The sequence below is a fragment of the Mustela lutreola genome, chromosome 12 (genome assembly GCF_030435805.1).
Source record: "Mustela lutreola isolate mMusLut2 chromosome 12, mMusLut2.pri, whole genome shotgun sequence".
NCBI lineage: Eukaryota > Metazoa > Chordata > Mammalia > Carnivora > Mustelidae > Mustela > Mustela lutreola.
In genome coordinates this window covers 18,027,912-18,100,000 of record NC_081301.1, presented here as the reverse complement: position 1 = coordinate 18,100,000, position 72,089 = coordinate 18,027,912, and positions in this window count along the sequence as shown.

The following is a 72,089-nucleotide window of genomic DNA, read 5'->3' as shown; positions in this document are numbered from 1 at the left end:
GATTGTTGTATGCCATGGAAATAATTACAGTTCCTTATCAAATGAACTCTCATCAGATCTTTAACCAGGACTATTTTGGGGAAAGTCTTTTTGTCATGTACCAACCCTTGTTATTTTATACTGATGCACTTGCAAGTGCCTCATCTTCAGAGAGTTTCATGGGAAGAACTCTGCTAAGTACTCTAGAGTATAGATTTCTGAAAACTTTCTTAAGATCATAAAACTGAACTGGGTACAAATTTCCAGAACTAATGGAAAACCTGGATTCAAGCAGAATAGGAATTTGAAATATGGAATTGAATGAACTGATAAGGATGATTATAATTTTGTTTTCATTTCTCTTTGAAATCTGGCTGGTTCCTTCGTGCTTCATTTTTCCAGTTTATCTATGACTTATAGTAATTTCATAAAAGATATCTCTGAAAACAGAACTGAAACATTTACTTTTTCTCCCTACCTAATCCCTCTAGAATTCAGACACTTATTGAGTATTCTTATTTTCATGGTAATATAATTATTTGCTTCAGTTTGGTAAGAATCTGTTCCCCCTATAACAGGACACAATTGGAAACATTGGTTGTATGACCAAGACCTTGGCTGGAATGTCGTATTTGAGAATATGCATAAAACAAAATATAAGCAGACAGTCTTAAGGAACTAAGTTTGACTTTATGGATCTGATAAAAACCCCTTGGGAAAACTGGACTGGTATATTGCTTACAAGTTTCCCAGGGACCTTCAGGTGAGTAAGTGAGGTCCCTTCCTGGAAGGCCCAGGAACATCAGACTATCTGGGGACCTCAAGAAGAGAGGAATTCACCCAAACCTATGGGCATTCCATGCAGAGTCTGATGGTGAGTTCTGGCTTCGATTTCTTAGCCTGGAGAGGCTTTTAAAAGTCTAGTCTAGGGGCACCTGGGTGGCTCAGTAGTTAAATGTCTGCCTTTGACTTGGGTCATGATCCCCATGTCCTGGGATTGAGCCCCACATCAGGCTCCTTGCTTGGTGGGAAGCCTGCTTCTCCCTCTCCCACTTCCCCTGCTTGTGTTCTCTCTCTCTCTCTCTCTCTGTGTGTCAATTAAATAAATGAGTAAAATCTTCTAAAATTTAAAAAATAAAAATAAAAAAGAAGTCCAGTCTAAGATTCCTTATGAAAAGTTCCAGCAAAGCAGATTTTAAAAAAGAGGCTGTATGGTCTGTCACTCTTCTAGCTGCACTTATATAAATAATAAAGCCAAGTTTAATAAGACTAGACTTATTTTGCAAACAAAATAATTTTAACTGTGATTATCTTTGATAGAAATAAGGATGATTATTAAGGAAAAAAATTATGTTTTAGTAGAAAATTATAACACAACCTCGTAGATATAAGATTCTAGTCCTATTCATTGTCTTGAGGGTTTTTTTTTATATATCTGTAAACCAAACTAGATCCTGAATTTTTCTAGTCTTCTCAAATATCTCATTACATGTCTCCAGACTGAAGTTTCCAATTTTTCCCCACCCTTCTGATTTGGAATCACTAAGAACAAAGGCTGCCTTTGAACTTCCTTGGAATGGTTTCACAGCCAAACTTCAGGGACTTGAGCCTTGGGTCCACATTCCCCAATTTAAAAGGACTTCTCCAGACTCTTGGAGCTGCACACCAGCTGGAAATCTAAAATTAAACTCGACTAGGGCGGTTCCTACCCAGAAGCAGAAAGGGTCTTGTAGTAGACAGCTCTCTTAGGATCATGGATCAAGATCTCATCTCTCATAGGAAGACTTTATTCCTTTTGCCATTTTGCTACTTCCTTTTCTCTGTTAATTCACAGACAATGCTCCTTAACTCTGACAACTATTTCTGTATCTGCTGCTAAGGCCATTGCTGCACAACAGAAGTCCCTAGATTTTCTTGCTAAGCTTGTTTTACATAATAGAATGGCTGTATATTCCTTACTGCCTGAACAAGGATGAATCTGGGCTGAAGCAGATACCTCCTGCTGTACCTGGATCCACATGTCTGGTACTGTAGCCAAGATAGGAAATGACGAAGCTCCTTGGCTGAAACAGGTTGATGCCCTTTCAGGTACCTTCTTTGATTGATTTGATACCAACTGGTTTGGTCAATGGTGGCCCTGGCTACCCCAGGGGTACCTCAGTATTTTGGTTTTATCCCACTAATAGTTATTATAAGAGTATCCTTTATGTGCAGTGTTCTCTCCCAGGTCCTAAATTCATGATCACAGCCATTAGATGGTCTCACTGCCCTTGGAGGAACAGAATCAACAATGAACAATGTTGTGCACAACAAAGATAGCTCTTCCGGGGATCTGACATCATAACCTGTGAGTATCACAGTGAGTGAGACAAGAGCAACTTAGCTTTGATGGTAACTGAGTGCTGCCCATAGGACATTTTCGTCAATCCCTCACACAGGAGAGGATGACTAAAAGGAGGGAATTGTTACATTAATTAAATAAGGAGGCCATTAGACTGATGTGACTCTAAAGATATGGTGACCAAGTAAGCAAACCAAAATCTAAGCCTGCAATTGCCTCAAGGGTAAAAAATCAAAATGTTAAAGACCTGTCACAGTCAACCATGCTCTATGCTAGAGCCAATCCTAATTGCCTGACTTTGCTTCCATCTTTTCTTTATAAAAATTTCTCCTTAGTGCTCCCAATAACTTCCAGTTCAGCACTGTCTCCTTTGAATTTATTTTTGCTCACCCTTAAAATTTGTGCTATGCCTCAGTTTATCTTTTAACAACACACACCACAGAAGATTAATTTTTTTTTAAAGATTTTATTTATTTATTTGACAGAGAGAGATCACAAGTAGGCAGAGAGGCAGGCAGAGAGAGAGAGAGGAGGAAGCAGGCTCTCCGCCGAGCAGAGAGCCCGATGCGGGACTTGATCCCAGGACCCTGAGATCATGACCCGAGCCGAAGGCAGCGGCCCAACCCACTGAGCCACCCAGGCGCCCAGAAGATTAATTTTTCCAGCTACTTTAAGTTCCTGTCTTTAGTCACCTTTTCCACACCCAGTTCATTCTGTAGAAGTCCACATCTGTGGTCTAGCAGAAAGGTAAATCCTGGGAGCTGACATATCAGGCACTGGTGGGTCAGACCTTAGTAACAGGTTTTCCCTATGGTTGGAAACGTCATCATAGGGTCATTAAGAAATATGTGAAATTGGCACTCTTTTATTATTGCAGGTCTTATAAGATAGATTTCTTTCTGGAGCTCATTCTAGTGCTTCATAGATCATTGCCTTCCTCATACTTTTTGGAAAAACCTCCATTGTACTAAACCAACCTCCAAAACGTCCATCCTTCTCCATGAAAACACACACTTTTGAGCACCTACGTGTGTTTTCCAGACAACCTAAGTTCTTTGGATGCATTCTCTTTGACCAACTTGGAGTTCTGGTCTTGTATGAAAACATTCCCCTCTTTCATGTTTTCCAGACAGTGTCTAATTGGAATGGAAACTAGCAGAGAACTGGGTGTTTGGTGAAGGAAATGACATGTGGCCCCCTTAAATCTAAGAGGTGATGTCACTCACTAAGGTGAAGATTCTGTTGCCTGATGCCTTTATGACTAGGGATTAGTGAGGTGTGGTGGAGAGAGCACTGGACTGGGAGTCAGGAGGCCCAGATTCCAGTCCTGATGTAGTTGCTACCTCTGTTTGACCCTGAGTATATCACTGGCCCCCAACTTTGTTGGGTGCCTCATCCACACGATAAATCCTTCCCATCTGAGTTTGTTTTCTCTGTGCTAGAACTATCAACTTAGAATGTCTTCATGTAGATGTTAAAGGATATACAACTAGAATGGAAATTGTAAGAATTGCAGAGTCGGCTTTCTACACAAATACTAGATGATCTGTAAAAGGAAAGTTCTGTGCGAGAAACAAAGAAACAAACAAAAAAAGAAACAGAATCACTTAATTTTGCTTGGTGGGTCCGTTCATTCAAGAAAAGATTTGTGCAGGAGAGTGAAAGGAGCTGATTTACATTTTAAGAGATCTCTCTGGTATCTGTATAGATAATTTATTATAGAGGACATTAGAAGGGACAGGGACAGAGGCCTGTTATAAGGCTAATCAAATAGTGCAGGTAAGAAATTACAGTAGTTTGGACTATGGTGATAGCATTAGATATGCAAGCGATTTAGAGTAGATATTGAATGGAGAATTTTTATGACCTGCACTGCTTGTGGCTAGTGAAAAAAAAAAAAAAAAAAAGATGAAACAAAGAATGAGGTATGGATTCTGGCTCTAATAATTAAGTTGGTTTTGTTTACATTTACTGAGATGGTAGAGGTTGGGAACAGAATATGCTGATAATAGAATATGCAGGGAGTAGAATGAGAGTTAGGACTTTAGACATGTAAATTTTGCAACTTTCCAGTGCAGATATCAAACAGAATGTTGACTATATGGATTTGGCTCCCAGAGAGGCTTGCTTAAGAAATGAAATTTGGGAGTGATAAGCATTAGATGATACTTGATAAGCTTCAGAGAGAGGGAGGTACCATATCAACCATATGAACTGACACTTAAAGAATGATTTGGGGTTTCCTGGTGATTGAGAATGTGGGCTAGGGGAGCAAAGAGGATTGGGTGAAAAACAGGGCTGAAGGGGTCAGATCAAGGTCCCTGAGCTTTCCATGCCTGAGCTCAGATCACTGCATAGCACTTTCTGAAAACAGCAACACTACCTTCTCTCTAGAATCATCCACTTGCCATCTTAGATCCCTGAACACTTGGTTTCAAAATCGATAAAGTATTCCAGCTAAGAGTAGTTTGTTTAAGGATAATATGTAGGCTCTATTTCTTTTTTTTCCTCAAACTAGAGAAAATTTCCCTTTTTTTTTTATTCCCTTTTTTTTTTCCCCTGACTAATATTGAATTCATTAGTGTTTGTCTTTTCCAAAATCTGGCAACCTCGTCGAGCACAATTCAGTTCAGACTTCAGTGTCACTACCCAAGAGACTAGGATAGATTATAAGCAATTTAGAGATCCCTTGTTGTACTTAATTTGTCTTTGGCCAAGGATTTTGAGTTTATTTCTGAACCTTTTCCTTTTAAATCAGTTCCAAAATAAGGCAGTATATCCTTCTTTTAGATCTTGCCCAGCAGAAAGTATTCTTATAACACAAGCTTCAAGGGATCCTTTGGGCCAGTGTTACCTTATTTTAGCATCTCAGGGTGTTCTCACGATTGTCCTTCTCTCTTTCTGGGCAGCCACAGGAAGAGTCCAATTCAGTCCTATGTGGTGGTAGCATTTAGATCTCTGGTTATTTGCTGGGGACCTCCCTTAGAACGCCTACCTACCATAACCAGCAACAGGGTATCAAACCTTGCTCTCGTTGCCTCTCTTTCTTTTCTAATCTTCTGCCTTCCTCTTTTGCTCTGAAAGAGTCTCATGACTGTATTGGGCTCACTCAGATAATCTAGGATAATCTAGATGTAAGATTTCTAACTTCAGATTTTCCCACTACAGGAAAAAAAAAAAAAATGCAGCTCAAGTCTGAATTCAGGTCTCCTAAGAGTAGAATGATGTGTTGAGACTAATGCGGTTTCTGTGACTAGGGACACATAGATTTGGATCCCTGTTTCTTCATGCACTAGCCACTTGACACCTAGCAAATCAGTTTGTCTCTCTGAGTCACATTTTTCTCATCTGTAAAGTGAAAAGGATAGGACCCATGTTACAGAGGTTTGGGGAGTATTTAATAAGATATGTCTTGAGAATTTAGCATAGGGATTATATTTTTTAAAAAAAATCCTAAAAGGGCCAGTCTGAGTTCCCCTGTTGAATGGACAAGAAAAGAGGCTCAGAGAAGAAGAACATTTGGCATAGCTCATACAGTGGGTTAGAGGCAAACCCCAGGCCAGACCACACAATGGCATGAGGATTTGGAGGGAGAGAAATTACAAGAACAAAACTCCACACCTGCTTTCTACAGCATTCCACAGCCAGCCCCAAGGAGGGCGGGGGGTTGTCCTGCAAAGACACTTGATTCCTTTCCACCAGGGCATCCCACAGGAATTGGAGGCTAAAAGGCAGGCATGCTTGCTTCATCTGACATGACACCTTTGGTCTTCCTCTGGCATTTTCAGTTATGAACCTCTGCCCTACAGCCCAATCGATGTCAGCTCACTTTGCACTAAATGCTTCCTGCACGCTGAGCCATTCTGTATTCGCTTAGTAAAAATAGAGCCATCCAGCATCAATTCACACAAAATAATTTTCCACTTCATGTCAACTGAAAATCACCAATTTCCTGCTACAAGTGGCGCTTAGTACAGGGAGGCACTTGGAATCATTACAAGTTCTCTTGGCGTAGGCTGCTTGTCTTTGCACGACCAAATTCTCTACCTAGAGAGAATATGGATCAAAGCTCTATGTTCATGTAATTAAATACAAAGTTTAAACTATACCCCATCTTCCTATTGAGCTAGAATCTTATCACCAGAAGACAAAAAAAAAAAAAAATTGTCATTGAGTTTGTGACTTCCATGGGGTTAGGTCAGAACAGAATCTTCATTCATCCGCTGAGCACATATAGACCTCCTATGTTTTAGGCACTTTTGCAAATGCAAAGATAAATAAGATAAAGTCTCCTCTCTTAAAAGAATCCTATAGTCCAGTAGGGACAGTTAAATGTGTATGCAGTCAACTACAATAAAAGACATATTTAACTATATGCAGCTGTTAAAAATATATATATATGTCTTAAACTATTGATATTCAGATATTTCCAACTGTGAAAAGTCTCCATTTGAGTGAAATTTCACAAAGTCCAGTAAATAAAACTGATCATAGGGGACTTGCTCTGACTGAAGTGGGAACAAGAGACCTAGAGATGAGGCCACTGAGTACCTCCCACCCCCACCAACACATTATCATTTCTCACAGAGCTCTTCAGAATACATTTAAAGGCAACGTCTTTGCAATATTCATCACTGACTTCTCGAAAGTACTGATCTGTAGGTACGAGTAGAAAGTAACTTTTCTTTTCATCATTACTTCTTTCACTTACTCTCTAGACTGATTTTTCCCCTCATACTCCTGGTTTGTATCTCAAGGGAATCTCATACTTTCTCTGATCCCTCTTAGACATTATTAATACCTAATCTTGTTTCCTAGCTCAATGGAGAACCCAAAGCCAACCTCGGCCAACTAAAAAATGTTCCCTCTCCCAAGCTTTGGTCCACATAACTGGAAAACCTAGGAACAGGTAAAAGACTTGTTAGCAACCCCTTCACGATTTCCCTGCCATATTCTTCAATCCCTCTTCCCTGACTCCTTATGGAATTGAGAGGGGATTAGGGTGAGGTGATAGAGGAAAGACACAAAGGATGTCTTACTTGCCTGCCAGGACTGCCATACCCAGTTGTGTAGGTTACATACTGGTTAAGTGTACCCAGCCAATGGAGCAAGAAACCTAGCTCACTGGGGAAACTATGTAGTCTGGTATAGGGCTGCTTCCACTTGAGGGAAGGGAGCATTTTTGTAAATTATTGCCTAATTGCTTTATCAGCTAGTTTTGTGCTGCCCCCAAAACAAGAGTGTGTCTTTTATAAAATGTTCGTAAGGTGATATAGGGTTAGAGGTAACCATGTTGACCAGTTCAATTTAAAGCTGACATTGGACTGAATATAACTCATGTTCCAAGCCTGGCTTTTTCCTCTGTGAAGTGGTTTGGGAATTACTAGGCATTCTCCCAATCTAGCCCCACCATCACCAGGAACCTCTCATTTGATAATTTATGATTTCAGTGCCCCTCTGGCTAAATATTTCTGACCATACCTTAGCTCTGCCATCTATTCCTCAAACTTACACAGATTGTCTCTGTTGGATTTCCTTACCCTGCAGGCAGTCCTTGAGTAGAGAAGACACCTGAGGGCTTACTGCCTTGTCTGCCCCTGAGGACACATGTGCCTTTCCCCCATCATGGCAGAAAGTGGGGCTCCAACAGCCATGCCCACTTCCAGCTGCCAAAGATTCCTTCAGCAAATGTTACGCCTTTTTAGGCATTAGTCAGGTTCTAGTGTCCATATTCCCTAAAGTCCAGGGTATATATATATGGTTCTTCAAATCCTCCTTCATGTGAATCTGCTCTAGCATTTCCTCTGTATCTACATGGGGGATAAACCACATGGCAAAACTGATTCCACCCCCATACCCTGCCCTAACTGATAATCTGCTGAAACTCAAAGTCATCAAAAAAGGCCCTGTACATGATGTTTAATGACATAGGTAAATTCTCATAAAATGATATAGGTAAATTCAACATAAAGTTGAAAATATGCATACATGTATATATAGTTTGTGTGCTCATCTGTTCTTTTAGTACCAAATAACATGGAGTAGGGGACACTTGAGATCCTCTCATTTAAAATATGATTTGCATAGCACCTGTGAGGTTCACTTACAGGCTCTGAGACATAGGATAGGATTTCTAGATGCCTTTGTATTAGTTTCCTATTGCTGCTATAACAAATTGCCACCATCATGGTGGCTTAAACAGCACAGGGTTATTATCTTAATATTCTGGAGGTCAGAAATTTGATAAAAGGGCTTACAGGACTACAATCAAGTTGTCAGTAGAGCCATGATTGCTTCTGGAGGCTCTAGGAGAGACTCTGTCTCCTTCCCTTTTATAGTTTCTAAAGGCTGCCTATATTCCATGACTCATGGCTCCATATCACTCCAGTCTCTGCTTCTGTCATTACATCTTTCCTCTTACCTTGACACCCCTGCCTTCTATAAAGACTCATGCAATTTCCTGGGACTTACACAGATAATCCAGGGTAAACTTGACACCTTGAAATCCTTATTAATCACATCTGAGAAGTCCCTTTTGATATGTTAGGTAATGTATTCACAGGTACTAGGAATTAGGCCCTCGTTGATGGTAGGCTATAATTCCATCCACCACACCGTCCTCCACAGCTTATTATTCCACCTAGCATGCCACAGATAGAGAATATGGACAATAGTAACCAAATATGAGCACTTTCAAGTGTGAGCTTGGGTAAATCGCTTGCTTTCTCTTGGCCCTCAGTTTCTTCATTTATAAACTAGAGATAATAATAGTATCAGCTTCATACAGTCTTTATTAGTGCTAGATGAGTTCATATTTTCAAAATACTGAGAATAATGCTGGCTCATGGTAAGTGCAACGGGAGTATTTTTAAGAAGTCACTGGGGAAGACACTACGTTGCAAAGCAGACTTGGGGTCCAGCTGCTTCTTATTTGGCTGACACTGTGTTGCATAGTCTAGGATTAATAGCATCAGGGGCTTATTAACTTGACGGATGTTACTCAATCTCTGGAGTGGGTCTGATATAATAGTATATATGTTTGGTATTTTTTTAAGAAAATATTCTAACATTTAACAGTTCTCATGTACAATTATGGGTAATTTTTATAGTTTTCTTCATACTTGATCTATGTCCTATATTTTCTTCAATTAACCTATATACCAGTTCTAATCAGAGGAAAAATAGTGCATGCGATATATATAAAATATATATTATAAAGGGATTAGAGTCTTTTGGGGTTCCTGGACTTAATTTCTAAGGCATGGAGGAGAGGGCTCTCTGGCACATCCGAGCAATGCTCCAACACCAGCTGGGTGACCCACAGCTCTGTTCGGTTCTGACACTGTCTGGAGATAGCATGGGATTCCACGGGTTGAGGGCTCAGTCCCACAGAACTGCCCCCCACCCCAATCCCCTCAGACCCCAGCCACAAACCCAGGTTATTACCTGTACTTCTAATTGACTGGCTACATAGATTAGAGGTTCCCATGGCCCCCTCCTCTGATTTGATCAATTTGCTAGAGCGGTTCACAGAACTCAGAGAACCATTATACTTACTAGATCACTGGTTTATTATTAAAAGATATAACTCAGGAGCAGCCAGAAGGAAGAGAAACACAGAGCAAGTGTGGGAAAAGGGCACAGAGCTTCCATACCCTCTCAGAAAATACTACTCTCCCCAAGTCTAACCTGGAAGCTCTCCTAGTCCTTAGGAGTTTTTATGGAGGCTCATTGTAGATGCATGATTGATTAAATAATTGCCCCATGGCAAATAAACTCAATCTCCAATCTCTCTTCCTTCCCCCGAGGTCAGAGGGGTTGGTACTAAAAGTTTAAACCTTTTAATCACTTGCTTGTTCTCCAGGCTACCAGCCCATATCCTTAGGTGCAGTTCCAGAGTCACCTAATTAACATAACCAAAGACACCTTTATTGCTTTGATCACCCGAGAAATTCCAAGGGTTTTAGGAGTTAAGTGCCAGAAACAGAGACAGAGAACAAATATATATTTATTATAAATCACTACATCAGTCAAGGGTCTGAATGGAATTTTTGTTATTGGTATAATCAAGTGCTATGGGCAAATGAGGGAGAACAGTATGTCCCTATTAGGACTGGGGCCAGTATCAGAGATGTGCCTGAATTTAGTAAGACCCTGTGCTTAGTTTAGTGATCTGCCACTATGGTCTTGAGATTGTCAATCATTTCTGAATGAGGTGTCCTGCATTCTCATTTTATGAAAAAATTTAGTAGCCAATACTGGAAAGGGGTTTGAGGGTGGAAGGCAATTGGGAACCAAGGCTCCGTGTACATAGTCAAGGAGAAATGATAACGCAACAGCCAGATCAACAGGGTTTATTCTGCCTCACCTGTGCTTTCAATACCATGCCAAGCAGTGTGGTTCTCCTTGGTTCTGACGAACAGCCCATATCCTTAGTGTTGTTCCAGAGTCACCTAGTTAACACAATCCAAGACACCTTTATTGCTCTGATCACCCAAGAAATTCCAAGGGTTTTAGGAGTTAAGTGCCAGCAACAGGGACAGAGAACAAATATATATATTTATTATAAATCACTACATCATCAGTCACTGGAGAAGGAGAAGTGCCCACACTATTCAAGCCACATAAACAAAACCAAGACAATAATCATAAGGAAACTTATGTTGCTCAAATCTGATCTCATTCCTTTACCTAATGGTTCTAAGAAACTGAAATCCAGAAAGAGAAAGTGACCTCCCCAAATGTCAAATGTTGATTTAATAGCAATTCTGAAGAGGAAAAGTCTGTGCCTAATCATCTGATTTGTACTTTAGAGCCCTTAAAAATTAAGTTCTTGAAATCATTGAAATACAAGAGTCTTCAAAAGTACTTGGGTGTTCCCTAGGGAAATGCAGTGTTTGAGGCCAATGATACCTTTTCCCCTTTTTATCTTGATGCTGGAGATTGGGAGAGTTCTCAGCATCCGACCTCAATCGCCAGCCAGCACCAGGTTTTTTACTTTGCCCCTAGAAAGAATTCAAGGAGTCAGAGCAAAGTGCAGGAGCTTCACTGCAAAGCGAAAGTACACACTCAAGGAGCGAGTGCAGGGCACTCAAAGAGGATATGAGATGCGCGGGGTAGATGTGGGGTTTTGATCTTTGCGGGCAATTAGAGTCAAGGGGTGGAATATCCATGTAGGGTTCTTTGAATAAGTGGGTCTTCAAGGAACGCTGCATACTATGGTGCAGGCTCTCCGCTAGCTAGGCACTACTCTGCGCAGGCGCAGTCTGATTTATTTCGCGGATACTCCCTATATAGTCAGAATCTACTCAGTTGTCTAGTGCCCCCAGTGGAGGCATCATTTCTTCTCGGTCATTTGCAGACTACCTGGGGCTTGATGTTCTTCTGTGCTCTGTGTTTGAGCTACAACAGGACCCCTGTGTCCTTGAGAAACCGCAGAGCTATTACAGGGTTTACTCAGTTGTCACAACCACCCTATCAGGTGTCAGGTTTATTTCTATTCCTTGTCCTTCTTCCTTCTGCAGTTACCCAAAATTTCCCTGTGCTACCTGCCTCATTCTGACAGTGGAAATCAGATGAAATGAACATGTGGGGAACATCCTGGAAGAAGAAATAAAAAACAGGAACTTGCAGCCCTTCACTGGTGCAGATGAGAAGGACTGACTTGCACTGTCCACACTGCTTGCTTGTGCAGTGTTCCACATGCCAACCAATATGGTCTCTTTGAAATGCAAAAATTTGGGGGCTCCTGGGTGGCACAGTCAGTTAAGCCTCCAACTCTTGGTTTTGGCTCAGGTCGTGATCTTGGGTGGTGAGGTGGAGCCCTGTGTTGGGACCCACACTCACTCAGCATAGAGTCTGCTTAGAATCTTCTCTCCCTCTTCTCCTCCATGCCACACCCGTATGTGCATTCTCTCTCTCTCTCTCTCTCTCTCAAATAAACAAATCTAAAAGAAAGAAAGAAAAAAAAAAGAAAGAAAGAAAGAAAGAAGGAAAAGAAAGGAAGAAAAAAAGAAATGCAAATGTTTTATGGTCACCTTCAACCCTGGCATAGCAGATTCCTTGTGGAGCTAACTAAGCATGTGAGAACAACATGGTCACTGAGATCAGATGGGCTAGAATTCAAATAATGCCTCTACCACCTTCAAACTGTATAAACTGGGACAAATCATTTAGCTCTTTGTGCCTTGGTTTTCAGATTTATAAAAAGAACAATGGTAAATGAACATACAGGATTCTGGATGAGAGACTATATAATAACATGTTAAGAGCACATGCTCTGAAGTTGGACAATGGAGTTTAAAAATTGGCTCCCCTTCTTAATAGCTGTGACTTTGAGTGAGTTACTTAAATCTCCAGGATAAACAAGGAGTATGATTATGATCATACATATCTTATGGGTCATTGTGCAGATTAAATAAAATAATGTATCTAATGCTCTTGACTAAGCACTGGGCTCCCAGTAAGGGTTCCATGAATACTAGTTATGTGAAGCCTGGGTAGATGCTTGATAAACCAATGGGAAATAAAATGAGAAGGAAAAAAAAAAAAAGAAATTTGGGCAAAGTATAGTCCCACAAAGTGATCCGTCTCCTCTATGACAATGGTTTCTGAACCCAGTGAATTTCCACTCTTGGGGTAGAAGCAGAGAAGGCAGACCAGATTAGAATAATTGTTTTCCTTGGAAGCTGAAAAATCAGTTTGCCTCCAGCACCTCTAATTACTGCAACTTCAGTGCACTCCCAAATCCCACTGAAATAAGGAATGGAACTTAAAAGCTGCAGGAGAAGAGAAGGGAAAGCTGAGGAGGGGAGCCAAAGTGCTTCAGGCTTTCGTGGATCCTGTCTTGCCATCTCCCCACCCTGTCTTTGGCCCGTGCCTCTGCAAGCTTCCTTTCTTTTGGTACCTATCAGGGGAAATAGTCTTTGTCTCTGCTGGCTCTGGGAAGCTTTTCTTTATCTTCTTTCTTCTTCTGGCAAGTCCAGGGGAAGAGGGAAGAGCACGCTGAGGCACTGAGAAGGAGAGAAGACTTAGGGCTGGACTGACAATACCCACAAAACTGCTCCTGGGCAGGGTTCTCACTGACTCTCGGTAACCGCCTCTTTACCTGTTTGTGTTTTCACCAGGTAGTAGGGTGGGAATCTGGGCCCCAGTCAAGACCATGAGCAATCAGACTTGGCACAAATGTAGGCCCACCAATCGCTTTGAACTTCAGTTTTAACATTTGTAAAATGGGATACGATGTGAAGATACGTGGCACCATCCTCCAAAAAAAAGCTTTTTCTCCTCCGCCTCGTTCTCCTTCGTCTTCTCCTTTTCCTCCACCGTCTCTTTCTCCTCGTCCTTTTAAATCCCCATCCTTCTCCTTCCATTCCCTGTCTCTGCTCTTCAACGTCCGGGGTCATATTTTAGTCAACTCCAGCTCCCCTAGGCTCTTAAAAATAGAAGATGCTAAATGGGTATTTAAATAACGAAGAAAGAATGAAACCCCTCCCTTACCCTTTCTCTGCCTATTAGAAAGCACTGTCTTATCTGTGTTCTTATCAATGGTTACTAGCTAGTAAAATGCAAAATTCCAAGTAAATAGTCAGGGAATCATATAGACCTAGAACGATCCACACAGTGGCCTCAAGTCTACCTCTGGCTTTAGAGAAAGACAGAGAAGGCTCAAAGAGGAGTAGGGATTTATCCATGGTCCTTACGGGAACCCCTCATCCATCTCTTTCTATGCCACAATATCTCCTTCTATGCAGGTGAGTCTCCTGATTGCACCATGCCTATAGCCATTCATTCCATGAAGAAATGTTTAACAGAACTTATAATGTTTCAGGTAGAATGGCACTAGACACAGGCCAATTATGGGTAAAAACAGGCCAGATTTTTACCGTTATTGAGCAAACATATAGCTCCTGGAAGAGACTGCTGTTTACTAAAAATATGTATACCCTACTCTACACCCGACAACATTCATGAATGGATATTTTGTTTTAAAAAACCATAACATGCTTCAAAGGGAAACTGTAGGATGCTATGAGAGAGGGGAAAAAAGTGGAAACTATTAAATGGGGTTACTGAGGAAAGCATCTCTCATGGAATGACTTTAAAGAAGAAACCCAAAGATTGAAGAATGTTCTTACAAGTAAATTCTGCTAGTCCTTAGCACTGTGGCTTCTATACTGGAGTGACCTCTCTATTCTCCTTCCTTCATGTAAGGCTCTCCTGTTCTCTAAGTCTTAGAACAAGGACACCTAACCCTTTCCTTTCTAAAAAAAAGATCCAGGCTTCCCTGCAAGGAGAGATTTTGATCATTTCAATTCATATTCAGCAAACACTGAATCATCTTTATCAGAGATGGTTGACTCCATTTGCCAAGGCAGATCCTTTATATCTGACGAAATAGGACCGTGTTCATCTGGCTAACATTTGTTGAAGTATATTGGATTTGTATGAGCTGAGGTCTGGTCTGAGAAGTTCCCAAGCAACGTATTACCTGATTGCATCAGATATATATGTCCCCAGATATTATATACCGGAACAATAAACCTTGCTGAAAATGTTGAAGAGATTAAAAATGAAAGAATGAAGAGAAAAGAACAGTGGGTTTGAAGGTGGAAGACGTAAATTTAGATTCTACTTCTATTTCTTAATGACTAAGAACAGCAACAAGAAGAGTATAATGCATAGGCTTCATGGAGCTGTGAGTATGCTTTAGGCATTCTGCTACGAGTTATGTGTGCATTACTGTGTTTTTTCTTCTAGCAATCCTACTAAGTGGGAAGTTTTACAGACAAGAGAACTGAGACTTGGGGAAGGTAAGTTACTTTCCCAAGGTGAAATACGTAAGGACTAATGAATGCAGAGTTCAAGCTGGGTGGTTTAATTCCAGAACCGACACTACCTATTCATCTCAAGTGCAGAGCAATCTTAAGAAGTCATTTAGCTATAGTTTCCACCAATTTTTCCTTCTTTTTTTAAAAAAAAAATATTTATTTATTTATTTATGTGTGAGAAAGAGAGAGAGAGAGTGAGTGGGGTTCAGGGAATCTCTCAAGCAGACTCCCTGCTGAGTGCAGAGCCCAATACTGGACTCCATCTCACAACCATGAGATCATGACTTGAGCCGAAATCAAGATTCCTATGTCCAATCGACTGAGCCAACCAGGTGGCCCAATTTTTCTGATCTAAAATAACAAGAGGAATGGGTACAGTCAACAACTTCTAAAGTTTCAAAGGACCCCTTCTTCCTGTTCTTTTCCTGCCTTGAGGGATCAAGAGAGGCTTCCTGGAAGAGATGTCTGAAAGACCTGGAATTTGGAGAACTTCTGTCCCCTGGGTTCCTTTACTTCATTCAACCCCCATCCTGCAATTCTTTGATTATTTATAGGAGCTATTCCCAAAGCAGGGCAGCTCCATACTCTGCCTTGCAGATTACAAAGAGATAAATAACACATTCCTCATTCTCTTACTCGCTGGGGAAATTGGGGGCTGTGTTTACATCGCTTCCTCGGTATTTATCCTCCTGCTGGCTGTTCCATCCCCTCTATTTCATGTTGTTATTTTACTTCCATTAGGGGAGCAGAAAAAACACGAGAAGCCATTCTGATCCACCCCAATCCTCAGAGGGCATTGCTCGGTCAAAGTCAGCATCCTCTGCCTTGTAATTTTCCCTACAAACATCTCATTCAAGAGGCATTTTCCTCCCTCTGAGTACTAATGTCCTGATGATGATAAAAATAAACAAATATCACACACACACATACACACACACATCAAAACAAAACAGAAGGGAAAAAAAGAGAGAGAACAGAAAATCAATTGCACGCTTGGTTCATTTCATGTTTATATCCTTCTCGATTTCCTCCCAGGGCTCCTGAGAATTGCCTAGTTAGCAGTTAGGAAGGGCTGACTGGGTCACTGCAGTTTTAATGTGGCATGCCTGTATTCCGTGGCTTTTCTTCTTTGGGAAGGGGCTGGACTTTATTAAGAAACCTTCTGAACATGTGAGCTCCGTTATTTATCCACCAGGTCCATGGAGACATTGATGCAGTCCATTTTGTATGGGGAGCTGACAGGATTATTTGTTATTTTTCAGTATTTTTCCGGAAATGGAGGTTTTGCTTTAAGAAAACCCTGTGGTTGGCCAAAACCAGTTTTGATCACTGGAGTCCTTATTTGGTTAAATTTTCTTTACCCTGCCTCTTCGCTGAAGGACACTAACCTCCACTAACCATGTAACTGTGTGTCAAGTGTTATGCCAAGCATTTTCCCTGTGTTATTCCATTTAATTAAAAAAAAAGAAAAAGTGTTGAAGAAATCAGTAGTGTTCTAATTCCACAGATGGGGAAACTGGAGCTCAGAGTATAAATACGATTCTGATTGGGAGAGTGTAAGAAGTCTTTGTTAATGGCTATAGATTTATTTCCCTGGGATAAGTTTTAGAAGGCAGTGTGGTCCAGCTCACATCACAGGATTTTAGGATACTAGATTTGAGTTCCTTACAAAATGTGAGGCCTTAAGAAAAAATAGGAACCTTTCTGAGTTTTATTTTCCTCCCCTCTGTGGTATAAAAGAGAATGTATGAAATTTGGACACAGAGATCACAGACAGAAATTCTGGCTCCACCATTTACTAATGCTATGTCTTAGGTTAGCTTTCCCAAAAGCAATGTCTGGAATGAGAATTCCTGCACATGCTACTTATTAAGGAAATGCTCCCAGGAGAGACTGATAAGGGAGAAGCAGGAGAAGGATGGAATGAAATCAAGCAAGTGTGTGATTTCACATGAAGTCCCCTTCTCAGCCTGATCCCATAGGGAGATCTGGAGCATGTTACTTCTCAGAGTTTGTCCTGATTCAAGGCAAAGGAACTGGGTTTTCACACTGCTGCACCCACCTCTCATTGGTAAGAGCCACTTGAGAAGGATGTGAACTCCCAGTACTCTGAGCTCTCTGCTTGTACTGGGCAGTGGCCAGAGATAAGGTAGACGTCAGAAGATCTGGGCGGAGCACTCTGAGATTCTGGGTATGACATTTTCCTTTTCTATTTTATTTCCCTGTCTTTAAGTTCGTTGGCTAGATTCTATGATTTCAATTTGTATAATTGTAACATGTGTAAAAAAAAAAAAAGTACATTTTTTTTCATTAGAACTTAACGATTCTTGGACCAGAGATCTTTATTTTATTCAGTAATGTAGCTCATTCTCCCACAAGACTGGCTAGCTGTAGCTGGATCTCAATGAAGAGCTACCAAAAGAATGAAAGGTGAAGAAATGACTATTCACTAAGCGTTGGATAAGGATTGTATTCATGACTATCACATTAATCTGATAATTATGTCATTGAAATAATCTGTATCCTTACAATATGCTCGCCACACATACCATAATCTATAATCACTGGAAAGACACCAATGGATCCAGATACTGAAAAGTAACTTTAATGAAAAATGACACTGAAACATTTGGAGATATTTCTTTAAAGAAGGAGATAACCTAGACCAGGGTGTAACTTCCCAGTCCCCAAGCTCCCCACAGGAACAGAATGCTAGAAATGATATCACTGCTTAGAATGATGATTACACACACAGGTATCTAAGTCCCCTTTTCCATTTTTATGGGGTTTTATGTCCTAAGTGCCTCCTTGTCATCTTGGAGACTTGGCTAAGCAATGGCCCCTTTGTTGGGTATAAGAAACTGGAATTGGTAATGTCCTGGACTTCATAGATATGGATGTAAGCATCATGTTGGTTTATAGAATTTATTTGTATCACTAGCATTTAACCCTTAGGCTGAGAGAGTAATATAAAAGTATTTTCCTAAACAAAAGAAGACAGTTATAAAAAATGCATACTGTATGATGTATTTATATGCAATGTTTCAAGTAGGCAAATCTGCAGAGACAAAAAGTGGATCAGTGGGTTGGGGAGAAATGGAGGGATGATTACTAATGGATATAAGATTTTGGGGGCATGTTAAACATGTTCTAAAACTAGCTTATAATGATGGTTGCACAACTCTGTAAATATACTAAAAATCATTGATTTATATACTTTAAACAGGTTAACTTTATGGCATATAAAATATATCTCAGGAATGCTATTTAAAATCACCAACGAAGTATCCAGAATGTATAATATAGAGAAATGAAAATCTCTGAGAGAGTATGCCTTCATCGCAGATCCCACTGGATTGTCCCAGAAAAAAACTCATTGAAGATGAGCTCATAATTTTAATTACAAAGCACACAATACAGTAATTCAGTGTGCAAGAGTCAGCAGACATACCAAACCAAAGGGTAAAGTCTCCAAGATCTTTATTAGTTAGTCAACTTCTCTGAGTCTGTTTTGACCTGTATATTAATGGCGGGGGTGGGGATAACAGTCCCTATTCTTTACTATTTATCATAAGGATTAAGTGAATATTAACATGTCAATCATTGAAAATAGTGCCTGACACAGAAACATGCTGTATAAGCATGATATATAGGTGTTAAATATTAGTAAATATTGTCAATAATAGGTAATAAATAGATAATATTAAGTATAATTAACTATCAACAACAAAAACAAACTAACAAAAAGGACTGGACTGAAAAATGGAAATTGCCACATAGACATGTAATCATAATTCACAAGTGACATAAACATAGTTGGAACACATGTGGAAGGATGTATGACTTCACGGAAAAATAATTCCATGCACCTTCAATTTAAAAATATATGTTATTTTATTTTATGAGATTGGCAAAAATTAAAATATTTTTTGTGTAGTGCCCAGAGGTTGATAAGGAGGAAAGGGATTGGCCTTTATCCCCCATACACAGCTGGAGAGTCTGTAAAATGGAGCAAACCCTTCTAATGAATATTTGAACAAGTTTACCAAAAAGCATTTCCTATCATTATGAAATCTCCTATTAGATTTTTTTCAACCAAGAGCCAAAGACAAGAGAGATAAGCTTTCTTTAAAGCAAAAATAACACAGAACATGTGAAGGTATTTATATAAAAAGGAAGTAATAGCATACTTTGGACTGGGGTGTCACTTCCCAGGCTCCACAAGGACAGACTAAGTTGAGTGATGTGTTTCTCAAGAGGAGAAACATAAGTGCAGTCCACCTTTAACAGAAGCACAGAATTTTGAGAGCCCTGACTTGAAGTCTAAACTTCCATCCTTGAGCAGGCCCAAATCCTTCTGTCCAGATCGCCTAGGGTGATTTAATCCCAACTGTACATTACCAAGACCCCAAGAACAGCCTCACCCACCCTCCTCTGGCAGCCGCACTGTAAACTTATTTGATCATCATCTGGATCTCAGTTCTTTCTTTGGTTTTGTGTTTCTTATGCATTTCTCTTACTTTCTTGTGAATTCAACTATGCATTTAAAAGAAACTCTCATATTAATTATATCTAGGATTTCTGTGTGTTGTGTTGCTGTGGATCTTCTCAATTCTCTAGCCTATGCTATGGCCCAAACCAAAAATTTGCTTTGAAAATGATCTACACATTTGCCAAGTCTCATGACCCTATGGTTCTAGGAGACAAACCTGGAGTCAAATGTAAAGGCCTCTTTGACAGTAAGCATGAGATGGGTGCCTGGGTGGTTCAGTCGGTTAAGTGTCTGTCTTATCCCGTTGGTCCCTCAGGATGGGATCAAGTCCCGCATAGGGCTCCTTGCTCAGTGGAGAACCTGCTTCTCCCTCTCCTCCCCACTCATGCTCTCTCTCGCTGCTGTCTACATTTGGCCAAGCACTGGGACACTGCAGATTTTCATCTCTTTCTGTGGCTCTCTAAATAGTCCTCTACTGTGCTGTCTTGGGTTCCATGTGTGCATACCTAGGACTAATCACACTATCTGATAGATACTGTCAGTTTGCAAGTCCATCTCTCCTAGATGACTATTGTCTTTCTTGTAGCCTGCAAGCTCTCTTCTTTAAAACTATATCCCAGTTTCTAGAACTACATCTCCCATACAGTATGTGCTCTGTGCATGCTTATAGAAATCATTAGTGACTTTCTTCTTAGAAATATATCTAAGAGAAGGGAGATAAGAGAAGAGAAGAGAAGGTCTTAGGTGAAATACTTTGGATCGATTGGAATAAAAGATGCATTTTTTATTTCATGAGTGTTAATTGAACACCTAATATAGAAATAGCCACTTTCTATGTCCTGAAAGATAAGTATGATTTCTTTGATGGAATAGCTGTTTTTGTCAGGATGTCTTTTTGTTTTTAAAAAATATTTTATTTATTTATTTGACAGAGATCATAAGTAGGCAGAGAAGCAGGGAGAGAGAGAGGAAGGGAAGCAGGCTCCCTACTGAGCAGAGAGCCCGATGCGGGACTCAATCCCAGGACCCTGAGATCATGACCTGAGCTGAAGACAGAGGCTTTAACCCACTGAGCCACACAGGCACCCCCGTCAGGGTGTCTTTTAAATTCCATTTTAGTAGGAAGAATTTTTTTCTCTCTCTCTCTCATTCTGTCTCTCGTTCTGTGTGTGTGTGTGTGTGTGTGTGTGTGTGTGTGTGTGTGTGTGTCTGTTGGGGGGTGGAAGAAAGGGAGGCAGGGAAGGAGGGAGAAGATTTCTCCCATGTAAATGGTTAACATGTTTTATATATGATCTGGAGGCAAATGCTTCAGTGTAGTAGCAGAAATGTCTGCTAGACAAGCCTGCCCAAGGTAGATATTTTCTAGCTATGTAAACTTCAGCAAGTTATTTCCTTTTACTAAGTATCACTTTTCTTCTACATGCCTTCCATAGTTGTTAGGAGAATTGAGCATTATAAATAATGTCTATAAAATACCTGGCCCATAGTAGGTCCTCAATAAATCATAGCTGTGCTGTTATATCATGCCATGGGAATCCTTTTCAAATGTGAGAGTTAACTCCCTTACTGAATCTGTTTTTCAAGTTCAAGGCCTAGATATTTGTTTTCTTTAAGGTAGGGCACAATGTGACTTCTTGTTACTGGTTCTAATCCTGTGAAATGCATACTGCAACAGGTAATTATGCCAGTTAGGACAAGACAAGATCTAGCTTGCATATTTTCTTTAGACATCAAGTAAGCATGAAGTAAACCTCCTTTATTGGCATTTCCAAAACAGAGTCAGCAGTGGAAATATAGATAGTGCCATAATGTTGATGCCTTGAGGTTCCTTAAAATGCAAACCTACTTGATACGGCAAAAAGTCGACCACATTGGTTACTATGAAAACCTCAGGATGTCCAGACAAGCCCCAGGGCATCAAGGGCTGAGGTATCTCACTGTCTCCTGTGTCTAAATGGGTAGCATCTCAGAGAGACTTTTTACCACATTACCACATTACTCTCATCTGGTGCCAAGAATGTGTTAGGAAAGCCAACAGGAAGTGAAAACTAGCCAATTTATAAAATTTTCTCATGCCTCTCTTATTTCCCAGTGTATGCTTTCATTGATCTCTTACAGCTCTTGAGGCTGGAATGGAGAACAATAGCCTCAGGCAATACACGGTCTGATCTTTGCAGAGGTCTTTCCTTCTGCTTTCTCTGGTCGAAACAGAGGGTCAGATTCCCATGAGTTGGCAGCACAAACATAGAGGAATCTCATCCATAGCTCTCATGTCCTCTTATTGAGAAGAAGCTTGGAAAGGAGTAGTAGGAGACTATCAGACTTGGAGTTCTACCACCTATAAGCCTAGAGGTCTTAGGGGCATCATTTTTATATCCCTAAGCCTTCATTTCCAATCTATAAAATGGAGTTAATGTCTGGCTTATAGGATTGAAGTTAGAATCCCCCGAGAAACATTTGTATTTGTAAATGTGAAATGCCTGTACAGTTGGGAGGCTTTTGGGTTTTGCCACATCTCTATCACTAGAGGGAAATGAAACATGCTCCCTTCTTTCAAGCTACTGTCATTTCTGACATTGTCTTATCCACAATATGGGCAACAGACTAGGGAAAAAGGACTATAAAAATGTCCTTTATTGCAGAGAGGGAGAGAGAGAGAAAGTGGGGAAGGAAAGGGATAGGTTTATTCTAAGGAATTGGCTTATGTGAATGTGGAGCCTCTACAATCCATAAAGCAAGCTGGCAGACTAGAAGTTCAGGTAAGAATTGATATTGATGTTGCAGTCTTGAGTTCAAATTTTATAGAACAGCAAGCTGGAAACTGAGGCAGGATTTTTATGTTGCAGTCTTGAGGATAATGCCTCTTTTGGAAAATCTCAAGTCTTTCTTTTTAAGGCCTTCATTTGATTGATTGAGGCCCACCTATGTTATAGAGAATAATTTAGTTTATTGAAAGTCTAGTAATTTAAAGTTTAATTACATCTAAAAAATACCCTCATAGGTATTCATATCCAGACTGGTGTTGACCAAATAAACAGGTACTGTAGCCCAGCCAAACTGACACATAAAATTTACCAGGATAGCACCAAAGACTGTAGAATTTCCAAATGGAAAGGACTAGGTCATGGTTTGAAAGAAAGGACTAGGTTGTGGTTTGGAAACATGAAGACTTAGGGAGCACATGACCTCTGGTCTCCAACGTCCAAAGGGCAATTGTTGAGCTAGACTTGCTTTTCCGAGATCACTGAAGGCCCAACAATGACCAAGAAGTACTACTCCAGAGAGACTGGTTGAAAATAAGGAAGAATGTTCTGTCAGTATTATGTGTTGGATTCTAGTTGTTCCATTTCAATGGAAGCCTTCAAAATAAAGCTGAGCTGTTGCACTTATGAACTCTACAATCGGATGGAGTTTTGTATCAGATGGGCAGATCCAGGTAGCCTCCAAGGCCTTTCTAAAGGGTGGAATTCCATGATATCAGATAGATATTCTGAATCATTTGGAACAGTTTTCAAATTGCAGTTTATTATTATGTGGGGCACTTCCTCTTATGAGGCTACAGACTACTTTCTTTCAAGAAGTAAATGTAAACATCTCATTTAGTTAGTGTTTTACTTTTCCCTGTAGGCATTTTTTTCATAGGTACTGATTCTTATCTGACATAAGACTCATTTTAGGCTGATTGTTTTCTCAATATTATGTCACAGCGAGGTTGGAGAAAGTAAAGGATGACATTATAGTCTTGAATTAGCATTCTCTTTCTTTAGTGTACTGATACACTCACTATACAAGCTTAAAACTTGCTAACTGGAATTGTTGTAATCACTCTTCAAAGTAACACATTCAAGTGTCTGGGAGACAAATAAATATGATTATCTACCCATGTATTTCAGGTTTCCCTAAGTTTCATGGTGTATCATTTCTATTTTGTCTTGACTCATTCTCTGATCTTAAACAAGTTAGCTTCTCCATCTCTCAGTCTCCCAATCTGTAAAATGGGTGTGTTGGGTTTATTTGAGCACTCAGATTTTCAGGTTATTTCTAGCTTTTACCTTCGGTGATACTGATCCCTAGTTATCTTCAGAAATCTTTTAGAATTCTACTGAAGCTTTATATATGGCACTGTTGATAAACTCCTCTATTATCTGGGATTTATCAATATTTTCTTCTAGCATACCAAATGTGTTAGAGTCCTAGAGCTTCTCAGATAGGTATTAGCCTGGAGCTCAATCATGGCATCATAAAGAATCCTTCTATGTTCTGTTATTTTCAAAAAATACGTTTAGCAGAACCTGCCCATTTCCCCCTCAATTAAAAGGTATTTAGAGGTGCAGTTGTTTCCCTGGGTTGTGATCTGATTGGAAAAATAATTCCTAAGTACTCCCATGTGATGACTCTACATACATTCATTCTCTTTGCATGCTGTTTGTCTTCTGCTATGGATGTCCCTTTGTGAGGTTCATGTATTCTTATTATTTTCCAGGTTTTAAATTCTTATTTCCAGGGTAGAGTTACAAAGGAGGAAACAATTGAAAACATCTGCTCTGCTTTTGGACACTAGGCAGGCACCTCCATCATGTGCCTTTCTTCTGCTGGATAATGAGCTACAACCAGAGGTAGAATTGTTCTTCCTTTGACTGGGATTTTCTTCTTGGTAGTGAATTAAGGAAAGGCAGTGGATGGTGCTTTTTTTTCTCGCCCACTGAATGGATCTTGCTGTCAGTCACTCTGATTAGGAACACCTATCCCATGCAGGAGAGGAGTGGCAGAAATATTGATTCGTTGAACACTCTAAAGCCTCTCTTTGTTTTCACAAATTTGAGCTGTCTTTGGAGCAGTGTAATAATGGATTTTGTCTATATTGCCATGGGGGGTATTAAAAAGAAAGAAAGAAAGAGAAGAAAAGAGCTGTTCCTATCATGAATTCCCCAAGTGATTAAAGGGTGTAGATGAAAAAGAAAAAAAAAAGCCTACATGTCAGTTATTGAATGTTGAGCATGGAACCATAGATTACTAAAGCTGGAAAGAGTGGGAACTTCTAGTCTAGATACGGTCATACATTAATGACCATATCTTGGAGGAATAAACTGGTATAATATTATTAACAATACACATCATTTACTGAGTACTTACTATTTCAGGTACCATGGAAAGCACTCCACAAAGTCAAACTCAATTATCCTAAGTTTCAGAGTTTATTTTTTTTATTTTTATTTCTTTATTTTATTTGTTTGTGTGTGTGTGTGTGTGTGTGTGTGTGTGTGTGTGTAAACAAGCTGTGAGACCAGGGCTATACAATTAAAAAGTAAAGTCTCAGGATCCATACTCCATTTCGGCTGGACACCAAAATCAGTGCCCCCACCTAATGCACTATAGACAGACTAGAGACAAACATATCTGGGTTGAATAGCAGTTCTACAACTGATTTGTCCTGAACTTTGGGCAAAATATCTCCTCCTCAATTTTCTCACATGTAAGATAATAAAAACTGCCTAATGGGTGGTTTCTGGAATCAAATTGATAACACTGGAATTCTGGTCTTAATATATGTTGGGTCCTCATGAAATGGCTGGCAATTCCTCTTTCTGGAGATATTCAAATGAAAGGTATTGGTAGATATTTTAGAGGACATTGCTACTCTCTGTGTATGGAGGAGGTGAGGTGCATAAGACAACATTTCTGATGTCTTCCAGCCTAGAGCTTCCATGATGCTGTGAGTCATTTGCTTAGGGTATAAGGAATATGCACTGCTTGCATCCCAGTTCAGGAATCTTGCTCCATCTTCAGAGTGGCAGCAACAGATGATCCCTCAGTATACTGTATTAAATCAGGATAAGTTTTATTTACTTACTTATTTATTTATTTATAGATTTTGTTTATTTATTTGAGAGAGAGACAGTGAGAGAGAGAATGAGCAAGGAGGTCAGAGGGAGAAGCAGACTCCCCATGGAGCTGGGAGCCCAATGCGGGACTCGATCCCCGGACTCCGGGTTCATGACCTGAGCCGAAGGCAGTTGTCCAACCAACTGAGCCACCCAGGCGTCCCAGGATAAGTTTTATTTCACTCTGAAAGTAAGAGCTAGGGGCGGTCTTATGGTGCTAGAGTTAGAAACAGGAGGCAAAAAGATCAAAATTGGTTGATATTATGAAGTAAAGGGTTAGGTAAACATCTAGTGGTGGAAGAACTAAAAATATTTTTAGTTAACTGCAAACTCTTACTACCTTTGGATGTCATTTGCTTTGTTCCCTTTTTAAAAAATATTTATGTATTTATTTATTTATTTATTTGAGGTGGGGAGGGCCACAGGGAGAAGGGAGAGAGTCTTAAGCACATTCTGCACTGAGCTTAGAGCCCGACACAGGCAGGGCTCAATCTCATGACCCTGAGATCATGACCTGAGCCAAACCAAGAATTGGCTCCTTAACTCACTGTGCCACCCAGGTGGCCCATTTTCTTTTAAGATTTATTTATTTCTTTGAGTGAGAGAGAGTGAGAGACTTTGCTACCTTTCAAATAGATCTTTGTCTTTCCCCAGATTGTCAAGTCCCAGACTTGGGAGGGACTTATGTAACGGGATTTGGGGCTAAATAAAAACAATTGTGTTAACAAGATGTAGAACAAAGAAGCACAGATATACACTGAAGTCAGGAGACAAGAGGTGATATTGAGAACAAAATCTTATTAGGAACTAACCAAAATCTTGGAATTGGTTTTGGATTGGATTATAAATCCAGAGGCTGAAATAAATATCATCAAAATTTTGAGATTCAGAGAGGCCCTGACCAACATGTGAGCCACAATTGGAGGTGCTGGGTAGAGTGACTGCTAACTGAACTCATCTCTTCTCACCCTGTAATATCTCTATGAAAAGCAGAAAACCCTAGTCTGTCCCCAGGTGGTAGTTGCCACGTGACAATATCCATGTGTCTTGGATTGAAATGGGATTGAACCCCTCCCAATGTACCCAGCACTGTGTCATTTAATCCTTGAGAGTATCTAGTGGTGAAAGAGATTTAAGATGACAGGCAAGTTTATTGTTCTGTTCCCCAAAATCTTTCCCACGTCCATCCTGACCACTATAAAAGTGTGTCTGGCATGTTGCATTCCACTGTGGTTGAAAAATGCATCCGGGGTCTGTAGTATATTCCCCTTCCTCATGTTTCCATTACTCAGGGAACATTTTCAAAAGATGAGATCTGCTCGATTTTCGAATAGTTTCCAGTGGGATGTGGCAGTGTGCCACCTCATTTGATTCACTTAAAATTAGACCAGAGTGAGGAATCCCAGTGTCCCGCTGGGAGCAGTTCTGTCCCAGTGGGAATATAGGAGGGGAGATGTGCCCATTTGCTGCTTAAATATAAGAAGGGCTCTCCGTCATTGCCTCATATCTCCCCAAATCTGATGATTGTAATTTCAAGCACTAACCCTTTCAGTGTGAGCACGATATTATTTTGAGTCTCTCCTTCCCTCTTCCACCTCTCACCTAAGGGTTAGCCTTGTAGATTCATTGGTGTTAATTCTAGCAGAATTGGAGAGCACGTACTGGGTGGAAAAAGTCACTGTAAATTCATGTCCTATTCCCCAGAAGTCAACTCTAAGTTATATGTGCTAAAGAATTAAAAAGACATTGCAGATAGCATGTCATTCAGGGATTGTTAATCAGCTTGGGCCGCCATAACAAAATACCATAAATTAGGTGACTTAAATAACACAGATTAATTTTATCACATCTCTGGATGCTGGAAGCCCAAGATCAGGATACCAGCATGGTCGGGTTCTCATGGTAAGAGCTCTCTTCCTGGCTTGCTGATAGCCACCTCCTCACACATGTCCTCACATGATAGGGAGAGAGAGAAGGTTCTCCTTCTCTTTTTAAAAGGCCACAGCCCTATTAGATTAGAGATCCACCTTTATGACCTTATTTAACCTTAATTACTTCAAAAAGACCGTATCTCCAGATACAATCACATTGAAGGATAGGGCTTCAACACATAAATTTGGGAAGCTTGGAGGAAGACAAAATTCAGTCCACAGCACTGAAATTTCCAACATTTTCTTTACTTAATTTCCCAATCCTCAGAGATAGGTCCCTAAAGAGTAATCAAATTTGGTTTAGATTTCCCAAGGATTTCCATATCTATATACTAGGAGAGAATTTGGACTAATTTGTCTGAAAAGGGTAAATTTAGTGACCCGATTTGTTCTTTTCATGTGCCTATTTATGGGTCGGAAAGAATTCAATCTTTGGAGAGAGCAGATTGGGTTCTAATCTTGGTAATACTACTGAATTACTTTATGACCTCAGCTTTTTCCATCTGTAAAATGAGGTCTTCTCCCTACATTCCTTCCCACCCAGATATTCTAGGGATCCAAAATGTATGGATCAGTATTTGTGTTCCTTTTGGCATAGACATTTGCTAACAAAATCCAAAGGATGCTCCAAGCTCATTGAGTCTACATTTTCACTGGCCTCATGATGAAGATAATGGAATAGAGCGGACTTAAGCAGAATATTGGAATCAGAATTTCCGAGAAGTAGCACACAGACACTGAACCAAAATCTAGAAGTGAAATTGAGGGCCACCAGGTGAAAAGATTCATGGGTCAAAAGTGGCAGTTCTTGGAATGCTTATCCTGTCTACTGGTTCATATCAGGGTGCTTGGTACAGAGGAGGAACAGAGGAGCTATAATCTACTTCAGTAAAGGAGAGAATATTAATAGAACCTTTCTTAACCAACTGGTTCATTGTGAGACACTTATGAGCACTTCACATTTATTATAACAATCAACTTAATTTTAGCAATAAACTTTGGAGTATCATCTGTGTTCTTAGATTCCAGAAGAAGAAAATAACACTTAGGTTAAAACAAGTTGTCCACAGTCACATGGCTGGGAGGAACAGAGGTCCAATTCCAAACAGGGCCTTTGACCTTGGATCACCTAATGACTGCTCCACTTTGCCTTAGCAGGAAAACCGAGACTTTGGTAACATAGTCTATGTGTTCTCCAACAGACAGTATTCCAAGAACACAAAGATTAGTGCAATCTTTTACCTCCAGCATTTGTGCAGTGTAAAAAGTACTCCCATGTAGAAAATACAGGATGATAACAAACACCAAATAGGGATGCTCAACCTGACAGAATTAGATGCATTTCAAGGAGGAAACAAAGGGGAGAATGGGGGAAATGCAGTGGGAGAAGAGGGATGGGGAGAAATCCCAGGCCACAAGTAAAGGGCTTATGCTAAAAGTGTCTGATACTCTTTGTTACTCCAAGATCCCCAAGGACCATATTTATTCAAAAGTACTTTCTAAGTACCATAACAGTTATCTGTGCCATAGCACGCTCATCAAATTCTAATTACCTGCTTATTCATCTGTCTTTACCGATGGCGAATTCCTTGAGAGCATGGCTCTTTCCTTATCTATTTCTGTATGCCTTGTACCTAGCATAGAGTAAATGTCGAATGCTTATTGAGTGCCCATTGCTTGTGGGTTCACTAAATACATTTAGGATTCCTGACCACTAACTGGGTATTTGTCTTGGATTTACCATTTAATCTCGTCCAGTCAATGCTTCCTTGTCACCCCATATGCACCAGGGAGCTATGCTGAGTGTCAGAGGGGTGAATAAGTCCCAATACACTGCTTTCCAGGAGCCTCACCATCAGGTGTGGGTGGTGTGGAAATCAGTAAAGTAATTGAGGCTCAGTATCTCCATCTGTAAAATGGGGGTGAGGAAACCCCTTGCAGCTGCTAGGCTGAAATTGGAGTGATTGTATTTGTGAGCTATTGCCCTTTAGTATCACGATCCAATGTTTGCATAGCTTCAGTGACTGTCTACTCCTGTTCTCCAGTTTTATATTTCCAGGTTATTCAGTACTTGGAAACATTAAAAATAGGTGTTTTTAATTCCCTTAACATCTCTAGTGCACAATCTTTCATGTAATAGAGCATATAGTTGAAATTAACACACATGTATCCGCACATTTGTTCAAAAAAGAAATACAGTAGGGGCGCCTGGGTGGCTCAGTGGGTTAAGCCTCTGCCTTTGGCTCAGGTCATAATCCCAGGTCCTGGGATCGAGCCCCGCATTGGGCTCTCTGCTCAGTGGGGAGCCTGCTTTCCCCTCTCTCTCTCTCTCTGCCTGCCTCTCTGCCTCCTTGTGATCTCTCTGTCAAGTAAATAAATACAATCTTTAAAAAAAAAAAAGAAATACAGTAAAGTAAATAAGACACTAACAAAATTAACTGCCGAGAGAATGGGTAGGGAAGAATGTGAGAATAGGAATGGACTGGAGGGAATGAAGGCCCAGTGACCTTTTTGGACTCTACCTGTTTGTAAAGTTCTGACTTTCAGAGCAATGATAGTGAATCACATACCAAGTACATGCATACAGAACAACCAGGATTTGGGAGGGAGAGAAATCTCTAGTGGAATATAAGCAGTGACAAATTAACTGCATTAAAAAACATAATATCAGGGAAGCCTGGGTGGTTCAATCACTTAAGTATCTGACTCTTGGTTTCAGCTCAGGTCAGGATCTCATGGTCACAGAATCAAGCCCCACATCAGGCTCGCTGCTCAGTGTGGGGTCTGCTCCAGATTCCTTCTTCCTCCTCTCTGCCCCTCCCCACTCCTCCCCACTCTCTCAAGTAAATAAAAATCTAAATAAATAAATAAACAAACAAACAAACAAACAAATAAATAAATAAAATCAGGGGTGCCCTGGCTGGCTCAGTCAGTAGAGCATGCCCCACACTGGGCATGGAGCTTACTTAAAAAATAATAAATAAATGGATAAATAAACAATTAAATAAATAAAATCACACCAACAGAGTTGAGGAAGATGAGGACTCCAACCTAAGCAATTTTGCAAAAGCAGTATTTTCATTATAAACTGCAAAGCAGATGACAAAAGGAACTGCAGACCGTACTGTAGTTGGTGAAGTTGTTTCCACAGACTCGGTAATGCACACACACATACATAATCCCATGTGTATCTATATAGATAAATCAAAGTGGAAATAGATAAAGGTATGTATATGTGTGCTTACTTGTATTTTCAAGCTCTGTCTGCTGGGAAGCCCTGGAAGCAATGATATCAAACTCCCAGTAAGCACACCTGCAGCCCCAGTTTCCCAACGCCATACCTTAGTAAGACGGACACAGACTCCTTGCGAAAATGAATGATTACAAGATTAGGACAGGGAGTACACAAGATGAGCCTCAGACAACTTATGGTTCCAGAAACTAAGAGAATCCTTCAGGAATGATAAGGGCGTGGAAAAAGGATATAAAAGCCAACTGGAAGGAGCTTCCAATGGCTAATTTCATGACAAACAATAAAATTTTAAAATGATGCGAATGGATTATAACCCACAAATTAAGGAAAATGTTTATTGTTCTACACTGATTTAAACAAGTAATTCGATGAATTACCGAGTGGAGGGGACAGAAAGCTCTTTCTTTAGTAGAATTCCAATTGGTAAATGAAGACGCAGAGATGAACATCATCTCCTTGGTGAACATCACAACAATAATTACTGAAGCAGGATTAATCTCGGAACTAAAGTCTATGGGAAAAGGTATGATGAGAACCAGGATGTTCGTATAGTCTCAGAGTATCTTCCCTCAAGATACTCAGCAAACACCAGGGAGAAAATACTGACTTTACATCGGTAAACCTGCAGAAATGCCTAATCAAGAACCAAAATCAAGGGGCTAGCAGTGAAATGTGTAGACACCATTTACTTCCTAATATGATAGAATGAAATGGACGCAGCATCATTTTTATGATGGTTTTGACAAAAATGCATCATCTGAATTTAATTACGAAGGAACGGCAGATGACAGACATGCTACTGAATAACTGACCTGTATTCTTCCAATGTCATCAGTGGAAAAAACAAAACAAAACAAAAAATACTGAGGACTTGTCCTGGATTGGAGGACACTAAGGACACATGACAGCCAAAAGTAACATGTAATCCAGGATTGGATCGTGTCCTTGAGAAAGGACATCTGTCATATATAGTCTGTAGGTCAGTTAATAGAATTGCAGCTGTGTTAATGTCATAGTTTTAATAATTGCTCCAAGGTTATGTAAGATGTTAGCTTCTGGAAAAGTCTGCTGAAAGGTATACTCTTTTTTCAACTTTTTTGTAAGCCTCATTAAAAAAAAAAAAAAAAAAGAATAGATGCTTCATTCATGCCACTAGGTCCCTGAAGTTAGAAAAAAAAGTAGTCATAAGATCTTTTGTCAGAATCCTAAGGGAATATTTTGCTCTCCCTATAATTCAGTGCGATTATCTGTCTGATTTCCTCAGAATCACAGAACCAGAAAATTCACATTTAGAATTCTGGGGTGACAAAAACAATAAAACCCCAACACACAGTGCCAAGGGCTATGCCGCCTACCTTATTTATGTCCTGTGTTACTCATAATTTTGCATCATTCTTTTCATGTACTCTACCTTATACCGTCATTTTAATTCTGTTTTATAGAAAGAGCCCCAAACCAGTTCATGCCTGCTTCTGAACACTGAGAGCAAACAGCTTAATTGGAAATTGCTGTTTTTCTTCTCCCTAAGATGGTAAAAATCATTTTCCATTTCTTCAGGCAGTTGAGAGTCACTGCCCTCCAGGAAATGAAGAACGTTCCTCTGGACTTTATTTTTCTACATGCTATAAAATTAATTAGTTTTGTTTCATTCCAGGGTTGAGGTAGGGATAGCAGAGGAGAAATGCATTAGGGCAAAGGAGTAAATAACATACAAACCTATAAGATGTTTTGAAAGGTTGCCAGAAACCAGGTGAATAATTTATGATGCTCTGAACCAAACATATCTTTCCTGTGAAATAGTTATTAATGACAAAATGAATTGGAAGCTCTCACCCTCTTTTTGTCTCTTACACACACACACACACACACACACGTGCGCGCGCGCGCGCGCGTGCACACTCGGGAGTCTGTTTATCGAGCGCTTCTTACAGGTAAGAGACTCACCCTATTGTTACTCATCCATTCAGAGTGTCCTGAAAGACCTGTTCACCCTATCACTCTTCCCCACCGCCACTGCCTTGGCCTTAGTCTTGGCCACATTTACTTGCATGTAATCTTATGCACCTGGTCTCCCTGCCCAAGTCTGCAGGAACTACTGCCCCTTGTATAGAGCTTTTCCTGCTTTGCTTGCTGTTCAAAAAGAACAAATCTGCTCTTCCCTCAACACTTGCCTATGAACAACAGTCTTCATGTTTCTTTTTTTTTTTTATTTCTTTTCAGTGTTCCAGAATCCATTGTTTATGCACCACACCCAATGTTCCATGCAATACGTGCCCTCCACAATACCCACCACCAGGCTCATGTTTCTAAATCTGTAGTACAAGGCTTTCCAAAGTTGGTCTTCTGACTTAATTTTCACTGGACACTACAGCAAGCCTGAGTGTCTTTTCATTAAATTAATGTTCATTCACTGAATATGCCTAACAGTGCTCACTGCCCTTTGTCCATAGACCCTCTCCCACCTGGAACGAATGTCCTTTGTCCTCATCCATCTCCTGCCCATGGTGCTATGTCTTTCTTGAAACCATCCCCAAATTTGTGAGTGAACATTCATGATTCTTTTTCTCTTCACACTGTACTTTTTCAGTTATTCTCCTGGTAACTTGTCTCCGATTATTTTTGTGGCCAATGGTCTCTATTCCTTGCCTGGAAAACTCTCCAAAGTAGGGTGTGTGTATTTTACTATTCTTCTTAGGAATGTAGAGGTAAAGTGGAAGAAGAATGTAAGTGGAAGATAATAGGAAATTTGGGGTTCCATATATACATATAGATATGGATATAGATATAGATATCTTATGAATGGTTCAGTAATACAGAAAATCTACTTCTGTGGAATATAGCATGCCACCGTGATTCTGGAAAAATATGCCGCTCTGTATATATTTTCATAGTGTTCTCTTACAACATCTTTTCTGCATCCTTGATTCTCTAAACCCACTCAGCAGAGGGGGTTTGGCTCACCCCATTTTTCTGGTGAAAACACTAGGAGTTGGGCAGGGATCAGTCCTAGCCAGGGACAGTGAGGACTTGCTGAAAGTCAGGCGACAGCAGGAAGCTAGAAGAGACAGCCATAGAGAAGGAGTAATGGGGGTACAACACACTTGGGGATCTATATACAACTTTCTAATCCCAGCCCTCTCATCTAGGAGCTCAGTGGTCTTGGGTAAGCTGGTTTTCCAGGCTTTCCTGTTTATAGATCTACAGATGGAATTTCTAGGGCCGCCTGCACGCAAAAAACAACTCCTTAAGACACATGATTTGGTATGCTGTGTCCACAGTGGAAGCCCCATTCAGCTAGCCTAAGAGGTCCCAGAAGTGTCTGAACTGTTAGAGATTTGATCCTCTGCATTGCTCTTTGCCTGTCAAGAGACTACTCAGTTGTGTTTGTGGTCAACATGCAAGTCATGAAGAATGAGCATTGCTGCGGTCTCAGGAGACAGTCTAGAGCATTGGTTAAGAACACAATGTTTGGGGCCAGACTGCCTGGGTTTGTGCCTCAGCTCCACCCCCACACTAGCTCTGTGGCCTTAGGAAAGTTGCTTACCTTCCCCATGCCTTACTCTTCCCATCTGCAAAATGGTAAGCAAGGTATTTATTTCATAGGACCACTTGAGGATCTGTGAGGTGGATCTCTGAGAATAGTGACTCTCGTGATGCTATTTTTACTCCTGTGCCAACTACTCAGGCTCCTGGGAGGATAAATGAGAACAGTTTGTCAACTTTGAAGTACTGATGGAAAATAAAGACTTAGTAGAACTAGTATGCTTTTCTCTCTAAAACTGGGGGGAAAAAAATGTGCCCTCTTGTTCCAAAATCCTTCTGGGATCATAAGCTAAAAAACCCAAAGAACTATTCATACCATTTATGGGACATAATTTTCTTCTAAGACATTTTCAAAGTTAAATTTATAGTAAACTTTCTCCAAAATGTCTTTTGTTGGAATGGATTTGCGGACCTGGGCTTTTGAATACTTTTATTTTTATTCTATTCTATTCTATTCTATTCTATTATTTTTTCAGTGTTCCAAGAGTCATTATTTATGCACCACACCCAGTTCTCCGTGCAATACGTGGCCTCCTTAATATCTACCACCAGATCCTCCCAACTTCCCACCCCCTTCCCTCCAAAACCCTCAGTTTGTTGAAGATTTTGTTTTAAATATTCCCTCCTTCCAAAATTAGGCAAACAATTAGAATAAACAGACACCAAGAAGTTAGAAGTTATAAAAGCTATTTTTAATCTGCAAAGATTTTTAACTTGAAATAGATATACCATATACTCTCCACAGTTGGCTTCTCCCTATAAATTATGTATTCAAATGATAACTTTAAGCCCTAAACTCAGAGGTCAAATTAAAGGCAAGTTCCCTTTAATTTTGGAAGCGCACTAGTGCTAAGTGAAATGGATGGGTGACCCATACGATTCCTGCCATTTGCAAAGTACTAAATAAAAGCAAATTAATAGGATACTTAAAAACATTACACTAATTGAATATGCAATGTTTAGTAACAACTTGGGAAGTAGTTTAGGTCAGTTTCCAAATTGGCTTATGGTCATACTTTGGTACAACCCCTCAATTTTTAGTAATACTATAAGAAGAGAACATCCTAGAACTGCGAAGAACACAAGGTGGTAGGATCTAGGAAAAATGAAATCTTGATTTCCATTCAAAAATCCATGTTCATTATTTTTTCATGGTGAAAAAATAATGAATACTGTTATGCTGAAAATAAATAAATTTAATTTAAAAAGAAAAGTGAAACTGGAAAACAATGCTATAGTTCCCCCAGACAATAATGATGTATTTTATATTTAAAATTTTGTTAAGAGGGTAAATCCCATGTTAAGTATTGTCAGCACATAAAATATGAAGTAAAATAAATTTTAAATAAGTAAAAAAAAAAAAAATCCATGTTCAGTGACAGGCTTCTATTTGCAAGTCCCTATACAAAAAGGTAAACTGATAGGTGCTGTTGGAATATTAAAAATATATTGATATAAAAACTGCCAAATCATCTGCTAAAACTGAAATGATTTCCTCTTGGGGACACAGTGTAAGGGTGAGGTGTTTGTGAAAAGAAAACTACTGGCGACAGAGTTCAAAAAGTAGAGGCATCTGAACCAGGCTTCAGGAACAGGATTTTTTATTGTAATGGAAGGAGGCAGCAAGAGAAGTTGGGAGCAAAATGAGAGAGAGAGAAGATGGCCAGTTCCGGAGAAAACAGCAGTGGCAAAGGATTGAATGGGGATGTGGCTCTAGTCCTTAGGAAGTGACTAGAACACAGTGTGTTGGAAGGGAAACAAAACATAAAAAGCTGGACATGATGTTCTTTGAACAACTTTGTTCTGGTTTAGTGCTATCTGTCCTCAAATCTGTGTACCATCAGCTTCCCATCATTTTCTTCCCTTCAGAAAAGGAAGTAATTCTGAGGACATTTTCCACAGATTGCTAGTTCTATGTGATGTTATATTAAAAACAAATTTCTGTGGTCAAATAAACTTGGAAAAATTGTTAGAAGTCAGGTTAAGCATATTTCATTTTTACAGGACTTCTCAGAGCCTTTAGTAAATTCCTAATGATCTGTGACTCTCAGCAGGAGACAGGATGTTGTATTGCCTGAATACAGTAGATTCTTTTAAGACTGTATTCCCATACTAGTCCTGTTCTGTAGAATAATTGGGGAAGCACTGCGTTAAGATATTAGCTTATATTTATTTTTTCAGCAAACTGGAACTGAATACTTTTGATGTGTCAAGCATCTGTGCTGAGAAATGGAGGTATGGTGGTTAATACATACCCACTGTCCTATTCTCATACAGCTCACAGCTGGGGGCCATGGTGTACAGGCAGGGGAATGTTAGCAGCAGGTGTGAAAGACAGGAACGTACCTTGGAAGAAGGAGAAGGTCTTCTTCACTTTTACACACTAATGCCCTACAGGTTACCTGATGGGGAATCTGATGGTTGGTGTTCAGAAATGTTGGTAAAATGATTGTAGGAACCAAGAGAGGTAGGGAAGGAAAAAATTGGGTTGGGAGAGAAAATGGGATAGTAAGAGTCTAGTCGGAGCATAACTGGAATGCAGACAGATGGTTGACCAATACTAAAAAATTCCTGAGAGCTTCTAAGGGAACTAGGGTGATTCCATCTGGGAAAACTGTGAGTACCAGTTAAAGTGAAACATCCCGAATCACAGAGCAGCTTCAAGTTAGTCTCATTATAGATATGGGCACACTCTAAACTATAGAGTCAGATAGAGTACAAAGCTAGAAGAGGTCTTAGAGATATTCCAGTACAAACACCTTTCTTTGATCTATCCATGTACCTCATACACTCACTTTTTAATGTTTTTTTACATAATGAGATCTACTTAACCCATTGCATAGCCCCTTCTGCTTTGAACTTTAGGAAGCTTAGAGGTTAATTTAACATGCTGTTGCAGTAGCTCTTACCTATCAGATACCAGTTGTATCCATATCTCCCCCTCTTTGGCAAGACATCCAGAACAGCTACAGTGTCTCAAAGATTATCTTAGGCTCCCTGAGGGCTATATGTAAACTCCTCAAGGAATTCTGACTAGTAGTGGGAGATGCTTATTCACTGATTCATTCATTAATTCATGAAGTTATTGACTGACTATCATGTGCCAGAATCTTTACCATGAGTACTAGAGAAGATAAAGACATAAAAATTTTAAAAAAGACCTTCTGTATTCATTCTTTTGATAATTTATTAAACATTTATCTATTGACAATAAATTATGTGCAAATGAAAATTATTTCAAAAATTAGTTATTATGAGCACTCCAACAGATATATTGTTTTTACCACAGATAACTTTAAATGCTGTGGTAACTATGGATTCACAAAACCAATCATGAAAAAGTATAAATTTAAGTGTATAAAATCTAAATTTGTAACTAAAGAGTCCTGAAATCCTTAAAAATTACGAGTCATCCATTGCCATGTATCTAGTCTCCCATCAGATCTCTTCTATTGAATTACATTAGATACAGTATAATTACACAAGGGCATCCCACCATTGCAAAGGTAACTCCAACTCATTCATTCAGCATATGTTTAGAGGGTCCCTACCACGTGCCAGGTCTTGGGCTAGGTAACAGGATACAGAGGTTGTTTCTGTTTCCTCCTTGAATGACTCTGGATGAGCACCCTCTGCCAGTTCCTACTATAAATATATTATTGAAGTGCTCAGCATAGGCAACCCATGTTCCAGTTTTCTGATAGAGTAACCACCATGACCAATCTCTGTGCAGAGCCATCAGGAAATAGCTGCTATTCAGCTTCACATTTCTTTATTGAGCTTAATGCCATCACAATGGGAGGATTATACAAAGAAGTAAGAGATAAGTTGACAACACTTAACAAAAACACATTCTTTTCAGAATGGAGCAACCTACATGAGGAGAAAGACATGGCAAGTGTTTCACAGAATCTAGTAGAGAAGATTTAGGGTGTGGATCTGATATTCTCTGACACTTTTCGCTCCTCCCTGTCATTGGCCAAAATTGTCAATAGTATTTTCTTGGTGGCCACAATGTAGAGAAGCTTGTGTTTGGCACAGAAGATGGAAAAAATAGAAAAGGGTCAGAGATGCTTCCAGACACAACCCCCAAAGGCCCCATTCACATAGTCTGCAGGATAAATGACACCCTCTGGAGTTGGGCAGGGCACAATCTTTTCAACTGGGTAAAACAAGATCGGGAGGCATTCCCCACTTCCATGTGTTTATGTATTAAAGGCAGAAAATAATAAGGTGAAATCACAAAGCTATATACAAAGAGAAAATTGATGAGAGAAAGTATCAAATTGTGTAACTGAGGCTGAGAGGTGGGATGATCAATTTCTATTTGTCCGACTCGGATGTGAGGTCAATCTGCAGAACAGCACTAGGAATCCACGATGCTGACTGATGGAAAAATAGACCTGATTGGAAAGTGAGATTGAGATTGAGTTTAGAAATCTGGGTTTAAATTTGTCAAGAGAAGGGGTGCCTGGGCGGCTCAGTGGGTTAAGCCTCTGCCTTTGGCTTTGGTCATGATCTCAGGGTCCTGGGATCGAGCCCCACATTGAGCTCTCTGCTCAGCGGGGAGCCTGCTTCTCCCTCTCTCTCTGCCTGCCTCTCTGCCTACTTGTGGTCTCTCTCTGTCAAATAAATAAATAAAATCTTTAAAAAATGTTTTTTTTTCAAGAGAAAGTTGATAGCTGGGAAGCCTGAGATGGGGCAATTCCTCTCATGGAATAGAGCATAGAATTAGAATAGAAGTAAAGGGCATGTAGGCTTAGACCTTGGCAAACCCCTACTCAGGGAAAAGAAAGACCTTGAAAAGGAGCTACAAGCATGCACTCTTCCGTGTTGAACACCGTTCAGTATCACTGAATGAATCCCAGTGGCATATCACAGACCACAAGGACCCTGTGAATTTGAGAATCTTTGTTGGGCAAAGTCTGGTTTGCCATATAAGGGCACAGATTGCCATTTTCACAGATTCCACTCTTCGGTTGCTCAAGATAGGCCTCAAGTGCATTCATCGTTTCATCAAGGATGTTTCCTGGTGATGAAGGAAATGTGAAACTCACACAGTCTTAAGAATTTTTTTTTTTTTAAAGAAAAAACATTGATTATTTAGATAGTGAAGGAGTTTAAAGTACCCACTGTTTTCATATTCAGAGGGAACTTAGACTCAATAAATGTCCTATGAAATATAATAGGCAGAAATTAACAGAAATTCCTTCCATTCGGTAGGTATTTAATCCACCACTGGCCATGTGACAGGATTCAGGGCTGGGGTAGAATGGGGAACAAGGCTGACACAACCCTTACCTTGTGAATTTACATTTTATGGGAGAAAGGTAAAAAATAAAAACAAAGACAATACATAAGCACACATATCAAATACATGATAAATACAGCAAACAAGGAATTAAAATAGAGAATAGGTCTCACTATTTAGATAGGGTAGTAAGGGTAGGCCATTCTGAGAATACACTATTTTAGCTAAGGCTGAAAAAGTGCAGCCTTATGAAGAAGATGGAGAAAGAACATTTCAAGCGGAGTAAATGGCATATCCAAAGGCTCTGAGGGACGGAAGGCTGGACAAGCTTAAGGATCTGGCTGGATGAGAGAAAGAGTGGGTGAAACTGAAGTGAGAATGGGTCAGAAGCCACATTTTTACCCGGTGTGGAGCATGGATTAAAGGTGAACAAGAATGGACCTGGAAATCTTGGTGTGATGACAATCACAGCCATCCAGGAGCTTCAGGACTAAGGTGTTGGCCATCCGTGAAGAGGATAGACTCAGTGTTATATGTGGATATAAAATTTGCAGGGTTTTTTTTGTAGGTCAGTTTGTAAAGCCAAAGACAGGGCAGAAACAGGGATGTGTCCCCAGGGTTTTTTTGTTTGAGAAACGAGGTAAGTGGTGGAGCCATTTGCTGAGACGAAAGGACATGAGGGAGACCATGTTTCTGGAGGAAAATTCACAGTTTCATTTTAAGCATGTAAGTTTGAGATATCTGTAAATGATATGGTCAGAGATAAGAACAACCAAATTTGAGAGTGAAAAGAAACCATTTTCCCTGTGGTAAGAAAATTGCTAGGACTCTCAACAAGGTGAACAAAAATGTGATCAGGTCGCTTGTTAGGTTAAGCCTGCTTATGGCCGCACTTCACCGCCTGGATAAGAATCTTGGTTCTTAGCCTGGTATTTAAGGGTCTCTGTGGTGTGTCCCCAGCTGCTACCTTTATTAATCCTATGCTCCAATATTGTAGACAGCCCCATTGCTTATAAAGTATTCATTCCTGAAAAAACACAAGAGTCTTCTTTCCCTCTCAGGTACAGGTCATCTGAACAGTGATATGAGAAAGAAGAGAATGAAAAAAAAATGGAAATGTTGCTTTATTCAGCTCCATGAATCATTGACTTATTGACTTATGGCCCAAGGCTGCTATTGTATTAGAGATAATTTTTTAAAGTAAAAAAATAAATAAATACTTTCTAAGCCTCTGGATTTTTGCTTTTCAGCCGACTACCTAGCTGGGGGTGAGGGGGATTGGCTACTAGATAAGCAAATTGCCAATGCTAAACCCTTATACCTTTTCACAGAAGCAGGAGCAGGGCTATTGATAGTAATGGAAATACACAGACTGTGTGTCATCAGAAAAATGATCTCCAAAACCCGTTGGCTGATTTCCCACTGCACTATTCAGAGCAAGTACTTGGTCGTCTAAGAGGAGTCAATGACAAAGGAAGCACAGTCTTCTTCTCTCAGAGAATTACAGCATCCCAAAGAGACACATGTAGTGCAGTAGGATATAAGATTGGGAATTATCAGACTCAAAAAGTCAGGACATATCAATTGTTGTTGGAGATAAGATGACAGAGAGTGGATCTCCAGCAGAGAATAAAATGGAAGAGTTTCATGGAGGAGGGTCTGTTTGAATTGGGACTTTAGAAGACATGGAAAAAGGTGGAGGACAGTAAAACGGAACAGAAGAGTAAGGTGTGCTTGCCAAACTAAAAGTGGTTATGTGTGTGTGGGAAGTAAAATCCAAAGTAGAGGGTTAGGATGGAAAAATAGTTGGATTCCAGAAGTTGAAGAAACTTGTTGATTGTTTCCCCCGTATCCAATCCACCAATCTCCTTTAAAGATCTGGTGGAATTAGCTCCACTCCCAGTTTATTGGGGGGGGGGGGAAATCTTGATTAGATTAAACCTATCCGTGTATTCTGATTGGTTCAGAGATGATAGATGGCAGGAGTAAATATACTCTTCTATTGGTTTTATTCAAGAAGACCTCTTCATTTCCAAGGTATACTGTAGGATCATGCTTTTTTTCCCACGGGTTGCAGGTAAGGAAACCTGAAGATCTGGGAGCTTCCGACAGTTACGTTGGGACCAAAGGGAAAGTGAGTTTAAGAAATAATAATAATTGGGGCGCCTGGGTGGCTCAGTGGGTTAAGCCGCTGCCTTCGGCTCAGGTCATGATCTCAGGGTCCTGGGATCGAGCCCCACATCGGGCTCTCTGCTCAGCAGGGAGCCTGCTTCCTCCTCTCTCTCTGCCTGCCTCTCTGCCTGCTTGTCATCTCTCTCTGTCAAATAAATAAATAAAATTTAAAAAAAAAGAAATAATAATAATAAAGCTGACACTGAGAAAGCAAGGCTGAAAAATGAAGAGAGACAAAAACCGTGTTCTAACATTTTCTTTTGAGCCAATGGATTAAACCTCCTATGAGAGCAATGCTATTTCTGGGCTTTTCTATTACTTGAAGCAATAAATCCCCTTTATGGTTGAGAGCAGTTTGACTTGAGTTTGCTATTACTCACCACCCAAAGGATCTTGATGCAGAATCCTTAGAACCACATTAAGGCTTTGGTTGGCATTAGGGATCTACTGATCTCTGTGGCCCTATGTGTGCCGTATTCTGGAAAATAACCCTGATGTTACGGACAATGAAAAACACCATTAGATCAAGGCAGTCAAAACAGAGACTGTGAGAGTCACCCAGCCCTTTAAGTTGAGTTAGTCTTATTTTGCTCTCATTCTTTGCCTGGTCACTTGACTGGTGTGTCTGTCTTCCAGGAGAGGAAAAGAAGTCAGTCTGTTTAAGCCTTTCCTTGAGAAGAGCCACCTCCCCTGGGCATGGAGCCTGACACCATTTTTCTCTCTTCCACTGACGCAATAGATATATTCATTTCTCTTTGGGTATTTAATGTAAACCAGATAAGCCACAAAATTATAATAACTTTAGTCAATTTTGATTCTGAGGCAAGTTGAATCATTGAGGCCAGTGCTACAAGTATAAGATACTGTGATTTCACCAATGGTGAAACTGGGGAATGGCTTTCCTAAACTTTCCTTCCAGTGTTTAGATTATGGTATGCAGTCCAGGGGTATGTTATGCATGATCCTCTTGAACCTTGTCAGAAAGTCCTCATAAATCACATTCAAGAAAATGTATTTAACTTCCATCTACATATATATGAAACTTAAGAACTTAGACAAGTGGAACGAATTCTGAACTGTCAGTTTAGAGCAGTAACTTTCCTTTTCAATCTGGGATTGAAATTTGGGGTGAGAAAGCTCTAATGGAAATAGCATGTTCCTAGAGAAGCCAGAAGGTCTGCCTGACTTCTGAAATACTTTATATCAAACGATACTTAATTTTGGAATTTAAAAAGCTTAGGGTATGGTCCCAGGTATTTGTGGGGTTCCAATAGATCCCAGATGCTGCATCTTGGTCTTTTTATCTATGAAATGGGTTTAATTTTTTTCCATTTTGTTGTAAGTATAAAAGGGAAAATATTGTTGAATAAATAGAATAATATTTACAATTGTCTATGCTCTTAGTATATGTCATGGTCTGTGTTATAGACATCAGTGGCCATTCATTCATTTAGCTCTAACTATGTACCAGGCACTAAGAAATTATGTGTTTAAACATACCAACATACTTCATACTCACACCATCCAAATAATGCAGGGGCTTCTATTTTCACCCTTTTCTAGGTGAAAACATTGGGGTCCCAAGATGCAGAAGATCTTTACAAGGTCACACATGTAACATATGGCAAAGTAGAGAATCAAAGGGAGCAATGTTCTCTTCCTGTGACCTATTATTTTTACTTCTTGTAACAAGCACTGAGAACGGGGATTGTGAATGCCCTTTTTCAGATAAGAAAATTACAGCTTGTGGAGTGTATATAACTTCTTGAAGTTACTCAGCTTAGTCTTAAAACTTTACTCTGACATTTTTATCTTTTAGTTCCCATAGTATTTACCTCATGTACCCACTCTCCATTTCAAGGCTTCCCATCCCATACTTTCTTCACATTATATTTTCTTTTTTAAAAATTTTATTTATTTATTTACTTGACAGAGAAAGGGGGAGAGAAAGAGCATGGGGGGTGGGGAGCGCAGGCGGAGGGAGAGGTAGAAGCCAACTCCCTGCTGAGCAAAGAGCCTGATGTGGGACTGGATCCCAGGGGATGATGAGCTGAGCCAAAGGCAGACACCTAACTGACTGAGCCACCCAGGTGTCCCTCACATTAGATTTTCACCATTCTCCTCTGAGCAAGGATGGAGTGACATGCAAGAGAAGTCGAATATTAGATAAATCACAGGTCACTAGATACACCATAAACCCATGTTACTTATGAGGAAATTCTTAGAAGAACTTCATGCAAACACATGTTATTTTGACTCATTTTGAAGTTTATGATGCCTTTGAATTTATTTTTTTTTACCACATCCATGACCAAATTCATGTCTTTACATCATTAACGCATTATTATGTCCCCTAATGCTTATTGATTCCAAACTGATATTTTAATCAGGATAAGAATTCTGAGTCTACATTAAGTCTACACTCTTTATGATTGATAAGGTATATGTAGAATAACTGTCATATGTAGAACAACTGACACTATATAGTCAAGTTTGTTAGAGTCTCCTGAAGCTCTTTTTCTCTAATACAGAATGTATAGAATGTTAGGATTTCTGGGTTTTGGCTCAATGACTGTTACCTGAACCAACTTTCACAACCCAATTCCCATGAGCTACTCAACAAAGTGTTGCTGTTGTTGTTGTTTTTTTAAAGATTTTATTTATTTATTTATTTACGAGAGCAAGACACACACAGTGAGAGAGGGAACACAAGCAGGGGAGTGGGAGAGGGAGAAGCAGGCTTCCTGCTGAGCGAGGAGCCTGATGGGGAGCTTAATTCCAGGACCCTGGGATCATGACCTGGGCTGAAGGCAGTTACTTAACCAACTGAGCCACCCAGATGCCCCTCAACAGGCACAGTGTTAAGGTAAGAAGACATTACTATCTCAAAAGAATTTATTAGTGTCATGAAACCACCAAAAATGCAAAATATAAACCATATTAGAATAAGGACAAGCTATAGAACATGATTGGATGCAGAATCATCAGAACTACAAAGAATGCCATTATGAATCTCCTCTGCATTAATTACTCACATGAACATTGTGTTTTGCAACTTGCAAAGATCTTTCAGATCTCTCATCTCATGTAAAGCACACAATCAGCCTGTGAAGCAAGTATTCTTTAAATATCCCCAAAATGAGGATCAGAAACATGATAGAATTCCACAAGGGTCTATGGTTAATAAGTAGTGGGGTGAGATAGAAATATAATTCTGACTCCAGAATCCAAGTAGAGAAGGGGTTAAAATCCCATGGGCTTTAATTCTGTCCTTTAATATTGGTCCTAGAAGCTAGTGGGGCCCCACTGAATGGTTTTGGTTTTTCTTTGTTTTTGTCCCTTTTCTTTCCTTTTACAGTTTTCTTGGCCACATTCATGGGAAATGACTCCAATTAAAACTTTGTGAGGCCAAGGCTGGTTAATGTATCACTGACCACAGATTCTCCAGGATGTGGCCAAACTTTGTTCCTCAATTGTTTGCCATCTACCCTCATCCTGTCCAGTGCCCCTCAGGACCTTCTATTGCCAGGGCTCAGGACTGGTCTCCTTGATTGGCCTTGGACATCTAGTCCACGTCCCCAGATAAGGTCAGTTTTGCACCCCGTGTTTACATGAACACTTGAAAATACCAAGTCCTTTTACCTTCTCCAAAGACTCCATGTTCTCTCCTACCTTCCCTGGATGCAAGGCTTATCTGCAGGCTTTTCCTCTTTCTCTACCTCAATGAAATCTTAGGTCTAGAGCAGGACACTGACTCAGCTTTGCTCTATCATTTAACACTTGTGTGGTGTCTTGTGCCCTGAAATTTTGTTCTCTAAGGCCCTGAGCTCTGTCTAGCATATTGTACCAGTTATATTCTTTGACTCACTTAGATTACAGAAAACAAACACAAAACCAAAAACTGCTCTGTTACTGTCCACTGTGCATTGTGATAGGGCTTGTTTGAGAGAGGGATTTCATATCTGGCTCCACTCTTCAAGTAGTTCAGTTATGTCTGTATCCCTGTCTAAACCATAACCATCTATCTAGAGGGAAATAGGGTAAAACCCATGTCTGTTTGATGCTGAAGCCAGCAGTGTTTCTTACTCCCTGTGGTGGTACTTAAGCTGAGATTTGAAATTTGGTAAGTCAAAGACTTCTAGCTGCTTCCCAATATTCATTCTGCTGACGTTCTCTTTAGCCAAGACAAAAATTCTAGAGCAAGGGTTAGGATTTCTACTTGTGGTCCCAGTGTCTGTCAACTGGGCTAATTTTCATTGCCACATTCCTTGCAACACTGAGCCACAATTTTCAGCTGAGCACATTACCACTCACCTGTAAGATGAAATTTCCCATCCTCTTTTCCCTTGTGCAGTTAGGTGCCATCATGCAACAAAGTTCTGGTTAAAGAGATCTAAGCTAAAGTAGTATATAGAAGGTAGTTCTGAGAAGTCTTCTTGAAAGAGAATCTGTGTTTCCTTCTCCTTTTTCTCCTTCCTGATACACTGATGTGTGTCACTGTAGCAGCCAGTTTGGTCCAATGAGGATGAGGTAGACACTGACAGGATAGTGGGATAGAGCTAAAAGGATCCTGCGTCACAGACATAAATAAAGTCACTGTACCAAATTCAGATCTCTTCCCCACAATGTGCTTAAAATGAAGGAGGGCTAATCTTTCTTATTTGAAAGTGTTTATTTCCCTCATATACAGCTGAAACCAATCCCAACTAATATAGATGGATAGATATTTTAAAAAGGATGAATAGAGAGAGTTACAGATATTGATGGGGTAAAGGAAATTGAAATGAATAGAGGAGATCTAATGTGGCTATTGTAGGTCATGTGTAGCTAACAAATTTGTTCAGAAATGTAGGTCCTTCCAGTGTTTCGTTTCTAACCTCATTCAGACTAATTTACATATAATTATGAATCCTAGTCTTTCCGATTCTATCTGAAAAAACAAAGTCTGTAATAAAATTCCTGGAATCTTTACTTGCTAGGTGTTTGACATTGTATGAATTCATTATCTCTCAAAGCATTATTTCTACATCAACAAAATAGATAATGAGTTACCAATAAATTACAATATGCAAAGTGTTTATCATAGTTCCTAGAACAGAAAAAGCACAAAGTAGTAGAAATTCTTAGAGGGTAAGACACTCTCTTCAATTCCCAGAACTTCATTTTTAGCTGACTGTATCCTGATGAGAAAATCTGTCCCCTGTACTCTCGTTCTACTCCCTCCCTCTTTGGACAATGTAGAGAGATAAGTTCCAGTGATTTCACTAAGGTTCCATTAACATTAAATGGAGTGCACATGACCCAGGAGAATTGAGACTCTGTCAGTGGAAAACTCTTAAGTGGAAAGGTTCTTGTCCATGGAGCTGTTGCTTTAGAGACCTTGTCAGTAAGAGCTTTTGTCTTAGGGGTTTGTAAATATTTATATTTTCAAACTACTATGAGAGGAACAACAGCCATTCCACATGAATGGATTACGTTAAATGTACCCAAAGTCTGTAATTCAAGCTGTCAAACGTGAGGAAATACCAGACTTAAGGCTGCCATTCCAATCCGCTCAGAATAAATAAGGACTTTGGGCAGAGCTCTTTAACACAATGGCTCACAGACATATGGAAGACGTTACTAGGGAAGATGACTGAAGAGAAGGAAATACACAATAAATGAATTCAAGAAATACCTAGTCTTTCTTCCAGAGAGGAAAGGGATTGGGGCTTGAGGGAGAAGATTGTTGGCCTAGAAGAAGGGGAATGGGATTAACATTAAACCAAGAATGAGGGGTGGCACGTGGAGACTCCCTGTTCCTAAGACATCTGTCTGTTTTTCATTTATTGTTTTGGGGGTCTGGTGATATGACACCAATATAGGAATCAAAATGTGTGTCTGGACAGGCTGGATGAAGGATAGGGGATTTATTTACTGTGGAAGTTCTGTGTTAAGAGCATGGTGGAGTTTCCTACCCCATAGAACACAGGTGGAAGCTGTGTTTATTGAATAGAAGAAACACATTTCAGGGAGGATTGACCAGTGGGTCATATCAATTTGATTCAGCTCTACAGGCATGTGCTAGACACCTACTTTGTGCCAAACATGGGCAATGAAGCTTGAGAAACAATCTGATTTAGTGGAAAGAGCTTTAGCTTCTAGTTCTTACTGTGAGGTTCACAATCTTTGCAAAGTGAGACAAATAACTTCCTCTTTCTGAGCCTCAGCCAAAATGTCAGCCTTTTCTTTTTAAGGACTAAATACTAAGCTAGACAATTTAGCTATGCTGTGGAACTAAATGGCCTTGCAAATACTCTCTGTTCTACCTTACTCTTTCAGAGAGCTGCAAGTGTGGCATTGTGTGTTACTATTCACTCATACTTGGTGCCCTTCTTTGTGTTACCTGACCTGTGACAGGATATACCACCCAACTCTTTTTAACTTGGGTGTGACCAAAAAATCTTGTTTGTCTAGTGGGATATAAGCAGAAGTGACATGTGTCTGAGCAGAAGCTTTGAGAGCCAGTGAAAGGTTCACGGTATCTGTGTTTTCCTTCCCTGTGCTCTGATGACCATCCGTGGTCCACTGTTGCTAACCCATTAGCCTGGGTCTTGGGGTGAAGATGACATGAAGCTATATTATTGATTACCTGTCATGGACACAGAGAATACATGAAAATAAATACTAGTGGTTTTAAGTCACTAGATTTGGGGGTCTTCTGTTACCACAGCAAAACCTACTCATTCTGACTGATACAGGATAAGGGAAAACTCTGGTCTGCAAAGTGCACATTCTGACTTTAGAACATACTGAGTCATGGTGTGCTGTAGGACACTGGTGCCCGGCACAAAAGGAAGAAAGAGCAAATTCTTACTGTTCATAGTCTTTCAATAGATTAGCTCCACCCAGTCAAGAAATGTAGTCCAGACTCTATCATCCAGAAATTGGTTTACACCACTTCTCTGGAAAGGAAAGAGTGAAATTAGTTTAAGTGGCAAAGTGTGTTAATTTAGTGGAGTCCTCTGAAAAAGGAAATATGGTGACTGTTTCCCCCTGATGGCACTGAAGATTTTTGAAGAGGGAGTTGGTATGCTTGGATCTATTTCTAAAATATCTCCTTTGATGCACTTTCAAGGAAGGAATGGAGTAAATATGACTGCAGTTAGGTTGACCAAGTAGGAGGGATTAGAATTAATGAGGTCAAATGAATGAGGAGGGTAGTCTTAATTAAGAGATAAAGAGAAGAGTATAAATATGAGAAGTCTTTGGTAGGCAGAATTGGTAGTGAGTGTTTAGATGTATGGAGGAAGTATAGCCAACGATATAATGGTTATGTTATTCATAGAGAGGAAAAATGCACAAGGGAAATCAATTTAAGGCATTAAGTCAGGCATTTAGTTTTAAATTTTGTCTTGTACTTCTACACAGAAAATCAATGATCACATGGCTCTGACCTTTGGTACAATGTGCAGACACAGACCTTTGGGGAAGGGACATCATTCAAATAGCCAGTTGTGGCCCTTGTAGTAAATTTATGTCAGATTTACTGAAGACCATATTGTTTATGTTTCATGGGAGGTATTCACAGCAAATAAAAGAAGCAGAATTTTGACCACAGTTTTGTACCCTGAGACAGGAGACATCTGGGCAAGATGCCAGGAGCACAACCTAAGGAATTATACAGACTTGAGTTCAAATTCCAGCTCTACTGCTTTCTAGATGTTTGGTTTGGAGCAAGTGCCTTAGAACTGCTGAATTTCAGCTTTCTCACCTATAAAATGTGGTATAATACTATGTACTTCAAAGGATGTTGGGAGGATCCCAGGACTTAATCAATGTGATGTGACCAAAACATAGTAGGCATTTGATAAATGCTATTTCCTTTTTCCCTTTCCTTTCCCACATACCACTTAAATGATGTGGAATGAGACTGTCTCTGAAAGACATCATTGAATGATATGCTTGTTATTGGTCAACTCACCCTTTCATTTTGGGAGTCCAAAAACAATCTTTTATGGTAAATCAAAGGGATTTTGCCATCAAAGAAAAGAATAGTACCAAACATTTTTGGTTTACTACCCAATGAAAATAGCTTGAGCCAGAAGGACATTTTTGCCTGGAGGAGAGATGGCTTGAATTGGCATGTTGAGGGTAGGGGGAAAGGCAGTGGTCACCATTTCCAGATATCAGATGGTCTTCTGGGATTAGGGTGGGGGATGATGTGCTTTGTGGTCCAGACAGAAGAACTCTAGCTAATAGGTCAAAGTTATCATGAGGCATTTCTCAGTTAAATTTACTGCAGCTAATAGCCCCACAATGACTCTTCAGAAGCAATAAGTACTCTGTTACTGACGTATAGAAGCTGAGGTTGGGTGAAACTGGACAATTAAGCAATGAGTAGAGAGATTCCCACAGTTGGTGGGAGGTCCTGCTAGATGTAATTTAAGGTAGGAAATGTGTAAGAGGGCCTGTTACATATAAGTCTCTGACTGTTATCTGGGAGACAAACAAATTCAAGGGAAATAGCATCTTCCCTTAAGCACACAGGCATATCTGCATTCTCTGATTCTAGGACAGACTTAGTGACTCAGCCTTCCCAAAGGATTAGTCAGTTCAGTCACAGGCTAAATATTATAAATTGCCAACCCTGTGCAGATCCCTTTATGTAAAATCATCCAGTAGGAATTTGTTTCTAAAAGTTTGGCTTTTAATGGAGGTGCATCCTCAAGGTTAACCATGAAATTAAAAGAAAGGAAATCAAGTTAATGAGTTATGTCAAGGCATATCTAATTGAAAGTGGAAATTTTATACTGGAAAAGATTTAGAGTTTGAAAAATTGGGTTCTAGGCTTAATTTGGACAATAACTAGCTGCATAATTTCTTTGATTCATTTTTATTCTGTGAGCCTCAGTATTCCCATGTGTGTCATAGAAATGAAATTTAGAAATCTCCATGTTCACATCTTGCACCAACATGCTGTAGTGATGTTAATCATATAATAAATATGTACTAAATGTATACTATAAGGCAGATACCATTTGAGAAAATGGAGTAAAGAAAGTAACAAGACTTTGTTACATAGGCACTGCCATGGAGGAATTAAGAATTAACATCCTACAGATAAGGTAGCTAATAAACATGAAACAGGCTATAAAGGCTGATAGATACCAGGTATTATGGGAATAGAAGTGAGTAAACAAATGGTTTTGCATGAAAGGATTGGGCAGGGCTTCTGTAGGATTGTAATAAAGTTTCCTATATCAAAATGATGTGGGAAATCAAGATGACTCTCTGGATTATACAGATTCTTACATGTGCTTTAACTAGAGCTATTGAGATACATAGACTGTGGGCCAGATAAATGAGAACGAGTAAATAAGAGAAAAAAATAAGTGAGTGCCTACTATAGATCGTACATTGTGCTAACACTTTATAGACATTAACTCACTTTGTCCTCCTCAGCTTATGGTAGATGGGACTGCCTACATATTCATTTTATAAAAAGGAACCAGAAGCACAGTATTTGAAATCCAGTTAAAATTACAATTCAGATCCAATGATAGTGGCTAACCATAACGGCATGTTTAGAAGGATTCTAAAACCCATATTTGATAACAATAGATAGAATGGCATGCATAATTAGAAATTCATACAACAAATATGATGCTCTTTAAAGGTTCCAGGTGCTATTATAAATGAGTGGGATACATTGGTGAGCAAAAGTCGACATAATCCCTGCCCTTCTGTTGTTTATATTCTAGAGGAAGATACAAGGACCAATAAATATAAGGTATAAAGGTGTATAGCTTGTTAGACATTAAAAAGATCTGTGGTAAAACAAGACAACATCGACAGGGTAAATGGGTTGTGCAAGCTGGTAGAGGTATCGCAAAGTTCAATATGGTGGACAGTGTGGGCCTTGTTGAGAAAGTGGAATTTAAACAAAGACCTGAAGAAAGTTCAAGTTTAGCAATAGCATGGACATGAAAATGGGGGCACATGAGTCAACAAAATAGCACATGGACAATAAAATCAGTCTCTAAATTCTAGATTTCTGGAACGTTAACATTCAAATAATAGAATCCCAGCCAAGAAAATCAAGAAGTGTGATTTACATCTTGCTAGAACCATTTCATGAAAAGAGAGAAGAACCACATGGTCCTCTCAATTGATGCAGAAAAAGCATTTGACAAAATCCAGCATCTATTCCAGATTAAAACACTTCAAAGTATAGGGATAGAGGGAACATTCCTGAACTTCATCAAATCTATCTATGAAAGACCCACAGCAAATATCATCCTCAATGGGAAAAAGCTTGCAGCCTTCATGTTGAGGAACAAGATAAGGATGCCCACTTTCACCACTCTTGTTCAACATAGTATTCGAAATCCTAGCAGCAGCAATCAGACAACAAAGAGAAATAAAAGGTATCCAAATTGGCAATGAAGAAGTCAAACTCTCCCTCTTCGCAGATGACATGATTCTTTATACGGAAAACCCAAAAGACTCCACCCCCAAACTACTAGAACTCATACAGCAATTCAGCAACGTGGCAGGATACAAAGTCAATGTGCAGAAATCAGTGGCTTTCTTATACACTAACAATGAAAATACAGAAAGGGAAATTAGAGAATCGATTCCATTTACTATAGCACCAAGAACCATAAGATACCTGGGAATAAACCTAACCAAAGAGGTAAAGGAACTGTACTCGAGGAACTACAGAACACTCATGAAAGAAATTGAAGAAGACACAAAAAGATGGAAGACCATTCCATGCTCTTGGATCGGAAGAATAGACATTGTTAAAATGTCTATACTGCCTAGAGCAATCTATACTTTTAATGCCATTTCGATCAAAATTTCACTGGTATTCTTCAAAGAGCTGGAGCAAATAATCAAAAAATTTGTATGGAATCAGAAGAGACCCCGAATCGCTAAGGAAATGTTGAAAAACAAAAATAAAACTGGGGGCATCGTGTTACCTGATTTCAAGCTAGAACCATTTCAAATTCAAGGTAGATTTAAATTTTCAAGCTATGAGAATTTGAAAAAAAAATAGCAACTTTCTATCTCTGGGCTCCAGTTTTCTCATCTGTAAAATGGACATCAAAATATCTAACTCACTGAGTTCTTATGATGATTTCATGAGATGATGATTATAAAGTACCTAACATATAGCCTGACAACAGAGTTGAAGTGTTTTGTTTTTCCACCCTTTTGCAACTTTCTGACACCAAAGGGGAGAGAAACTGATTGTTTTCCTTTGAATAACCCTACATTGTGCAAATATTTCTGAAAGCTGCAAGCCACTGTCAACCTGTTTAATTGCATTGTTGCAGGTGTCTAATCAAATTCTTGCCTAAGTACTGACATAGCTTTGACTCCCTTACACTTGAGACTGTACAGGGAACTTTTTTCTTCCCTCTTCTTTGTTTGCCCAAGGGCTGAAGTGATATGAATCAGATCTTGCAGTCCCCTTAACAAATCTTGCTAGGGAAGTCTCTTTTGCAAATTTATAGAGTATATACACTGTCATATAAATATACAGTTTTTACAATTTTCTTTTTGCGGGTAGGAAAGATAGTATAAAATAAATGCATAGTTGAACTATATCACAGGAAGAGTAAGTGAACCTGATTTGTAGGCTGGTGATAGTTCACATCCCCAAATATAAACTCAAGTCTTGAAAGATTTTTTTTTAAGATATATCTCTAGATTTAGGAGCTCTGCCTAGAGGTCATTCAGGTAAACCTCATGGTGTGGGGCATGGGAAGTAGTGTTTATGAAATTTTGCTTTGGTTCAAATCTCACTTACAATACCTGTTGTATATTTACTGAGATCCTTTGTATGTTGGGCACTGTGCAAGGGATTTTAATATCCTATCTAATTTAAGACTTACAACAACTCTGTGGGATGAAAACTTTATCTTTTTATATAAGAAAACTGAGGCTTTTTTTTTATTTATTTTTTTTTTTTTTTATTTTTTATAAACATATATTTTTTATATACATATATTTTTATCCCCAGGTCTGTGAATCACCAGGTTTACACACTTCACAGCACTCACCAAATCACATACCCTCCCCTGAGGCTTTTTATATGGGTCTATGTAAGGAAACAGGTTTATGCTGGTAAGATTTTTCTTCAAAGCCACAGAACTCCTAAACTTCAGAGTCAACAGACTCTGAACCCACCTTATCCCTGTATTTTTTTTTCTCCATTACAAAACACCATTCCATGGTTTTAATCAAACAGGCTTTGCAAGAGAAATTCAAAGTTGAGATTTGTAATTTATATCACACAAATCAGAAAACTTTGTTTGGGGAGAGAATTTTCTTTGTGTTACAGAATAATTTTAAGAGCAGGAAAAAGCTTTCAGATATAAAAGTTGTCTAAAACAAGAGCTAAACTCAAGGCATCATTCTGTATGCATCATTTCAGCATAACATCTTAAAACGACATATTGTGAATGTCATACCAGCATTTTCTACATCTTTATAGATAGGTGAACAAGAGAAATTGGGAAGCCCATATCTGAGGGGCAGAGAGATGGAACACAAAGACAGTTTTCCTGGGAGGCTAGAAGCATACATTTTGGTCCTTGATTGGCAGGTGATTTGTTTTGGAAAGATCTTGGGCAAGTTGCTTCTCTAGAATTGCATGTTTTTAGCTACCTTATGTAGGAAGCTTTGGGGGCTGACCATTGGTTGTAGCTCCCCACTTCAGTTCTTTCCTATTGTAAACACTAGAAATAAAGAGGTAAAATTGTCCTTAAACATCACCTACCCCTTAATGAACAGATAAGAGACAGAGGATCACAGAAGACCAAGCTTTGGCTTCCCAAAGCCACATGTTAATTCAGTGCAGAGAGGGGGCTGGACCCAGGCCCTGGCATCCCAGTGCAGTGACCTGCATTGCCTCCTGCATGATTAAATCTGACGTCAGATTTCACAGAGAGATGATGTTTTGTTGTTTGTCCTATTATGTTAGTCCAGAGTGTATGGGTTTTTCTTCCATAATGAAAAATGATCACTCTTCTTAAAGAATCATTGAGACAAAAAGGCAGAGTAATCAAACTGCCTCTGCAGATACTGGCATTTCAGAACACTGAGTGCATAACAGCATAATCCTTAAGGAAATTAGTTAGTGTCCAAGCACACTGGCTGCTTTGACTTTTCCAAATGCACTCTCACCAATATTAATACTATATTGAAAAGTACTCAAGGTCTTCTTTCTTTGGTCTGCATTACAATGTCTGAAGAGAAGTGAACATTTTAATACTGCAGAGTAATTTCATTTAATTGAGGTGTAAAGGCCAAAATCATGGTGGTGAGACTCCAGCCCCACCACTTACCCGGAATTACATTTACCTCCAGATCCCGGGATTTCTGGGAGACAAGCAGGAGCATTGAATGATAAAAGTAGAATTTTATCTACTTTATCCATGGTAGAACCTACCATGGAGAAGGCTTCATGTATTTTGCCTTCTTTATTCCTAATGACAGTCCTGTGATATAATCATGATTCTCTATTACTTTAAAATGAGGAAGCTGGGCTCTCTGTTATGAAATAGGGAACTCAAGGTCATTAGTGTCTGAGTCATTACCATCACTAGGTTTTAGGACTCTCGGGATTTTTAGAATTCAAAGATTATGCTTTATTCTAGTTGTTCACAGTACTTCCAATGAAGGGACATGGAATGATTATCTTGAAAGACTGAAACTCTGTTTAGAGATGGGGATTTTTTTTTCTTTTTCTTTTCTTTTTTTTTTTTTTTTTTTTTTTTGTCTTTCAAAACTCAAATTACTTCATAGAGGAGAAAACAGATTTTTTTCCCCCATTGTATCCTCAGGATGCTGAGCAGGAAATACAGATGTGTGTAACAGAAGACATACTTAAGAGAAGAAAGCCTATCTTAATGATAAGAAATGTGTGATGTTCATTGGTCTGCCTCAGAAATGGCATGCTTTTTACAATGAATGTGATCAAGGAGTTAAGCAATGACTTCACAGAGATATACGGAAGATTGAAGACTTATATGAGACTGTGGACAGGGAAATCTCTAAAAAGGCATCAAACTCTACATTTCTTTGATTTATCATTTGACCTGTAGCACTTTGGTTAACATAGAAGGTACATTCAATTCTTGCAATTTTAAGTTCCTAGGTTGTATCCAAATGCATATTTTTGCAAGTAAAAAAAAAAAAAAATCCTCGGCAGTGTTATATTATGGCTTTTGGCTGAAATCTCATGCCTAAAATGTGCAACTGAAATATGGCTTTATGGAGGAGCTCCAAGTTTTTCAGAATTATGTACTGTTTGAGAGGGGTCAACCACAGAGCTGCACATCTCTACAGTGTCTTCAAACACTGAATTGCTGATGTCTGCAAAACTAATTTGGAAACTTTCAGAATGGGAGGTCTTTTTGGCTTCCCCTTCTCAAGCTGCTATCCAACAGAATAAGAAAAAGAAAACAACATGCACTCACTCAAAGCCACCAGGTTGGAAACTTACTTGCCTTAGAAGGTAGGCCCCAGAGATCTCTCAAGTAGGTGAAATTCCCCTTTGATGTCCTGAAGTCTCCATAAGCCCACAAAATATAGGGGGTGAAAAATCTCAGAAATCCTTATTTTTGGTCAGGGATGCTAAATCAAGACTCAAGAGAGGGAAGGAAATTATTGAAGAAAACATAGTGACTCCATTCCAAGATTAGTACAAAATTCTAAGTTTCTCGACTCATTTGATGCTTCAGGAATTACAGAATTTCAGGATAAAATAGAACCTTAGAGATTACCACCTCACCAGCATAACTGAGTATTAGGAAGTTTTCTTGGAAAAAGGATTTCCTAATCAAGTCAGTTTAAATGCTTACAATATTAATTCTTTAGAGACCCACAATATCCATGTTTAAAGCCTTGAAATCTTGTTTTTTTTTTTTTTAAGATTTTATTTATTTATTTGACAGAGAGAAATTACAAGTACACTGAGAGGCAGGCAGAGAGAGAGAGAGAGAGAAGGAAGCAGGCTCCCTGCTGAGCAGAGAGCCCGATGCGGGACTCGATCCCAGGACCCTGAGATCATGACCGGAGCCGAAGGCAGCGGCTTAACCCACTGAGCCACCCAGGCGCCCCGCCTTGAAATCTTGTTTAAAGCCTTGTTTTTTATTTTAATTGGTTCCCAAACCCATTGACTGAAGAACTATTTTCCTTATGGCCACCCATTGGCATGCTGGGAAACACCGACTTTGCAGAATATAGTTTGGAAGTGCTGTTTTTTGGGGTGGGGGTTAGTTTTTTTTATTTTTAATTTTTCAGTGTTCCAGGATTCATTGTTTATGTGCTGGGTTTGACTGTTTTCACTGGGTACTTGGTTTCTCCCTTAACAGGACCACCATGTAAGTGTCCAGCTTCAGTAGACGGAGGCACTTACCTGATTGCCTCTTACCCCTTACCTTATCAAACTGTAAGTTCTTTAGGTTACTATCATCATATATAACAATTATGTGATTATTGTTCCCATAGGCATCTCTTCCACAGTTTTCAATAATTCCGGCAATGAGGATGCTGTTCTAATTCAGGCATACCTAGTTTTACTGCACTTTGCTTTATGACATTTCACAGATACATGTTTTTTACAAATTGAAGGTTTGTGGCAACCCTGCATCAAGAAGGTCCATTGGTACCATCTTCCCAGCATTTGTACACATTGTGTCTCTGTCACATCTCGGTAATTCCCTCAATATTTCAAGCTTTTACATTACTATTATATTTGTTCTGGTGATCTGTTCTCAGTGATTATGACTTTCTGAAACCTCTGATGATAGTATTTTAAGCAATAAAGTATTTTTTTAATTAAGACATGTACGTGTGTGTGTGTGTGTGTGTGTCTGTGTCTGTGTCTGTGTGTGTTTCTGTGTGTTTCTGTGTTGTATTTGCTTCAGTGCCATGGACTGTAACTGAACTTGCAACATCTCCAAAGTATCCGGCCCCCATTGCCTTGATGCAGTATCCCCCTCAATATGGACCTTCTCAGTATGGATCGTCTCTCTATAAAGATGATAGCCTAGTGGTGCCTGGGTGGCTCAGTGGGTTAAAGCCTCTGCCTTCAGCTTGGGTCGTGATCTCAGGGTCCTGGGATCGAGCCCCGCATCGGGCTCTCTGCTCGGCGGGGAGCCTGCTTCCCCCTCTCTCTCTCTGCCTGCCTCTCTGCCTACTTGTGATCTCTGTCAGGTAAATAAATAAATAAATCTTAAAAAAAAAAGATGATATCCTTGCAAAAACTTGAAAATGCTAATCATTTCCCCCTTCTCTCACAAGCTAGAACCTCTCCTTGTAAAACATTCATCAGTTCTTTTACTGCTCCTCATATAGCATTGGTTTCAAGTCTCCTCACAATCCTAACCACGGAGTCCAGTTACAGTCATGAGCTTTTACACAATTATACAAATCTAGGTTCAGTTTTTAGCTACTCCACTTGGTAGATGTGTGAGAGTCTTGAAAAATTCATGGTGAGATTCTTGAAAAATTCATGGTCGTTTTTAATCTCAAATTTTTTTTACTTAACTGGTAAGAGGTATTTATCACTTATCTAGTTGGCAAAGCGAACCCCATAAAACTATGGTGATAAGTAAATAAGAATGCATGTATGATCTATAACATAATATCCAATATATTTTAGCCCTGGCATCTTCATTCTGTCCTGTGAACATTTGGCTTAGATAAGAAAAAATAGAGGATCATATCCAGGGAGATGATTTGCCCTTCTACTTCTGACAACTTGTAGAGAATTGAGTTCTACTTCTTCTTATATGCTACCAAGTTAGTTTGGCTAGCTCATTGCTTCTTCTGATGGAGCTGCCAGACTCCAGTTCACCTCCCTTCCACAAGTCCCTGCATGACTTCTGAGTGTCCTAGCTTGAGTGATCTGAAAAACACAATCTCATCCAAGATTGGCATGCAGGTGGTTTACTGGAGAGTGCTCTCCAGTACACCTGTAAAGGAGTGAGAGGAGAAGGATTGGATATAGAGAAGTCAAACTTCTCTATTCTTTAGTTCAGATAATAATAGCAACTTGCCCTCACTTCATACTCTCTTGGGGGTGGAGAATCCTAGAGAGAACAGGTGTTAAGTAGCCTTCGTGTCACCTGGATTTAACTCCGTTTCTATCCGGACATAGAATTCTTGTCCTCTCTTTAGGTATGTTCAAATTTCATAAAGTTGAGGCTAAGGAGAAGAGATAAGAACAGGGTGAGCCCTAGTTGGAACATATTAGACCCATCCTATTTTCCTCTCCAGGATTCAGCTCCCTACCAATTCAATGGATCGATTGAATTAGATCATTTCTGAAGTATTGTGTGGCTCTATCCTGAAGTGTTCTCTTCTTTTCCAGAACTTCATCAAGTCTTCTCCTGTCCATAAATGAGAGTTTGAGCAATCAACAAAGAGTTATATTACAACCACCCTGTGCTAAACCTAGAAGACATTGATGTGAGCTTATTGGAAAAAGTCTAGAACGTCATGAAGATGACAGTCTGTGTATTAGACAGACAATTAAATAAGCAATACGAAAGGGTGCTGAGTAACAGAGGAAGTCCAGAATGCTATGGAAACATGGACGTGGACAGGGCTTAGCAACATGAAGGAGTGAGGAAAGGCTTCTCATGGGAAATGCCCTTTAAAATGAGGCTTGAAAAATGAGCCACGCCGACCGATTATGAAAGGGGTTCCAGACACATAAAATGGGTGCAAAATACTAGAAGCTTCAGGATACCTGATTATTTTGAGAAACAGAGAAAAGGCAAAGGGTTGCCTTGCTCTGGTTGAAATTCTAAAAAATAAGCAGCGTGCATCTGGAAGGACGGTCATTTTATATTTTGTCACCTGACTTAACCTGTGCCCTTATTTGAATATGTGGACCAGCATACTTGCATCGGCTAGAGGCTTCTGAGAAAAACAAGCTCTCAGAATCTTATTGGTTCGAGGTCCAGGAATCTGCTTTAGTAAGCTCTTCGGGTGATTTTCAGGCACACTAGATATTGTGAGTCACTGTTCTGCATCATTTCAGGAGTCACAACTATCCTTCTTTTTTTCTTTTTCTTTTTTTTTTTTTTAAGATTTTATTAACTGACTTATTTGAGTGGGGGAGAGGGAGAGAGAGAATCCAAGCAGACTCCCCGCTGAGCACGGAGCCTGTTACGGGGCTCAATCCCAGGACCCTGAGATCATGATCTGAGCTGAAATCAAGAGTCGGATACTTAGCTGACTGAGCCCCCCAGGCACCTCTCAAAACTACCATTCTGATATATCTGATTCAGATCTCGGCGTTTGAGGTTATATTCACAAAGACACAGAAGATCAAGCATCCAATCCTGAGTATTCAGTATTCAGAAGCCTGCCTCACATCTAGAATTCTAAATCCCCCTGCAAAGTCCCTAAAATTTGTGAACAAAACATGAGCTCACCAGACTCTAAAATATAGCCCTCTAGAGAGCATGATGTTTATAGGATTTGAGAATATCAATTATATGACAAAGACACTTTCCTCTCTGCAACCAGCCAACAATAGCCCTGTTTCTCCATAAATGTCACCAGTGGGGCAGGTCAGATATGATTTGGTTGGTGCTGCCATGTGAAATACCTTTTATGTGTCAGTTTTTAAACAAATGGAATAATTTAGCGTCACCCTGATTCCTTACATTAGCATGCTGAAACCCAGGCCATAATAAGAAAAACTGCCCTTCATTGCTAAGAGTCACGTTAGCACCTCTTTAGGGCAGTAAAGGAAAAGATAAATGATAATGGGAGAAAAAAAAACAATTTTCATCGTGCGTTCAGCCGTGACTAAAGCCCAGTATATGAGGCAGAAGCTTTTATTGAGAGATCATAACAGATAATGCATCATAAGCCCAACAAGCATCAAAAGGGACAAATAGCCTGTGAGGAAGAAAGCCCTTCCTTGGCAAGAGACTTTGTTAGTATACCTGGAAAATCCTCAAGGTAAAGGGCAAATCAAGTAATAACTTGGTGCCTGGAATCTATAATGTGCAGCCAACTTCATCTCAAATGTTATTGTTTGTTTAAGGACTGAATTAATGCTTCCATGTTGCTCTTCCTTGTTCATATGACAATTAAATACTTAAAGGGGAAGAAAGCAGTTTCCCTGACTCCTGGTAAGACTTCTAAAAAGGGGGAATTGTGAAGTAAAGAGCTTTGGATAAGCATGTTGCTCTTAAGGAAGATCAAGTGAATTGGGTCTTTTTATGGTTTCCATCCCTATCCCTGAACTCAGTTCTAGACTTTTTTAGGTTAACAAACCCAGTAAGAGGCTCTGAACAACTGAAATGTTTCTCACTTGGCTGGCCCTATTTTCCTAAGAAGGCAGTTTGGTTTTAAATTTGTTAAATTTAAATTTAAATTTAAATTTGCTAAATGTGTTTCTTCGCCATACATCCATACATGATTTATTTATTCTTATACTTACCTGTCAGCTTTAGTTTAAAGCAATTGGATATTTGTGTTGATCTTTGCTAAACTAGATTAGAAGTTTCAAGATGGCACTCACCATGACATAGACACCTCAGTTTTTCTTAAAGCACCTAGCATCATGCTGGGAATGTAGAAAGGCCCTCATTAGTCTTACTTTCTTTATGTTAAATCGTGTTCTTGGAGGACTATATACGAAAACCCATCCAGGTTCCAAGGAAAGGTTTCAAAGCCTCAGGTTAAGTTGAAGATTTAACTTAGGTTTAGTTGATGCATTCAGATGAGTTTGTGATGAATCAAGCTTTTTCTGTGGCAGGGTTTCATCCAAAGTGCATTGGGTTCCTTGGTGATTATTCTAACAGGGACAAAAACCTATAAATAACTTTTTCCTCAAAACCAACTTTTTTACCCCAGCCATGTATGGCATAGCAAAATGCCATCTAATTGCTTTCAGAGTAAAACTTTCTTGGGCTATAAAATAACTATGCCTGAGGATGCTTTCCGTGTGAATTATCTGGCCCGGGAGAGTAGAGAGAGCAACTGGTGTGCTTCTCAGGGTCACCTGGAGCCTCATCACAGCTCTTTCCAAACTGCCTATACGGGCTGAGTCAGTTTCTTCCTGTCATTGGTCTTTGTTGTATTGATCTGTATGATAAGGTGGTACAAGTGATCTCTCAGGTCCTTTCAGCTCTAACATCTAAAGAAAGATCTCTGTCAATTTTGAAATCACCTATTTTTGGTTTTACCATTTTTATACCTAATTTTGCTGTCTCCTATAAGGCATGGGAAGCTTAAGTGTTATAAATGTAGTGTGATGGATGTTTAAAATTTTCCATTAATAAGACTATTCATCAAATACAGGTTGTATTAATATAGCAACTAAAATAGAACAAATGCTAATTTTAATGCCTTATAATAAAGAATGTTGATGGCCTAATGGAGAGGAAGGTACAGGAATATGGAAAGTCTAATGTGAGAGAGAACGGCCGTGTTGTGACGAGTGTGGCATAGAGAAAAGGGAAGGGCTGGGGAGTTCAGAAGGGGAGCTGCTTGATTGATGGAAGAGGTGGTGTTTTTATCCATACTTGAAGGATACATGTTGTATTTCATGTTGGAGACCTCCCAGAGTTATGACTGATACGTAGAGTGTGATGACTGTGAGAGGGGGATAAAACTGGAAATGGAGGTTAAGTCTGAATTATGAAAGGGAACCAGGGCCAGGTGTAGGAGTCTGGAGTGTTTTAAAATTAGTAGCTATGAACCCTGGCTGTGTGCTGGAAATCACCTGGGAAACATTTAAAAAATTATCCGTGTTACGGGTTCTTCCTCAGAAACGTATTCCATGGTCTGCATCAGAGCCCAGGTGTGTGTGTGTGTGTGTGTGTGTGTGTGTGTGTGTGTACGTATTTACTTATTTATTTGACAGTGAGAGAGAGTGCATGTACACTCGAGGAGAGAGGTGGGGGGAGGGACAGAGGGAAAGAGAGAGAGTCCCCAACCAGACTCTTGTGCTGAGCGTGGAGCCAGATGTGGGGCTCAATCCCAGGACCCTGAGATCATGACCTGAGCTGAAATCAAGAGTCAACTGGGTGAGCCACCCAGGTGCTCCCTCCATATTTTTTTTGACGCTACAGATAAATACCACATGCAGCTATGAATGAGAATTCAACCTTTGGGTTATGGTGGGGCCATGGAGGGCAGGATGCTGAAAAAGATAGAACTTGTAATAGTTCTAGACAAGGTAGAATGTAATGAGTTGGAAAGAGATAGACCCTTTTGGAATTGATAGATGAATCACGTTAGAGAAAAAGATTTTTTTTTTTTAGATTTTATTTATTTATTTATTTGTCAGAGAGAGAGAGAGAGTGAGAGCATGCACAAGCAGGCAGAGTGGCAGACAGAGGTGGTGAGAGAAGCAGGCTCCCTGACGAGCAAGGAGCCCCATGCGGGACTGATCCCAGTGTCCTATGATCATGACCTGAGCCGAAAGCAGCGACTTAACCAACTGAGCCACCCAGGCATCCCAAGATTTTTTTTTTTTTAAGATATCCTTTATAGTGGAAGTCTTCCCTGGTTCCTGGCCAGGTATCATGAGGAAGAAAGGGTCTCCTCTGCATACTTAAGGTGAGAGGAAAGCCAGAGCAAAGACTGGCACTGTGGAGGAAGGGTCAGTGTTGAGAGATGGGAGTGACCTGGATGGACTGAAGGTGAGGAGGAGATCCTTGGGAGAGAACTGTGAAACAGGCCTCTTTCAAGGGCAGTGTTGTTGCTATACTACATTGCTCTCCCTCCGGAAGTCATAAATCTTCAGGAAAATACCTAAGAAACAAAACCTGCTGGATGAGGGAAGACTTCTTGTGGAAGGTCATGGAAGACTAGATAGTTGTGTTGAGTGCTATGATGCTAAAAGGCTACCATGAACAATTAGCATAGCATGCTTTAGGTTGGAGAACAGTAGAAAGGTGACTGGTATGTCTTAGAAAAATTTTCCAACATGACTGAGCCACAGAATCAATGAAGTCACTAATAATAAATGCAGATGCCTGGGCTCCAAGTCAAACCTTATTATACTAACCTCAGTTTTTGATCGTGTAGCCTCAATACTCTGTACTTGTAACCAGTTCTGCAGGTGTAACCTACGGCAGAAGCCTTGAGTTGGGGCAAGATTTATATGGAGGATATAGAAAGTGGGGAAGACCTAGAGGCAGGAAGGCAGAGAGACAGCTAGAATTGAGAAGTTCTCGTAATAGTTTAAGAGAGGGAAAAGAGATGCCTCAAATCTAGGTAATAACAGCAGGTTTGCACAGAGAGGAGATGACTAAAAGCACAAAGTCATACAAAACAAACAAACATTGCCATGTGTCTGGGCCTGTCCAAAGACATAACAAACATTTGATTTTTTTTTCTCTCCTTTCTATTTCTGTTGTCCCCTGAGACAGATAGCTCTGGGCCTCATGGAATTATGAATCAGAGCGTTCTGACATATGCAGCTAATAGAACATGCATTAACTTTAAAATTAGGAGCTCTGTTCTGAGTGCCTATGATTTCATTCTTTATTCCAAGAATATTAGCCTCTCCTAATATAGAAGGGATGTGAAATTTTCATACAAGTTTCACTGATTCTCTTACAATGGATCCACTTACCCATTTAGTATTTTCTCTGCCAATTCTATTCTCTCTACTCAAGAGATTACAAAACGATTCCCTACGAGCTTGATTTCTGAATTATCAAGACTATTAACCATAGTGTCTTTAAGTGAGGAGTTCCCATTTTAGGGCATTTTGTGCCACCTGAAATTAAACAAAAATTTGTGTGCGTGTGTGTATTAGAAATCCCCCTCCCTCTAGGGAGACAATCCATGAGATTTCCCAAGAAGGCCATAACCCATACATTAGGCAGTGCCTCTGAGACCTAAGAAAGGGCATGCTTAAGTTCAAGTATTGCCTCTGTCTGTGTGTGTGACTTGGGATGAGGCTATCACTCCAAGTTTTATTTTACTTCCACACAATATGGGGATATGAATTAAAAGTATCTGGCATATTTAAATATGCCCAGTAGAAAGCCATAGGGTGCAGGGATTCCTGTACCGCATAAGCAATCTGATATGCACAAAGGCTGGGGCACCATCACTGGATCCACCACACATCCCATTTGGGGGAAAAACATAAACAAAATAAATTTATGTACATTCATGATCTTTGCAACTGGAGTATTGTGTCCATATAAATTAAAATGCCTTCCAGTTCATTCACCATGAGAATTACCATGAGAATAAATGTAAGATCAAAAGCATGGACCATAAGGACTACTGTTCATTGAGTGCTTACCATGTAAATGCAGTGTTTCACTTAAGCTTCACAATTCCACTAGGTGGACATACTTACCCCCACTGCATGAACAAGGAAGGACACCTGAGAGGTGGGGTGAGCCGACCAAGCCCACAGGGCCATAGCCAGGGTTAGCAGTTTGGGGGAAAGAAGAGCACATTGCATGAAAAGCTGCTCTCACTTACCAGAAAAGACAGCCACAGGGAAGGAAGTTTGCTTTTTTCCCCAAGTGACTCCAGAGGGGAGTAAACCTCCAACCAGGGTGTGCTTCATTGTGAGGTTGCGAGTCTCCAGTCATTAGAAATACTCAAGCAACCTATCTAGAGCACTACAGAGGAGATTCCTGATTTGGATGGAGGGATTGGGGTAGCCAGTTTGAGGGGTCTCTTCCCAAAGCTGGAGCCTGCGTTTGCAAGCTCTGTAAAATCCTCAGGGGAGGAAGTGCATTCACATATTGGCCCTTGTGACTGAGATTTCACAGTCTGTCTTAAACAAAACCATAGCCTGTTTCTGTCTGTGCTCCCTTTTGAAATAAATGGTTGTTGCAGTGTTCTGCTGCTGATCTCAGATACAAATGATGCTAGTAAAAGCTCTCAGACCCCTTGGGATGCTCACCTGAAAGGTGGTTTTGCCACTGACATTTTCATGGCTCTGAAGCAACTGGCCCATAAATGTGTTAACTTCCAGATAGCATTAAGAACACTTTCCTCCAAGGCTGGCTGGGGGAATCAAATTAGGTCATGTATATAAAATTGTCCTGGCACATAGTAAGTTTTCAATAAATACTAGTTGAATCCAGTTCTGTCCTGATAGGTACAGACATATACCGGATCCCTTTTGAGGGTACTACCCAGGTACCAGGAATGCCGTCACCAGAGAGCTTCCGAGACTTCCAGGAGCTCAGGGGCCAGCCTAGCTGCAGAGAACTGCCTCCGGGAGCTCATACCCTGCTGGGAAAGTCTGCCTACAGAGACAGAGAGAGGGGCATAAAGTCTCAGCCATTTGTGCCTAACACGGGACACTCTGACAAGTTCTTCTCTGGACAGGCTGAGCCTGGGACAGGCCTGCTGGCTGTACTTCTCCCTCTATCAGTCCTATACCTGCTCTCCACCTCCCACATAGATTGAGCCTCAATAGACATCTTGTCTTCTAAACTGCATCCCAGTGTTTGCTCCCAGAGAACCCATTCTGCCACATCTGCCCATATTCCTGCACACCCATATGCAGATTGAAAAGAATCTCATTTCACCCTCCTGGTGTGAACTACGTGAACTCAGGTGTTTCTGTAGCCTTTAGTGTCCTGTTTTCTAGTGGGAGGTATTGGGTCAGACAGCCTCTAAGGGTTCCTGCAGTGCTGACTCTGCACAAGTTTCCTTTGCTTGCATTCATGTGCTCGTCCGGCCCGCTGGGAAGCCTCCATCTTGTTTCCTTCCCTGTGTTCCCAAAGCATCCTGCATACAGCAGAAAACCCTCCCAAGTGCTTGTCTGCCTTCTGACTTGATGGATGCCTTTGGATCAAAAACACTGTGCTTCACCTTAAAGTCACCTATAGCACCTCCTGCCAGGTCTGGAGGCTTGAAGGTATTCGATAAATGAGTGTTCAATAAATAAAGCCATACAGACACTCTCCGGTAACTCTAAGTGAGGAATACATAATGAATGACACTCCATAGCCCTTTTTTTTTCAATTGTCCTCTTCTTTTGGTAAATCAGTTCCCACTCAGTGAAGATCCATTTGTTTTCAAATGAATTGCTTCAGGACATAAACATGTCCAAGTAATGGGCCCATTAAATGGAGACAGGGCACAGTATTTTAATCACCTGTCATAGTCAGGTGGTACAAAACAACAAAACATCATTCTTTCTCAACCAAGCGTGCCTTTTTTTTTTTTTTATTAAATTAGAATTGTTCTGTATTGATTTATTTTTATTTCCTTATAAGAAATCAAGATGTGATCTGCCAAAAGACAAAGGGCAGTGAGGTGGCTAAACAGACCAAAAGGTGGTAGAAAATTTGGGGAAGGAAAATGAAGTTATATGCATTAAATGCCTAATACTTACCAGGCACTATTCTAAGCCCTTAGCATGTATTTAATGTAATAATTACATATCACAGACAAGAAAGCTGAGGCACAGGTTGGTTGATGATCTGCCATGAGTCATTCAAGAGAGGTTGCAGAGGTGGAAATAAAAACTCAGGTGTTTTGCCTCCAATGTGCAGATCTGTCTCAACGAATGAACGGACATGGAGAACTGCAATGTGTCCAGCATATCAGATCCTCAAAAATGGTCCGTGTGGATTGCTCACAGGGTGAGGAAAGGGAGTAGGAGGAGAGAGGGAGGAAGAGAAAGAGAGAATTACCAGCAACAGTGCAATCAAATACTGATCTCCTTTATATGAATGATCTAAAAAAAAAAAAAAAAAAAAAAAGGTTTCGAAAAAAAAAACACATAAGTTGAACTCATAATAAGAGTAGAATGGTGGTTACCAGAGACTGGGAGGTAAGAGAAAAGGGGAGATATTGAATAGGACAAACTTCCATTCAGAAGATGAATCAATTCTACAGACCTAATGAACAGCATGTGACTAATATGAATAATGTCCTACTTCCTCAGCCTTTTTCTGATCTCTCCTTTCAGGGTCTCCCCACCTGACGCATTCTCTACAGTTATCAGAGGGAGCCTCCTGAAAACGTAGACCACAGTGGGACACTCTATGTCTTAGCAGCTCAGTGGCTCCTCTGTCCTCTAGATAAAGGACCTCGCTCTGCCCAGCCATGAGGTTTTTGCATATCGACTACTAACTGAATTACTACTAAATTGCCCTAAGAGAAACGGAAAAGAATTTTCAGGGTTTTCTGAAATGAGCCCCATAGCCAGACAGCGTGTCCCATTTCAAGAAGTCATGTGCTTGTTGCCCTGAAAATTGTCCACATTTTTTCAGTTTACTTTCAAATATGAATTGCCACATCGATCTAGAATTTGCCTGTAACCATATCCAGCTGTGTACTATGAGTATAACGGAGAATACATAAGATATGGAAGAATCCTAGACATAAGGCTCCCTAAAAACACTATCCATTTTAAACAAAGACTCCTAGCAGAAGAAAGCCTTTGGGTTAGAAAAACCAGGACTCAACATAGAAAGCTGCTTTAAAGCTGGAAGCTGTTCTGGTGAAAAACCAGAGAAAAGCCAATCCTATCTGTGAAGATTTTGCATATGGGTGTGTAATACAGACATAGAGGTCCAATTTCCTTTGCAGAGAAGGAATGTAGCATTGTGACGTTTCTGCAACCCTAAACCTGAGCAGGGGTCGGGGGGAATCATTAGAGTCTGAACACATAGGCCGAGGTATGCTTTATGAATGCTAAAGCTGAAAAAATCACTTTTAAGGACGTACACAGGTTTCCCTCCTGGCCATTCTGCATCCGGCCTTTCTTAAAGGGTCTCTCTTGGAAAATAAAGTCAGTGCTTTTTTTTCTTTCCAGTGGACCCACAAAGCAGGAACAGATGTGACATGAGTAACCTCTACTTTGTGCATACCTCAGAGAAAAACGACACGGACTAAAGCAGGGGATCTGGCGCCATGCCAGAGAGAAGGACAATTGGAGCTGAGGCCTCTAATGACATGGTTCACCTCAGCTCCCTCCTCTGTGCTTGCGTGGAGTGTGCAGGTGGGGGTAAAGGGCCGTGTCTACTCACTGGAAGCTTAAGTGAAGTATTTGCAAAAGTCTGCCATTTTCCTCAGCACCGTCCTGTCTTTTTTCCTGTATCAGAATACCTGTACAGCTGTAGCTGACCATCTCTTAAGCAAGGAAGATGTGATAAAGCGGGTGCCCACTGCTGGGGTACCAGACTCTGACATGCTGGGGTTACAATTCTGACACTGCTACCTGCTAATTATGCAACTTCTTTTTTTTTTTTTTTAAGATTTTATTTATTCACTTGACAGACAGAGATCACAAGTAGGCAGAGAGGCAGGCAGAGAAAGAGAGAGAGAGAGGAGAAAGCAGGCTCCCCGCTGAGCAGAGAGCCTGATGCAGGGCTCAATCCCAGGACCCTGGGATCATGTCCCGAGCGGAAGGCAGAGGCTTTAAACCCACTGAGCCACCCAGGCGCCCCTAATTATGTAGCTTCTTAAAAGAAAAATTACGTGCCCTGTATCTCCTTCTTTGTTATATACATAATGATAGTATCACCTACTTCACAGTGTTATTTTTCAGCATTTGGTAGGTGGTCTCATACATAAGAAGCACTAAGAACAGTGCCCGACACGCAGCAAGTCCTCGAAACCTAGTATTTGGTGCAATTATTAAGAAACCCTTTCCACTGTGTTTGATATTTGTTTGGGTTCATTTCTTATTTCTTCCTCAACAGAAAGGAAACCCCTCGGGTGCAGAGAACCTGTGAGATTCACCTTCATCTTGTACTGTCTCAGGATTTCAGTGGTGTGCTGGTATATGTTCAGCAACTGCCTCTCCAGGAAAGGAAGCTCAGATTCGACGTGTTTGCCAATTTCCATGGCGTGAATGCTCCCACCATGGTCGTTTTCAAGCTATTAACATGACGTCAACTGACTCGCAAAATTCCTGAAAACTTAACAGTGGTCTCCTGTGGGGCAATACAAGCCAGCTTTGGTACACCGCTGAACGCATGCACCAAAGAAATGCGAAAGACTCAGCATGTGCCTAGACACGTGAAGAATGAATGATTCGCACCAGGGTTTCTCAATGCAGGAAAGCCAGTGCATGCCACCATTTATTTTTCCCAGCTGTACTGAGGAATAACTGACAAATAAGAAATTATAGGTCTCTAAGGTGAACGACATCATGTTTTGATAAAGCTATATATTCTGAAATGAGTATCACAACCAAGATAATGACCATGCCCATCACCTCTCATAGTTATTTTCATTTATCTGTTTGCTTGCTGGTATGGTGAGAACACTTAAAATCTACTTTCTTGGAAAATTTCAAGTACACAGTTCAGTGTTATTAACAAAAGCCACCATAATGAACATTAGATTCCCAGAATTTATCAGTTGTATAAGTGAAAGTCTTTTGACCAGTATCCCTCCATGCTCCCAACCCTGAACCCCTGGCAGCTACCATTCCATTCTCTGTTTTTAGTTCAATTTTTTTTTTAAGAGTCCACATACAAGTGAGATAATAAATTATTGTCCAGTATTTGTCTTTCTGGGCCTGGCTTCATTAAACTTAGCGTGAATTCTACCAGCTTCACCCATATTGTCACAAATATCCATACCTTGTTTTTAGGGCTGCATCATGTTTCATTGTACATACACTACATTTTCTTTATCCATTCATTCATCAGCAGATCCTTCAGCTGCTTCCATGTCTTGGCCACTGGAAATAAGGCTGCAGTGAACATGGGGATTTTTTATTGTATTTTGCAATAATCTTTGCTATCCTCCTGAAAGAGGTCTCTGGATCAAAAGGACTATTTACGGACACTTTCTAGAGAATATTAGTCCCTTGGTTATCCCAAGAAAAAGAAAATCTTGATCTGAAAACCTTGGGTACTGTCACATGTTACATTTTTTTTTTTAATGAAAATTCACAATGCGCATGAGTATTTTAAAGATCCTGATAAGTCTGGTAGTCAAGAAACCCAATTCTTTACTGTAATGTAAAGAAAAAATTCTCAAACATATCTGACTACTAAAATTGTTTAGGTAACTAGCAACATCATAAGGAATTAATGTCCCTGAAGAACACACACTGAAATAACCTGACAGAAATAATTTTTTAATGATATAGAAAGGAGTTGGGGATCGTGGGTGTCTTAGTCGGTTGTATCTGCCTTCAGCTCAGGTCATGATCTCAGGGTCCTGGGCTCTCTGCTCAGCGGAAATCTGGCTTCTCTCTTTCCTTCTCCCTCTCCCCACCTCTCTTACTACTCTCTCTCTCTCTCTCTTTCTCAAATAAATAAATAAATAAAATCTTTTTTAAAAAGGAGTAATATCTTTGGTGATTTTTGGAGAATGTTTTTCTTTTTTTTAAATGGGAACATGTGGGGCGCCTGGGTGGCTCAGTGGGTTAAGCCGCTGCCTTCGGCTCAGGTCATGATCTCAGGGTCCTGGGATCAAGTCCCGCATCGGGCTCTGTGCTCAGCAGAGAGCCTGCTTCCTCCTCTCTCTCTCTCTGCCTGCCTCTCTCTGCCTACTTGTGATCTCTGTCGAATAAATAAATAAAATCTTTAAAAAAAAATTTAAAAAATGGGAACATATTTACATACATCTTAGATATTCATCAAAACAAAAAATGTACTAATAAAATAATAGCTATCGTCTGTCAAGTGCTGGCAATGCCCAATTCTGCAAAAGTAGATAAGATTACCCGTTGTACAGATGACAAGCGGGAAATTCAGAAAATGTGAATTCATTTCCTTACTGTTGCACTGTTGAGCAGAATGCAAATCTAGACCATTCTGACCCCAGGCTAGTATTCCTCTACAACATCAAACAAGTAATATCATTATTATTATTATTGTATATCAATTATTACTATTATTATTATAAAATGATCATCAGTCTTAACCCTTCATTCTTCAAAGCAATTTCTCATATATATGTATTTTTAACATTTTATTTTTGGATAATCTCTACACCTGATGTGGAACACCAACTCATGACCCCGAGATCCAAAGTTACATGCTCCACTGACTGGGCCAGCCAGGCATCCCAGTTATATTATTTAATTCACTTTACCTTTTTCCACTATTTCACCAACTGTTCCAAATTTCTGCATTTTCTCTGCCACCAACTCCCAGAAAATCATTTCACTTCCTTTTAAACAACTATATAAAAATATTAGAATAAACCTCAAGTGTCTACAACCTGACCTATACATTTAGTTTCATGGGATGCACCCTCACACCTTGCCTGTTTATATCCAAATAAAAGAAGGGTGGGGGGGCTCTTGGGGAGTGCAGAAAGTTAAGCATCTGACTCTTGGTTTTGGCTCAAGTCATGATCTCAGGGTTGTGAGACTGAGCCCCTCCTTGGGCTCTATGGTGAACATAGAGTCTGCTTGAGTTTCTCTCTCCCTCTTCCTTTGCCCCTGCCTCTCTTTCTCAAATAAAGAAGTAAATGTGGA